This window comes from Mobula hypostoma, chromosome 1 (genome assembly GCF_963921235.1).
Source record: "Mobula hypostoma chromosome 1, sMobHyp1.1, whole genome shotgun sequence".
NCBI lineage: Eukaryota > Metazoa > Chordata > Chondrichthyes > Myliobatiformes > Myliobatidae > Mobula > Mobula hypostoma.
Window position 1 is genome coordinate 18,021,911 of NC_086097.1, and position 72,089 is coordinate 18,093,999.

General features: G+C 41.1%; 2 protein-coding genes across 4 annotated transcripts; one reads left to right on the forward strand and one right to left on the reverse strand.

Moving 5' to 3' along the window:
- Positions 1-1,675: 1,675 nt before the first annotated feature.
- On the reverse strand, positions 1,676-10,128 carry LOC134351542 (NPC intracellular cholesterol transporter 2-like). Its single transcript, XM_063057867.1, has 4 exons — positions 9,761-10,128; positions 8,339-8,446; positions 4,396-4,568; positions 1,676-2,496 (listed from the first exon to the last, which is right to left on the reverse strand). The coding sequence occupies exons 1-4, from the start codon at positions 9,843-9,845 to the stop codon at positions 2,410-2,412; spliced, it is 453 nt and encodes a 150-aa protein (XP_062913937.1). The 5' UTR covers positions 9,846-10,128; the 3' UTR covers positions 1,676-2,409.
- A 353-nt stretch (positions 10,129-10,481) lies between these two features.
- Positions 10,482-32,717, forward strand: isca2 (iron-sulfur cluster assembly 2). Of its 3 annotated transcripts, none has more exons than XR_010017436.1 (5): positions 10,482-10,558; positions 20,966-21,152; positions 24,180-24,295; positions 25,967-26,283; positions 32,546-32,717. XR_010017436.1 is itself a non-coding variant. In XM_063044144.1 (4 exons), the coding sequence occupies exons 1-4, from the start codon at positions 10,497-10,499 to the stop codon at positions 26,139-26,141; spliced, it is 540 nt and encodes a 179-aa protein (XP_062900214.1). In that variant the 5' UTR covers positions 10,482-10,496; the 3' UTR covers positions 26,142-31,329. The 3 variants fall into 3 exon arrangements, 1 of the variants encoding a protein (XP_062900214.1); XR_010017435.1 differs by lacking the exon at positions 32,546-32,717 and adding an exon at positions 30,431-31,332; XM_063044144.1 differs by lacking the exon at positions 32,546-32,717 and having other exon boundaries at positions 25,967-31,329.
- The last annotated feature ends 39,372 nt before the right edge of the window (positions 32,718-72,089 follow it).

The window sequence follows — 72,089 nt, forward strand, 5'->3', positions numbered from 1 at the left end:
ATCAAACAGGAGGAAGTAGTGAACTTTCCATAATTCAACAACGTGTACAAATTCATTTCCCTCTGACCACAAGTTCGTGCCAATTCATGCTACCATTAAACAAGTACACATCACAGCCAGTTGCACTGCTGCCTGCTGTTACAAAGCTGCATCAGTGAGAAAGATTACCATGTGTGGAAATGCTTCACCTCACCTCCTCCAACAATTTTTCTAATTAACTGGAACAAATCTACGGGGCTAATGGAAGGAAAACTTTAAGACTTGTCACCTCCTCCACAACATACAGTAAACAAGGTCCTCCACCAACTGCTGCTACTATACAAAGCCTCTGACAATGTTTCATGGAGAGACCCCGGAAGAGTGAACCACTCCCATTTCTCAGGAGCCAACTCTCAAAAGCAGACTTTGCTGAAATTCTGAGAAATTCAGCAGGTCAGGAAGCATCTGTAGAGGAATAAACAGTTGACGTTTCAAGCACAGACCCTTTATCATGACTGATGAAGGATCTTGGCCTGAAACATTGATAGTTTCCTCTCCATAGGTGCTGACTGATATCTTGAGTTCCTCCAGCATCTTAAGTGTTGCTCTGGATTTCCAGTACCTGTAGAATCTCTATGTTTCGGCATTGCTGAAATTCAATTATTTTTAGTACATGAACAATGTCCTTTGTACACTGAAGATAAAGGACCAAGATCGCCCAGGACTTGTGTTCTATGAATTGGCAGTGATTCCTGCCCTCCATTACATTTCCTGGATTTGGACTACTGACAATAGGTGCCTCAAAGCACTAGCAAGAAGATACTGATCTCCCTGTGATATCCTCCAAATCCATTAGAAACACAAGTGAACCGGTATTGCCCCAGAAGCCAAGTTGCACTGTGCTAGCTCTGTTAGGCAGGTGTCATTGTTTGCCTCTCAAAAGAAACACACTTCCAAGCCTAGGAAAAGACTACCTCAGAGGGAGGAAAGGATTCAAGGATGTGGTCAAAGCTTCCTTCGGTTAAAAAAAAATTGCACTATGCCACAGGCTGCAGGGTACTTCTGATCACGACTGTTGTTGCATGAAAGTAGTCATGGTGGGGGAGTACTGGTAGTTATGAAGCAGCCTCTGTACTTGACAAAGCAGCATCAAATGGAGACCCTTTTGGTGGAAAAAGATCTGCATCGTCCACACTATTCAACATTTTATGCGCCAAAGATCAAAGAAAAATTCAGGACAATTCAAGCAAATCCATATTTACAATGGTTTATTTAAACCCTACACCACTTTCACACTTTCCTCCTTCGTACCCATACTACAGACACACAAACAACGCATTTAAGTCAGCATTGTCTGGTTTTCCAATTAACTGTGATGTCTTCCAATTAGCTTAGTTCTTAGGAACCCATTGTTCAGAGTTGCACTTCAGATTTAATCTTCAATGCATATTCGGATCTGAAGGTTGGTCACTGACGTCAATATTCACTTTATGCCCTAACCCCAAAAATACCCCAACAATGACCGTGCTGCAGAGGATAGCAAGATTAATATACCACCTCAAACTGCCCACTTACCCATCCTGTTAAGGCTGCCCCAATGGCTCAATGCCAAGACCCAAAGAACCAAAATGAAAGCCACCCATCTTTCCTGATAGATCTCCCATTAAGAACCTCAGACATTAAAAATTCACATTCATCTGCAATTCATAGTCATAGTAGTCATAATCATACTTTATTGATCCTGGGGGAAATTGGTTTTCATTACAGTTGCACCGAAAATAATTAAATAGTAATAAAACCATAAATAATTAAATAGTAATATGTGAATTATGCCAGGAAATAAATCCAGGACCAGCCTATTGGCTCAGGGTATCTGATCCTCCAAGGGAGAAGTTGTAAAGTTTGATGGCCACAGGCAGGAATGACTTCCTATGACGCTCTGTGCTGCATCTCGGTGGAATGAGTCTCTGGCTGAATGTACTCCTGTGCCCAACCAGTACATTATGTAGTGGATGGGAGACATTGTCCAAGATGGCATGCAACTTGGACAGCATCCTCTTTTCAGACACCATCGTCAGAGAGTCCAGTTCCATCCCCACAACATCACTGGCCTTACAAATGAGTTTGTTGATTCTGGTGGTGTCTGCTACCCTCAGCCTGCTGCCCCAGCACACAACAGCAAACATGATCGCACTGGCCACCACAGACTTGTAGAACGTCCTCATTTATTGATCCATTCAATTGTTTACAAAAGGCAATAGTGGGACAAATCATTGTTTAGAAATGCATGTTCAAAACTTACAAATTTAAGTAAATGTTATTTGCATTAATTTGGCTTAGTCCTTAAATAAATAGGTGATAGAAACTTCTTGGTTACATGGATAAAAGGACATGGATACTGTTGTAGCAGTAAGGAATACAGAACCTAATTTAATTGGAAATCTGTACAGGGATCCTGCAGCAAAAGAGGTCTCGATCAAGCTCATCCTTCAGCTCCCATTCAACCATCAATTTAATCTGGGAAAAGAAAAAAAAATGTCATAATCATAGAATTGTTATGACCTGGAACAGACCGAACTGGATTCTCGTTGAGCAAACCCATTTTCCTGCATGTTCATTACAGCTCTTAAATTCTCGAAACAATTCACTTTGATGCAATGATTGGCCATGTTTCCATGGCGCAGCAGTCAGTTCAACCCAACCTTCAGTGCTGTCTGTGTGCACATTTTCACCTACTTTCAAGGTGCTCCAATTCCTTCAACATCTCAAAAGATGTACGATAGATTAACTGGCTACTATTAATTATCCCTAGTGTAGGTGGGTCACACACAATAGGGGAGAGTTGATAGGCATGTATAATACAATAGATTACAGAGAAAATGAGAGAATGAGAATGCTTAAAGATGGCTGAGTACTGGGCAGAACAGTCTCAGATGTCATCAGAAAACAAAGCAGAAAAACTTGAGCAAAAAAAAAAATCTCCCTCATTTTCCTTTTATCTTTTGGCTAAAATTTAAAATTTGTTCCCTGATCCTGGAATAGTTCATTAATGATTTCCTTTCATTTACCCCAAAACATTTCTCAATCCTGACTCTAGAGCAGGATTCTCTACTTCTCCCATCTAAACTTATAGCTCCCATCCCAGGAAATCTAATAAATCACTTAATTATATTAAATGGTGTGTGCTGATTAACTAGACATAGTGGAGTGAATGTATTTTTTCATTCTTTTAGTATATTTCTCACAGAAGATGAGCAGATATAGATGATAAAACAAGTTATCACAAATTCAATTTCACTGAATCACTTCAAAGGCTGGCATTCCTAAAAGCAGATTTAGATTCATTTTTTCCTATTCATCTGCTGTCTAACATTATGCAAAAATGGATACAGTGTGCAAACCTGCAAGCTATAGAATTTAGCTTAATAGCAGCTTCAGAAACAGAATTGTCCTTGCTGGGATGATGAAAGTGCATGACTTCACATTTCTGTTTGAGATACAAGCTAGCAGACCAGGAAGTGTGTTGGTTAACCCTTGTGAACTTAGACCTACATTTTCTGAATGACCAAATATGCAGATCTTGCTGATAACTGGCCATATGCCAGAGCAAGATCCACCAAAAAGTACTAAAGCAAAAGGCACCCATCCATGATTTAGCACAACATGGCATTTAAGCATTCTGCACCTACCCAGAAAGTGAACTTGCTACGTGCAAGTAGTAAGTTTAAATACTTTCCACTTCAACTATTCCAAATTATTCATAGTGATAGCTTAGATGTCTAAAGCAAAAGCAGTATCACAAGATATACAACCATCTGGATACCTTGTTTTAAGAGATAAATGATGTACCCTTTCCTCACTAAACTTATTCCATGAAGACTATTCAACTTAAGATTTTAAATACCTGATAGAGCAACTAGTTTAAAAATGTTAATTGCTCATCACAGCCTTGTTTTATTGCTTGTGGCAATCGTACAATGCCAACAACATGGTTTCTCACATCAAGGAAATGCAAACTAGAAAGTTCTCTAATATTCTGCTATTAAGAAATTAATTTAAGGAAATTGAAGCTCTTGCATTAATCAGGAGGACAGCACTACTAATACTGAAAGACTGGCGAGAGCTGCTGGAATTGTTGAAGTGTTATTTTAAACTAATTAAGACAGATTTTGGAATCAAACAGTTTACTTAAAATTTTTAAATAGTAAGACAAGGAAGTGTACACACATCTTAAATTTCAATGTTCTAAGTTTATTACACAATATCCTCACTGAATGGAGCAGAGCTCAGCATCAACCTGCATTCTAAAGGACTTGTATAAAAATGCCTTTTGTTAAAGTATATAACATACAAGGCTTAGACAAACAATGATTAAGTTGAAGATATCAGAATTCATTCATGTTTTATGACACTTACTGATGGGTATTCCTTTTTTATTGGTAAGTAGTTGAGGTAGTGGTAGTTCTGATTATTCTGAATGGGACACTGAATCCCAGATTGACAACCATCAGCATTAGGAATATTAAATGGGATTGCAATGCCATTCATAATGCCATAAACCGCAGCCACAGTTTTTTGACTCGATGTTTCTGCGAAGAAATTATAACAGTTAGCCTTCATTGATTCAAGGCCAGGTTTCAGAGGAAGGGCAGTACATAGAGTCATAATTTCTGCTAACTGGGACAAAGGGCATATTTCACAATAGAAGTTGCAACGCTCACACTTTACATTTCCAAGCAATCCATTACTGTTACATTTTGAAAAGCTTAAATATTGTTCTAGCACTCAGAAGCCTAAAAGGCTCTTCAATTTCATCCAGAATTTTAAATACATGACAAAACTTGTAATGAAAAGTGAAAATATGTTGGTGAATATTAAAAATTAGAGTATGCAAGTTTGGCATTGGTAGTGCTGATAATGAGCAGTACATGGAATCTAGATTAATTGATTGAGCCTTTTAAAGTCAGACAAAGCTGCCTTTATTACTGTATCAAATCTAGTTTATTTAATTTTACAGTAGTGGGTTTTCTAAGTTTCCCTTAATAACAATTTTGCTTTTCCCAAAACTTTCCTCCAGGTCAATTTACTAATCTGCTCAAGAAAGACTTGCTTCCACCTGCATTTCCTCTCTCCACTCTGCAAATCTCCCTTGAAATTGTCATCCATGCTTTTATCTGGACACCCAGCTATTACAGAACACTCTCTACCTTCGCCCTCATTCTATTCACCATAAAGTTGACTGAAAACTCTTTTGTTCATAATACATGTCATAAATGCACCTTATTTGTTCATTTATTTGTGGTAATATTACTATGCTTTGTGTGTACAAGTTGTATGTACTGTGTTGTGCACCTTGGCCCAGAGGAACGTTGTTTTATTTAATGGTATACATGTGTATGGTTGAATGACAATAACTTGAAACTGAACATGAACAAAGTGGACTTCCCACCATTTTCCCTTAAGTTTCTGGAAAGATGACAGTATGTTCAAACGCAACGACTTCTACAGGGCCAACCAAAGGTATTGTCCTTTTTAAACATTTTATTATTATTATTTTTTTTTTACGATCACAGGACTCTGCTGGTCATTAAGAACTGCAGGTCTATCCCATCACAGAGTTACTCGCTGGCTGAGAAACTGAAGGAGCTGAACTTGGATGTGGAATATGCACCAGAGAGGCGTCGGAGGAATCGGTGTGCAGTCTAACAGCAAGTGATCATCTTAGTAACTCATCTTGTGATAGCAAGACTCTGTTGGACATTGTTAATGTGGAATGCTGCAAATCCGATTCACTAATTTATTAGCAGACGGCAAGGAAGCAGTGTAGGCTCAGCCGCAGCGAGGACTCCGTCTCAAGCCACGGTGTTACCGTTTACAGCTGCCCATGAGAGATGGCCCATCGGAGGCAGTGTGACACAGTGTCCAAGCTGCAGTCAGTGGTGCCCCCCGCCCCGTCCCAGCGTTTGCTTGGCAGAAGTCAAGCTGTATTGTGTTCAACTGCAGACTGTTCCAACATTCATGTGCTCAGGGACATTTTTTTTGTGACTATGTCTTACTGATATCTTGTATGTGCTACATGTGCCTTGTGCTGTGTATGTCAATTGGTACTGTGTTTTGCACCTTGGCTCCGAAGTAATACTGTTTCGTTTGGCTGCATTCATATGTATTTATGTATGGTTCAATGACAATTAAACTTGAACTTGATAGCAAACTACCCTGGCTCCCAGTTCAGCAGTACCTCAATTTCAAAATTCTAACCTTCATTTTCAGAGCCATCCCGTTCCTCAAGCCTACAGTACATCTCTCTGATTGCCTCAAAATCTCAACCTGCCAAGATGCACAGCCACGAACAACCTGCGAATTTTGTTTCGTTACTTATCCAAGCTTAAAATACTGGTCAGGCATGTCTTTAGTTCCAAATCTCCAGAGTTCACTTCCTACCCTCCTCCCCACCTCCAAATGCTCTTAAGCTATGGCCATCTCTCCTCCAACTTTCAATCCAGATGAAGGGTCTCTATCTGAAACACTGGATATCCACTTCTATCCGTAGGTGCTGCCCGATACCCCAGCTCTTCCTTGTAATTATTTTCTCAATTCTATTTTAAAATCCCTGAATGAATTTTGAGAATCCTTGCAGACAAGAATTTTTCAATGAACAAACGATGATGAGGAAGCAGTATGCATGTGGCAAAATCTGCAAGGACGATCGCGGCTTGACGATCCACCAAGCATGGATGAAGTGTTTAGCAGGAGCGGCACAACGCGCAGGTAACCAACCTGGTGAGACGAAGGAGGGGCCAGGCCCGGGGTCACCGCATAGTGCCCGGAACCTCCAAGTGTTGCAAACTAATCCCTCTAAAATGAAGTCTAACAGGAGGCGGATCAAATGGCCTGCAGCTAACATGACTTCACTGTGGAAGCAGTTTGATGAAGATGTTAACCAAATTCTGGAGGAAATGGTGAAGGAAAGGATTGATAGGAAGCTGGAAGCCATGACAACAATTATTGTCAGTATCGCCCAGTGGAGGTTGGTTGTAGGGGTTTTGCAACCCGTTCCTTAGTTAGAGCCTTCAGCAATTTGGGCTTCGAGGGAGAGAGGAAGAGGAGAGCCATCCACAGTACCACCGATGCGGCAGAGAGGGCCTCAAGATGGTTGTGGCTCAAAGAGGGGAGCCATGGAGTCATAAGTAGCTAGCCATCTGGACACAAGCTGGGGTCTGATCAGCCCCGCTGGGTCACCTGGAGGAGGTTGTATGATGTTGAAAGACCCGAAACACTCAATGATTCCAGGAACATCACTGAAGCTGTGTCCAGAAGCATCAGTAGATGTATGTACACAGTTTCCATCCCCACACATCTTCCACTTTTTAAAATTTATGTCCCCCATCAATCCCACTTCATCGCATGTGTGAACTATCAAGAGGAACAATTTTCTCAAGCAATCAGGCACAATATTTTAAAAGTCCTGTTGTCTCATTTAATTTGTCTGAAGGAGAATACCTCAGCTTCCCTTGCAAGCAAAAATCCTTCACCCCCAGAATCATTAGTAACCTAATGGGTTGATGACAATATTTGGAAAATGCTGAAACAGTTAATTTAAGGTAGTGGCTAGTGTAATGCTTTATAGTATCCTCACCTGTCTCCCCAAATCAAAAATTTCACTTTTCCCATATTTGCCACCTGTCTGGCTATTCTACAAAATGATTTCCTTACTATGTTTTACAATTGGTGTCATTTACACATTATTCACACTTGTGCCAGTTATTGATAAGCAAGAAAAAAACCAGCAGCACACTGGTCTTTACATGTACCCTGGGAGACACCACAATCTCCCTCCAACTTCAAAGACTACCATTTCATATTTTCTTAGGTACCCAAGGAGGCCATTCACTTCATGTCCATGCTAGTCCTCACAGCAATCCCATTCCTCAAATTACCTCCCTGTAATCTATTCTCTCTCGTGTGTCTATTAGTTCCACACCCTCCAGCTCTCCTACCACCACCCCAGCAGTAATTTGTGTGTGCAAATTAAGAACCACTAGCATACTTTTGGGACGTGGGGAGAAACAACATCCAGAAGGAAAACTCACATCACAGTGAGAACTTGAGACAAATCTTAGGGCTGAGCCCAGGTCACTGCACTGAGAGGCAGCACCCAAGTGTTTGGACCACTGTTTTACCATTGCCTCTTATTCCATGAGCCTGAATTTGAGGATATAGAATTTGAAAAGGTACAACGAAAGGGATCAGATTGCTTTGCAGGAACATTCAATAGACTGCTTTCCTTCTGAGCTGAAGGATTCTCATCTGTGCTGAGGTTTCTCCTTTGCCAATTTTACACTTTAAAATCAAGACTTACTGCTAGCAAAAGTCACGTTCACAGCATAAGATTGTCCTTTGCGGAGTATACACGGCAGCGAGGGGCAAGGTGTGATATCCACTATTAAAATTTTTCCGGATGTAGATCCTGCAATACAATGAATACAGATAGAGATTAACTATAGCTAGTACCAGAAGTTAGTGTTGCACTGGTATACTGTTAAAGCACTAACCTTTATAATTCACAGCAACACACATCAAAGTTGCTGGTGAACGCAGCAGGCCAGGCAGCATCTCTAGGAAGGGGTACAGTCGACGTTTCAGGCCGAGACCCTTCGTCAGGACTAACTGAAGGAAGAGTTAGTAAGAGATTTGAAAGTGGGAGGGGGAGGGGGAGATCCAAAATGATAGGAGAAGACAGGAGAGCTGGGATCTTGGCTCCATCCCTCCCTCTCCTGTCTTCTCCTATCATTTTGGATCTCCCCCTCCCCCTCCCACTTTCAAATCTCTTACTAACTCTTCCTTCAGTTAGTCCTGACGAAGGGTCTCGTTCTGAATCGTCGACTGTACCCCTTCCTAGAGATGCTGCCTGGCGTGCTGCGTTCACCAGCAACTTTGATGTGTGTTGCCTGAATTTCCAGCATCTGCAGAATTCCTGTTGTTTGCATTTATAATTCACCAACTTGATTTTTGTTTAGGATTAATGGCCCTTTATCCCATCCCCCAGCCCACTGGCCCAATTGCCCAGAAATGTATAATCAAAGCAAAAAGCTTGCTCAAACCAGCTTTTGGAAAGAGAAACAGTTAATGTGCTAGGTCAGACATCCTTCACCAAAACTGAATTACTAGTAGATACTAGATGCAATTAGTCACACAAAACCAAGTTAGAGAATGACAATAACGTACCAATAAAACATCAATCTAGGATGTAAATTAGATCAAGCAACACACATCAAAGTTGCTGATGAACGCAGCAGGCCAGGCAGCATCTCTAGGAAGAGGTACAGTCGACATTTCAGGCCGAGACCCTTCTACTCCAACAGCCACTTTCTCTCAAAGGTGACTTTAATTACAATGGCACATTCAGACTTTAAAGCACAATAACCAAAACGAAGTTTGTTTTTAAGAGTTAAAGAGCTAATCATGGTTACACTTCAAAAATCGTAGCACGTGGAAAAACTACTAACTCTGAATTTTAAGGAGGAAAATAAAATGCTTCGATGACAGTATTATGGCGTCGACGTTTCGGGCTGAGATCTCATCGGGATCTCCAGAATGGATGTTGCCTCCTCCATCACTTTCAGTGTGTTGCCCAAGATTTTCAGCATCTGCAGAATCTCACGTGTTTGTGCACCAATAACAACAATACTCAAACTTTAGGGCAAATGGATCATGCAAAGTATTTTTCTTGTATTTCTACTGAACTGCCGAATAGACCGTAGGATGTTTTAGACAGACTTACCGCAGTCTTTAAACTTCACCGGCTGTGCCGCACACAACGCGGCCAGGAGCACGAAGCCGAAAGCCACCTGACACCTCAGCTCCATGCCTCACCGTCCTACAGTGAGCGGCCCGCCGCCGCCGAGAGATGGTTTTAAAGCCCTGCCATCCATCCCGGCCGGTGGGCGAACTCCCCGCCCCACAGGGCGGACCCGGACCCGGACCCCACCTTCTTGTTCACACCGGCATCCCATCACCCCTCAGGGTACACGTCTGCTTTCTGCATTAAACACCGCCTTCCTTTATTTGGAAAACACCTACTCACAGAGAATTTCAGAATATTTTTATTGACAGTCACTCAACTGTACTACCACCTTCCCAACTACAAAGTCAAGAACGCTGGGGCAGGTCGCATCCTTGATTGACAAAAGGGAAAACCAATAAAACCGTAGCGCTCTAAAACTAGCCAATCAGATGCTTAAAATTGTTTTCTGCGTCATTGGAACGCCTTCCTGATTATGACAGACACTTTTAATCTCCAATGTAGACGATAGGTTGTGAAAAATATGCAACTCACGTTGCACCAATGGGCGTAGTGAGTAGGTGGGGCAAGGGGCTGTTTATGATAGACGTGTTCTTCAGCTAATGAAGTTGGCGGTTTCTGGTACAAACGGGTGGGAGTACGCCAATGGGGAAAAGGGCTGAAGGCGGTACTTCCGATGACATTTGATCCGCCTCCACCGGGCACCGGAACGAAGATGGTAGTGAGTGGGTTGCTGAGGAGATCTCTGTTAGTTGCCGTTGGATTTTGCTGCAGGAGGTGAGCAAGCAACAATGCGCGTCAGTAGTCATTAACGAGTGCTGTCAGCTAGAATAACATCCAAATTTCTGATGAAGGGCCTCAGCCCGAAAGGTCGACTATATTGTTGCCTAACCTGCTGAGTTCCTCAACTATTTGCGTGTCTTCCTCCTGGGTTGTCTTTTTAATGAGTTCCTGACGTCCAGTTAATCATATTAAACCAACTGTGTTTCTCATTAGGGATGGCTAAATGCCCTGGGATCAGCTGTCATTCGGGACTAACACCAAATATGCTTTTCATTTTTTTTACACGAGGATATCAACTTATGTGTTCGCCCTGTTATTTTTTAATGATATACAGTATTGTTTATCATCCTGATTAATATTGTTAGGATTATCATTCAGCTAGAAGTGAATATGTGAGTTATTTACAAGCCATTTTACACAGATACAACACCAAAGCTTAAATTACCTTTTGTTTATGTATACTTTGGAATTGCGAATATTAGATAATTTTTTTCATGAATACCGATGTGGATCCTTAAACCAAATTATCTTTCCACAGTTTCTTGGTGACTTAGTTATGCAGGCGTGAGTAGTACTTTGTCTCCCTGTTGTCAATAATTGCCATTTGCTTGCCATAAATGTTCAAACTTGACAGTTCATGCTTCGTCAATGAAACCAAACCATTCTGAAAAACATTGGTGGTTGTTCGTCGTGTTCAACGATGACAAGAAAGCTTGTTTAGGAGTTTCAAAGATTCAAAGAACATTTATTATCAAAATATATGTGCAGTACACAACCCTGAGATTCGTCTTGCCACTGACAGCCACGAAACAAAGAAACTCCATGGAACCTTTTCAAAGAAAACAACAAACACCCAACGTGCAAAAAAAAAAACCCAAACGGCAAAAAAAAAGCGAATAACATAGCATATTAAACGCCAAACCGCACAGCCTTGAAACAGTCTGGGAATGTTCAGTTTAGTTCAGTTTAGCGCTGTGTGGTACGTTGACTGCAGGCTGTAGAGCCAGGCCACCCCGATTAAAATAGCAATAAAAAGGGAGTCACCAGAAACACATATAAGGTGACCTGCAGATTCATCTAAATTAGTCCAAACCATAAATTGTGTGGATCAAACCTTGCCCAAGACCCAAGACTCCAGCAGCAGAGAGGGAGACAGCGAACTAGGGCTGTTCCATTCTTTCAACCCCAGTGGCCTGGGTTCAGAATTCCCAACTGGGTTTTCCTTGGTTGCAGTGGATGGCCAATACTACTTCTGTGCCTTGTCACCCCCTCCGCTCTTCACGGAGTGTTGCAGTACTGCCTTGCTGGATGAAATACCATATATAAATATGATTGGGTTTTATGCTGTTTGCAAATCGAGCGACATCGGCAACAACACGGTTTCACTTCCAGATGAGCTCATTGTGTTATGTGCTCATTTGACCGTCAGAACATGGGGAAAATATCATGAACTCCCACAGGCCCCAGTGATGCTACTTTAGTCTCTTGAGGCTGACACGCGAGCAGCCTTCAGGAGGGTGAAAGCATGAAAACCACTTGACCCAGCTGGTGCATCTGGCCAAGTACTAGAGACCTGCTGTGGCTGGAGTGCTCACGGAAATCCTTAACCACTTGCTTCGGCAGTCTGACGTACCCAACTGCTTCAAGCAGGCTTCATTTGCATTGGTGCCCAAGTAGAACGTGGTGACCCGCCTCTGTGACTATCATCCAGTAGCGCTTACACCCACAGTGATTAAGTGTTTTAAGAGTTTGGTGATGAAACATATCAACTCCTGCTTGAGAAGCGACTTAAATACGCTCTAATTTTCCTACTGAAGCAACAGGTCAATAGCAGATGCCATCTCACTGGCTCTTCACTCAACCCTGGTACACCTGGACAGCAAAGATGCAGACTGTACATCAGGATGTTCGTTTTCAACTACAGTTCAGCACTCAATACCATCGTCCTCTCAAAACTAATCAATACGCTCCAAGACCTTGGCTCAATACCTCCTTGTGCAATTGGATCCCCGATTTCCTCACTTGCAGACTCTAGTTCGCTCAGACTGGCAGCAACATCTCCTCCATGATCTGCATCAGCACAGGTGCACCAGAAGTCTGTGTGCTTAGTGCCCTGCTCTACTCACGTTTCACTTGTGACTGTGTGGCTAAGCACAGCTCCGATGCCATATTCAAGTTTGCTGATGGCACCACTGTCACAGGCTGAGTCAAAGGTGGTGATGGATCAGCATTCAGGAAGGAGACTGAAAATCTGGCTGAGTGGTGCCATAACGAAGGGAACATTGACTCAGACCATGAGAGGCCTGCGTCGGGCATTTTCATGCCTTACAAGGCGCAGATTGGAAGTCTGTGTGGGGCGCCACTCCTCTCACAGACCAGAGCAATATGTGATTAAGTGCCTTGCTCAAGGACACAAACGCTGCCACAGCTGAGTCTCGAACTAGCGACCTTGAGATAACTACATGAACGCCTTAACCACTTGCTATGTGCCATAACACCAACCTGTTACTCAATGTCAACAAGACGAAGGAGCTGATTATTGACTTAAGAAGGAAAGCAGAGGTCCATGAGCTAGTCCTCATCAGGGGATCAGAGGTGGAGAAGGTCAGCAATATTAATTTCCTTGGTATTATCATTTTGTAGGACCTATCCTGGGCCCAGCACCTAAGTGCAATTACAATGAGGGCACGGTAGTGCCTCTACTTCCTTAGAGGTTTGCAAAGATTTGGCGTGACATCTCAAACTTTGAAAAACTTCTATAGATTGACTGGCTGCATCATAGCCTGGTGTGGAAATACTAATGCCCATGAAAGGAAAATCCTAGTGGATACAGCCCAGTCCATCACAGGTAAAGTCCTCCCCATGATTGTGCACACCCACATGGAGGGTGGGAGGGTGTCACAGGAAAGCAACATCCATCATCAGGGATTCCCTCCTCCACCTAGGATATGCTCTCTTCTCACTGTAGCCATCAAGGAAGAAGGTACAGGAGCCTCGGCTCCATCAGACTCTTGAACTAAATGGGATAACTTCACCTGCCCCATCATTGAAATCTTCCCACAACCAATGGACTCACCTTCAAGGACTCTTCATCTCATATTCTTGATATTTATTTATTTATTTATTATTTATTATTGCTTTCTTTTTGTATTGACACAGTTTGTTGTCTTTTGGACACTGGTTGAATGCCTAGTTTGGTGTGGTTTTTTATTGATTCTGTTATGGTTATTATTCTATGGATTTATTGAGTATGCCACTAGAAAATGAATCTTAGGGTTGTATATGGTGATGTATATGTATTTTGACAATAAAGTTTCTTTAAATTTTGTAGTTTAAAAGAGTCAGTCAGTCAGATAACTGACCAAGTTATCAGTTGATCTTGTTTTTATCATGGGGCCTTCAACAGTGCTGAATCTGAACTTGAATTTTTATTTCAGTCTGCAGCTTGTGTAATGCAATGTAGATTTTTTTTCTAGGTTACTGGACAAATTAAAACGTTGAGGTTTTCAAACTTATGTTTGTGAAAATTAATTTGTGCATACTAATTCATTTTCTTGTTTGAGTTATAAAACTGTAGTTGTTATTTTCTACAAATAGATGGCTATGGAGGCCAAGTCATTGGGCATATTTAAAGCAGAAGTTGTTAGGTTCTTGATTATGGGGGGCAGGCAGGAGGGGTTGAGAGGGATAATAAATCAGCCATGATGGATTGGCAGAGATGACTTAATGGGCCGAAGGGCCTAATTCTGCTCCTATGTCTTATGGTCTTATAATGAGGTCTTTGCTGATAAAGTCAGCAATTATTGTTCATGCTGAACTGTTCTTGCAAAAATGCTATTTATTCCTCGAACTCTTGAAGGTACTTTAGTGGTCAGTTGACTGAGTTGTTCTGGAACTTTCCAACACTATTAACAAAGAAATGTCAGTGTATTTCCAAGCTTGGATGCTGTGTGACTTGGAAGCGTGGCCAGATTCCCTGCAGCTGTGATAAATCTGAAATACAAACAGAAAATGCTGAAAACGTGCAGCAGGTCAGGCATCATCTGTGTAGAGTTAACAGATTGTGCCGAAGACTCTTTGGCAGAACTGAGAAAGAGAAAATAATGTTAATTTTAAATTCCAGAGAGTAAGGGGCAATGGGTAGGACAAAGAAAATGTCTCTGAGGGTGATACCAGAATTGCTGTGCTCTGGTTAATGGATTAGTAAAGTTAGTTTAAAAAAAGGGAACAAAGGCTATGATATGAACCAGTATTAGGTTTGTTACCACTGACTTGTATAAATTGAAATGTGTTGTTTTGTGGCAGCATTAGAGTGCAAAGAGATTAAAAAATTACTAAAACTACAAAATAAACAGTGAAAATATAACTCACGAAACAATGACTCGTGACAATGGAGGGGGAGAATAGTTGAGTGTGTGTCTTTACTTTCCTCTACCTTCTCCCCAATGATAGTAAAACGAAGAGGGTATGACCCAGGTGGCCAGGATTCTTAGTAATTAACGTCTTCTTGAGATACTGGCTCTTGAAAATGTCCTCAATGGTGGGAAGAGTTGCACCTATGATAAAGCTGGCTTAAGTCTACAAACCCTCTGCAGCTACTTGTGATCCTAGGTATTGGATTTTCCATACCAGGCGGTGATGCAACCAGCCAGAATGCTGTTCATGGTATGCCTATAGAAATTTGCAAGTTTCTTTGGTGACTCAGACTCCACTGGTGTGCTTTCTTCATGAATCCATCAAAGTATTGCACCCAGGAACGTGAAGCTGCTCGCCTTCATCCAGCACTGACTGTTCAGTGCAGATTTGTATATGTTCTCCCAGCCTCCTGACCTGAGAGCAGATAGGGATTGAAAATACAGAGAATGGATTATGAAAAGATATAAAACGCAGGGCTGAAAGATGAGCAGGTAGGTTAAGGTGTGGAGAAAAGAATCTGAACCAAGATGGCATTTAGATGACTTGCAGCCCAAAAGGTCAGTCTGATATAGATAGAAATAAGCAAGTTGTGATATTGGGTCCAAGATACTGCAGTGTGCTCAAACAGATGGTAAGGTGATATTCCTCATGTTTACGTTTTGCTTTGTTATATAAATGTGCAGGAAGCCATAGATCACAATAGGATAAAGAACTAAAGCACAGTCATGTAGAAAACTTGAGGTCCTCCTTCCTGCACGCTCTGCAAATTAGTAAATCAATTTGTGATTAGCTTCTTAAATATTAGAGAAGACCACATTGCCTATCACGTGATTTGGAGATGGAAAGATCTTCTTTTCACATTATATGTCAGTGATCTGGATGAGCGAATTGATGACTTTGTGGCCAAGTTTGTGAACAATATGAAGATGGGTAGAGGGGCAGGTAGCATTGAGGAAACAGGGAGGCTGCAGAAGACTTGAACAGATTAGGAGAATGGGCAAAGAAGTGGCAGCATTCATTTCGAGAGGACTAGAATAAAAAAGCAAGGATATAATACTGAGGCTTTATAAGGCACTAGTCAGGTGGCCGTTGGAGAATTGTGAGCAGTTTTGAATCTCTTATCTAAGAAAAAATGTGCTGGCATTGGAGAGGGTCCAGAGGAGATTCACGTAAATGATTCCAGGGATAAAAGGGTTAATATATGAGGAGCGTTTGATGGCTCTGAGCCTGTACTCGCTGGAGTTTTGAAGAATGAGGGGGGGACCTCATTGAAAGCCATCGAATATTGAAAAGCCTAAATAGAGTGGATACGGAGAGTATGTTTCTTGTAGTGGGGGAGTCTCGGACCGAAGGGCACAGCTTCTGAATAGAGGGATGCTCCTTTAGAGCAGAGATGAGGAATTTCTTTCACCAGAGAGTGGTGAACCTGTGGAATTCATTGTCACGGACAGCTGTGGAAGCCAAGTCATTGGGTATATTTAAAGCAGATGTCGATGAGTATTTGATTAGTAAGACATCAAAGATTATGGGTAGAAGGCAGGAAAATAGGGTTGAGAGGGAATATAAATCAGGCATGATGGAATGACAGAGAATTGTCTAATTCTGCTTCAATGAGCTGAATGTCCTAATTCTGCTCTTATGTCTTATGATCTTACCTAGGAAGGGAAGGAAATAGTCAAAGATGGACCATGTGAGGGTGAGAGGTAAAGCTGGGTGGAGAGATGGGTTCAGCAGAAAGTGGAAGGAGAGAATGACTAGGAGGGCATTCTATATCAAGAATTATGAGAGCTTGGAAACTTTCCTACTTGATAGCAGATCTGAGGTAGAGTGAGTCGGTGTTGTTGCAGTATTGGGACTACTACTTTTCACATTGTCACTGATTTGGATAATGGAGTTGATGGCTTTCTGGGAAGTTTGTAGGTGATACAAAGATAGGTGGAGGGGTAGGTAGTGCTGAGGAAGCAATGTGATTGCAGCAGGACTTAGATGAATTGGAAGGATGGGCAAAAAAGTGGCAGATGGAATACAGGATTGGGAAACACAGGATAATGCATTTTGATAAAAGGAACAACAGTGCGGACTATTGTCTAAATGGGAAGAAGGTTCAAACATCACAGGTGCAGAGGGACTTAGGAGTCCTCGTGCAAGACTCCCAGGTTAATTCACAGTTTGAGTCTGTGGTAGCGAAGGCAAATGGCATTTATTTCAAGGAAAATAGAATATAAAGGCAAAGAGATAATGCTGAGGCTTTATAAGACACTAGTCAGGCTGCACTTGGAGAAATTGTTAACTGTTTTGGGCCCCATATCTTAGAAAGATTTGTTGTCATTGGAAGGAGTCCGGAGGAGGTTCACGAGGATGATTCCGAGAATGAAGGGGTTAACACGAGGATCATTTGGCAGCTATGGGCCTGTACTCACTGGAATTTAGAAGATTCCAGTGAGTTGAATTTTTTGCGGGGTATCTCATTGAAACCTACCAAATATTTTAAGGCTAGATGTGGAGATGTTTCTAATGGTGAGGGTATTCAGAACTAGAGAGCACAGCCTTAAAATTGAGGGGTGATCTTTTAGATTAGAGGTAAGGAGGTTTTTTTTCAGCCAGAGAACAGTGAATCTATGGAATGCTCTGCCGCAGACTGCGGTGGAGGCCAAGTCCACGGGTATATTTAAGGTAGAAGTTGATAATTTCCTGATTGGTCAGGGCATCAAAAGATATGGCGTCTTAGTTTGGAGAAAATTAGAAGTTGAACTTTTGAACCTACGTGTGATTTTGAGAAAAGATGGGGTTCATTTGCTCATTACTATCATTTGAGTTAATTGATAGATTTCCTCCACGATCTAATTGTAAATCTTTGATATATTTTTTTTCTTGCTGGCGGTTTGATGTTTATCTTTAGAAGCTTTTTGTATGACGCATGGCTCCGGGGTTGAACACCTAATGGTTTTTTTTCTCACTTTTCCTTGCTTAGTAGGGTTTTTTTTTTCTCTTTCTTTTTGTCACCAAATTTTTTTCAATCTTTAAAACAATGTTTTTTTCGTGAGACATTGTAAGTGTTGCCTACTTCGAGATACTCTTGTTAATTTTGGATAATAATAAAAAAAAGATTTGAAAAGAGAAAAAAAGGCAGGTGAATGGGGTTGAGTGGGATCCAGGATCAGCCATGATAGAATGGCACAGCAGACTCGATGGGCTGGATGGCCTAATTCTGCTCCTATGATTTATGGTCTAATTCCAGATATTAGAAATCTAAATTAAAAGTTACAAAGTAGCATGTAACACACTTTAATACAGAAATGTTGACAATTTGCTCACTAAGTGGCAATAGGAAGAAACAATGTTTGCTCTATTGATGACTGGAAGCCTGTATGTTCCTGGATTTACCTTGAGGTTTCAACTTTGCTTTAATGTGGGCCATTGGTGCTGCTACTGTATTCTGTAAGATGCAAAACAAATGAACAAAGCAAAGGCTAAACGGAAAGCAACTGAGTGTTTGTCAGAGGATACTGTTAAAGTGGAGCAGATATAATTTGTATTCCTTCTTGGTTATAACTTCTCAAATTTGGTATTACTTTCATGCTGCTTGTTTCTTAATTGACTTTTAACTTAGTTAACCAACTTTCCCTCCTCCCATTCCCAAGTGGGTAGTTATGAAATTTGAAGATCAGATCCAAACCTTCCCTGTGCCATATACTTAATTGGAAATCCATGGTGTTTCTAAGAGTACTAGATATAACAAATAACTATTGATTGCTCAATTTTAACTTTTCGTTTGGATTACTGAAGAGACATCACTTTTTGAAGGGTGTAGAATAGGGTAAGTGCAAGCAAGCTTTTTTCGCTAAGGTGGATGAGACTAGAGCTAGAGGTCATGGGTTCCAGGTGAAAGGTGAAATGTTTAAGGGGAACGTGAGGAAGGTCTTCTTCGTTCAGAGGGTGGTGAGAATGTGGAACAAGCTGCCAGGTGGAAGTGATGGATACAGGTTTGATTTCAACATGTAAGAGAGATTTCGATAGGTACATGGATGGGAGCGGTATGGAGGGCTCTGGTCCAGGTGCAGGTCTACAGGACTAGGCAGGATAATAGTTTAGCACAGACAAGACGGGCTGAAGGGCCTCCTTCTGTACTGTGGTGCTCTGTGACTTTAAAAGGTATTTGTAATAGGTGGGACTTCTTTGTAAGGGGGCACTGGAATCTGAAGCAGTAGAGTAACTCAGTAGGTCAGGTGTGTCTATGCAGGGAAATGGACAGTCAGTGTTTCAGGTACAACGTCTGGGTACTGGCACTCAATGTCAGTAAGACAAAAGAGCTAATTGTGGACTTCAGGAAGGGTAACATATACCAACCCTCATAGAGGGATCAGAAGTGGAGAGTGATCAGCTTCAAGTTCCTGGGTGTCAAGATCCCTGAAGATCTAACCTGGTCCCAACATATCGATATAGTTATAAAGAAGTCAAGACAGCGGCTATACTTCATTAGGAGTTTGAAGAGATTTGGCATGTCAACAAATACACTCAAAAATTTCTATAGTTGTACTGTGGAGAGTATTCTGACAGGCTGCATCACTGTCTGGTATGGAGGGGCGACTGCACAGGACCAAAAGATGCTGCAGAAGGTTGTAGATCTAGTCAACTCTGTCTTGGGTACTAGCCTACAAAATACCCGGGACATCTTCAGGGAGCAGTGTCTCAGAAAGGCAGCGTCCATTATTGAGGACCACCAGCACCCAGGGCATGCCCTTTTCTCACTGTTACCATCAGGTAGGAGGTACAGAAGCCTGAAGGCACACACTCAGCGACTCAAGAACAGTTTCTTCCCCTCTGTCATCCGATTCCCAAATAGACATTGAATCTCACTTTTTTTTTAATATACAGTATGTTTTTTAAAAATCTATTCAATATACGTAATTGATTTATTTGATTGTTTATTATTTTTTATTTTATTTATTATTTTTTTCTCTCTGCTAGATTATGTATTGCATTGAACTGCTGCCGCTAAGTTAACAAATTTCACATCACATGCCAATGATAATAAACCTGATTCTGATTCTAATTCTGAGGTTGAGACTCTCCACCTTGGCCAGTATAAAACAGGGGAGGGGATAGAGCAAGAAGCGTGAATTTATAAGTTGTTAGACTCCTAATAGAAATATATTTTTCTTCTCAGCAGGAGCCTTTCATGTAATTATATTTCATCATAGCTTAACCTGGTACTTGAGATAATGTTGCATGACTTTTAGGTGTAATCTTGTTCCATTTACTTATTGAGATGAATCTAATATATTCAGTAGCATTAGTTGAAAATGAATAGGGATTCCTTCACATTGAGGCCAATTATTGCCTTTCAAGTAATACCAGCTATATATAAATTAGTCATTATTGTATGTTACACCATGTGTTATTTTGGCTGCTATTAGTCCTAAAGAGCTGGAAGTGCTTTGAATACAAGTTTCTTTCATCCCTAACTTGCCTGATGAAATGAGTAAAGTTTGTGGTCTAACATTCAAATAGAATAATCCATAACCACTGACCCTCAACTGCTGTTACTAACTCGTTATGGTGAAGTGCTGACATAATTGGAAGTTCTGCCACCTTTGGAGTCAAAGAGAATTAATACCAGCACACGGTGAAAGTGAACAGGTTGCTGATGTATGCTTGAGATTAATGGCAGGTTAATTCAGGGCCAACTGTCATTTCTCAAGTGTGTTCACACTGACTATTTAAGGAATCAGTGAGATCAGTCTGAATTCCTACAGTATTTTTTGTTGTTTGCTGGCTGTGGTGTGCCGAACAGTGCACTTTCAAAATTTGTGTACTCCATGTAGGCTTCTGGTAAGTGCAGCAAGCTTCTTCCACAATTGACACAGGGCTCTTTAATAGACTTGAGTAAAGGGTAAAACTGCATTAGTTACTTATACTTGTCGGGATGTTTTCTGTTTTGTCCACTCTTCTGCTAACTATTTTAATTTTTGTGTTTTTTAACAGGGTGCAATGTTGGCCCACTTCTTTGCAGAGCCAACCTCTGTTATTAGCTAATGTATCTCGCCTTGTGGCATGCCAACAATTATTAAACACTCGATTAAATAGAAGGTGCTTCTCAGCTGGTCAAGAAACTGAATCAAAGTCTGGTACATCCCAGGATACAGTGACACTCAGTGATAGCTGTGTTAAGGTAAAGTTCAAAAGATGCCGAAGATCGGTTTCAATAGCCATTTGTCACTGGTATCGCACTATTTCCCTTTATGTTTAGAGATTCTTTTTCCAAGTAGGATAGCTGTAGGAAGTGAAGAAAATACCAGTTGCAAATATAGGGGATACCAGTTAAACGTAGCCCAATATCATGTTTATAACTCAGAGGAAATCGATTTTCCGACTTTAGACCTATATCCATAACTTAAACATAAAACCTAAACATGTTGAGCTCCTGGTTAAGTGAAGGAAGGAGGTGCCTAGAGGTATATATAGGTAGGTAGGAACGAATAAGATACTTCAGGAGTATAAGAAATGCAAGAGAACACTTAAGAAGGAAATCAGGAAGACTAAAAGAAGGCATGAGTTTGCTCCAGCTGACAAGGTGAAGGAAAACCCGAAGGGCTTCAACAGATATGTTAAGAGCAGAAGGATAACAAGGGACAAAATTAGTCCTCTGGAAGATCAGAGTGGTGATCTATGTGTGGAGCTGAAAGAGATGTGGAGGAGATCTTAAATGGAGTTTCTGCATCTGTATTTACTCGGCAGACAGAAGTGTTTGCTGCCTTGAGGTAAATTAGGGTGGATAAATCCCCAGGGCCGGACAAGGCATTCCCTCGGAGCCTGTGGCAGGCTAGCGCAGAATTTACAGGAGCCCTAGCAGAGATATTTAAAGCATCCTTAGTCATGTGTGAGTTGCTTCAGGATTCGAGGCTAGCTAATGTTGTTCTGTTGCTTAAGAAAGGCTCTAAAAATAAGCCAGGAAATCATAGTCATAATCATACTTTATTGATCCCGGGGGAAATGGTTTTCGTTACAGTTGCACCATAAATAATAAATAGTAATAGAACCATAAATAGTTAAATAGTAATATGTAAATTATGCCAGTAAATTATGAAATAATTGAGCCTGACATCAGTAGTGGGGAAGTTTTAGGAAGGTCTTCTAAGGGACTGGATATATATATAATAAATATTTGGATAGACAGGGTTTGATTAGGGATAGTCAACATAGCTTTTTATGTGATAAGTCATGTCCAACCAATCTTTTGAGGAAGTTACCAGGAAAGTTGATGAAGGCAAGGCAGTGGAGGTTGTCTTCATGGACTTTAGCAAAGCATTTGACAAGGTCCACATGGGAGGTTGGTCAAGAAGGTTGAGTCGCTTGGCGTTCAAGATGAGGTAGCAAATTTGATCAGACATTGGCTTTGCGAGAGAAGCCAGAGATTGGTAGAGATGATTGCCTCTCTGACTGGAGGCCCGTTACTAGTGGTGTGCTACAGTGATCGGTGCCGGCTCTTGTTGTTCGTTATCTATATCAATGATCTGGATGATAATATGATAAACTGGTTCAGCAAGTTTGCGGATGTCACCAGGATTGGGGGTGTATTGGATGGTGAAGAAGACTATCAAAGCTTGAGGGGAGATTTGATAGAAAATTATGAGGGTAGGGGAATCATGAGAGGCCTGTGTCGGGCATTTTCATGCCTTACAAGGCACAGATTGGAAATCTGTGTGGGGCGCCACTCCTCACACAGACTAGAGCAATGTGTGATCAAGTGCCTTGCTCAAGGGCACAAACACGCTGCCACAGCTGAGGCTCGAACTAGCAACCTTGAGGTAACTAGACGAACGCTTTAACCACTTGGCCAGGGTATAGGTAGGGTAAATGCAAGTAGGCTTTTCCACTGAGGTTGTGTGAGACTACAACCAGAGGTCATGGGTTAAGGTTGAAAGGTGAAAAGTTTAAGGGGAAGATAAGGGGAAACTTCTTCACTCAGAGGGCTGTGAGAGTGTAGAATGAGCTGCCAGCACAAGTGGTGGATGCAAGGTCGATTTCAACATTTAAGAGAAATTTGGATTGGTATATGGATGAGAGGGGTATGGAGGGCTGTGGTCCCCAGTTTAGGTCGATGGGACCAGGCATATTAATGGTTCGGCACAGACTAGATGGGCCAAAGGTCCTGTTTCTGTGCTGTAGTGTTCTATGACTCTATAGAGGCATGAAATGTTACAGCAACACACATCAAAGTTGCTGGTGAACGCAGCAGGCCAAGCAGCATCTATAGGAAGAGGCGCAGTCGACGTTTCGGGCCGAGACCCTTCGTCAGGACTAACTGAAGGAAAAGTGAAATGTTACACCTGTTTTTGAGTCAGATTGCAAGTTAGAGTAGTTGAAACATTTCCAAAACTCATTAGTCTTCATGTGGAAAGAGATGATTGTTTTTCATTGATATGTGCCGGGTTCAAGCTTTGTCCCCAGTTCCAATATCACGGGCGCCATGGTAGTGTAGCAGTCAGAACAATGCTATTACAACTCAGCACATTGGAGTTCAGCGTTCAGTTCCATCATCATCTGTAAGGAGGCAATACGTCTTCACCATGGAATGCATGGGTTTTCTCTGGGTGCTCCAGTGTCCTCCCACAGTCAAAAGACATACTGGTAGGTTAACTGGTCATTGTAAATTGTCCTGTGATTAGGCTAGAGTTAATTGGGTGTTACTGGGTAACATGGCTCAAAGGGCCAGAAAGGCCTGTTCTGCACCGTATCTCAATAAATAGATAAATAAATAAATAGACTTACCACTCAGCCAACTTCTCACACTGAGGTTGTAAAATAAAACTCAAGAGAGTCTGTGATCGAATTGTTTGGAAAATTCATCTGTGTTGGCACCAGACTCACTGGATGGTATTCGTGTGCTCCATCTAACGCACTGGGGGACCCAGTTCGCAGAGCTCTGGTTCCTGTGCTCCTTTGAAAATTCCCTGTTTCTGTTTCCCATGCTCCCTTCAAACAAACTGGTTTCATTGGAAAATTTTACTATACAGTTGTATTATATATAGTTAAATTAAAAATATGTTGGAGTGTGATTTGTCATAACATCCAATTTCCAGTACTTATTTCAGACTCCTAGTATTTACAGTTTTTTTAAATGTTCATTATACTTTGTAGCAGCTTTTTGAAAAATCCTACATGATTAACGTCTCATTAGATAATAACTGTCTTCCAGCAACTACAGAAAATTTTGGAGAAGGATGAGTTCCTGAGGGTACAAGTGGAAGGAGGTGGCTGCTCGGGATTCCAGTACAAATTCGTACTAGATAATACAATAAACTCAGATGACAGGTAAAAAATCACTAGAGTTTTGTTTGATAATGCCACAAAATCTTTTTCTGCTGGGCTGTAATAGTCATCCATTGTAGCAAATGCATGCGCAGTTACAGAATAGACTAACGCACCCAAAATGCTGGAGCAACTCTGCATATCAGCCACCATCTATGGAGAGGAATAAACAGTCAACTAATAGAGGTCCAGATGAAGGGTTTCAGCCCAAAATGTTGTCTCTTTATTCCTCTTAATAGATGTTATCTGACCTGCTGAATTCCTCCAGCATTTGGGATGTGTTGCTCTGGATTTCCAGCTATGCAGAATCTCATGTTTATGATCTTGAGTTACAAAATAGGCTTTGTGGGGCTCTGTATTTTGATGGAAGACATTGGAGGAAAGGGATTTTAAAATCAATCAGTTAGTTTATCACCAACTTACTCAGTTTTTTGAGGCTGGAACTATGCTTGTGTATGTAGTCTACCAGGTGTATGTACACTCATTGGCCACTTTATTAGGTACAGGAGTGGATCCCGGTGTGGTTTTCTGCTACTCTAGCCCATCCACTTCAAGGTTCAATGTGTTGTACATTCAGAGATGCTGTTTTGCACACCACTGTTGTAATACATGTTACTGTCACCTTCCTGTCAGCTTGAACCAGTCTAGCCATTCTCCCCTGATCTCTCCCATTAACACGACATTTTCGCTCACAAAACTGCCGCCTACTGGATGAGGTTTGTTTTTGCACCATTCTCTGCAAAATCTAGAGACTTTTGAGTGTGAAAACCCCAAGAGATCAGCATTTTCTCAGATACTCAAACCATCCCCGCTAGCACGAACAATCATTCCACTATCTAAGTCACTTAGGTCACATTTCTTCCTATTCTGATCTTTGGTCTGAACAACAACTGAATCTCTTGATCATGCCTGCATTCTTTTATGCATTGAGTTGCTACTACATGATTGCCTGATTAGATATCTGCATTAATGAGAAAATGTAGCTAATAAAGTGGCCACTGGGTGTATTTTAAAATGGAATCTCAATACTTATTTTCAATGCTTTGAATTTTAAACTTTTACAAAAAAAGCTCAAAGAGAATTTGCCATCAAGGTTCAGTTGGACAGGGTAACTTCATAATAAATGTCAGTCTTATCTGGGCCTTTTCTCGAATTTCCATGTTCAACTCTAGGTTTTGTAATTGGTAATTAATCCCCACAGTCATGTCTCCAAGCTTTCATAAATTTAAATGACTGTATTGGGCCAGCCAAAGTATGTGCTATGTTGTATTGTAACCAAGATCTCAGACTTTTGTGGTATCTCATTTTCTTGTGGATGGCAATAAGTTATATAACTGTTACACAAAGAATCACTTTCAATCAGAAGATTCAAAAAGGAATTTTCTACATATTTTGCAGTACTGAACTTTGCAAAATGAGACATTATTCCTTACAAAGCTTGCAACAGTATCTGTGTATTGTTTAACCTAACCATACCCATTATAATACAAATTTTTCACATTAGTTTATAAAGCATTTGTCTTAAGGGATACTGCATGTATATGTGACTTGATACACATGACAGCAAGCGTAGCAAGACCTAAATTTATAGTTTATTAATGTGAATAAACATTTTTTTTAAACTGTTAATTTTCTACCCTGCAAGTTAATGGTATGCTTGTCTTTACAAATTAGGGTCTTTGAACAGGATGGCGTTTGTGTTGTCATTGATTCTGATAGTCTGGAGTACTTGAAGGGAGGCACAGTGGACTACAGCAAAGAACTCATCCGTAGTTCATTCCAGATATTGCACAATCCGCAAGCAGAACATGGATGTTCCTGTGGGAGCTCTTTCTCCATTAAATTGTGAAGTGAAGAAGCTTATCCTTTCCACCATGTTGAAAAGATGCTCACAAAAACAAGCTTGGCTAAAGAAAAATGCAGAGCCAAGCTTAAAACAAAACAATGTCCGATATTACAGCCTTGCTGAAGATTACAAAGAAAATAAATAGGTACAGAACATTGGAGTTACATTATTTATACTTGGCAATGCAATACAGTGAGATGTTTTGAAACACTATGTGCTACTAATAATAAAGGTTGCACAGTATCTTTTATGAAGGCCTTGTACTTTTTCAGATTGAAATAATAAGGGCAGACAAAGCATTAAGTAATTGGATCCACAGCCCAAGAAATTGGAAAACTAGGTTCAGTGTATCTGACCTGAAGAAATGTACGGCACTGTGTCTGTTGGGTTTGCAGCTTTTGGTAGAAGTGGCTGTGTAATAGACTCTTACCTGAACTATGTATCAGTGACCTTTACTAGTTATCATTGAGATCCCAGTAAAATACAAAGCAACAGCTAAGATTTAACTTTTTAATTTGGTTTGGTTAATCTTGTTTCCAGAGTTCTGTTTCTAACATTGAATATGTTGAAGAGCCACAAATTTTAATAATTTTCGGACATTTTATTCATCAGACAAAGTTTCATGAATCTTGAAGTGTTGCCCATTTAAAATTCTACACTAATTAAAACCATAAATTACAGCAGAGGCCATTCAGCCCATTTTCCCTGTAGTAGACCTGTCCCATTATTCCAATTCCCTGCCCTTCACTCAAAGTAGTACAGAATTTACATAATTTATTTATTTGATTGCTATTTGGAAGCACTATTGAATCTGTTTGCAATCCTTTTCCACTTCTTTCCCTCACCATCTACCAACAGTTTTTAGTCAATTACCTTAAATTTGTGCCTGCAAGGGAACTTTCCTGCTAGAATAAGTTCAACCTATATTTCTTTTAGAATCCCTTTATATTGTCTGCCTTTATGAACTCTTCAAAACCTTCTCTGCTTAATGAAGATCAATGTTAGCTTCTCTGGTTGCCACTTGTGTTCTAAAATTGATTAAAACCTTAATGTGGCCAGTTGCTTCCTATTACAAGATGGTAACTCCAATATAATCATGAGCTTCCATAACAGCTGAGTTAAGACTGGTTTTCACCAAATCCTGAACTACTAGAGATCCTTTTTCCAAGTGTTCCTTTTTTTCCTGAGTTGGTACTAGAACATAGGCCACCGGTGTCAGCTTGCCAAAGTCCTCTGTCCTGGGACAGTCTTTAATGGTGTCTCCAGGTGTAGTCCATCTTCTTGGCGTATCCTTCCTCTCCTCAGGATGAGGTCTTTGGAGCCTTTGTTGGTGTTTCTATAACTCTGGGTTTTTAAGGGATGTGTTGCTAGCTGTGTGTCAAACCCACCTCTTTTTGTAGCCGGGCTGAGGACTGTCCATGGCAGAGCTTCCCTTGAGTTGATCTCGCTAAAAAATAATAATGTAATTACCATGAAGAATACATTCATTGTTGCTTTTTAAATTTAAAAGAAATGGAATAAGGGGGTTGTTGGGATGGAGGGGTGTGGAAATCTTGAACAAACTTTTCCTACCATTAGTTTGCATGATGCTGGGCAGCTCTGTGAAGACGAGTATGAAGCAAAATTATGAAACCCTACTTCCAGTATTATGCATAAAGGAAGCACTGTCAAAGTGAACCCTTATTTTATCTGTACTGGCGACTCCTCATTTCAGATCTGCTTGTGGAGTGTTCTGTACTCTGGTCACTCCTGAGTTCAGGCCAACATGTCCTAGTACAGAGTTGACTTGTATTAAATTTAGTTAATATAAGAAAATACAAATGGTCTCTCAGATAAGAAGGGAGAGATCATTTATATTGAAGGTCCCTGAATGGTGTAAAATATTTTTTCCTCCTAACTTCTGCTTTCCATATTCCTTTCTTCATCATTGTGTCTTTAAAAAGAACATTTGTTATGAATTTTAAATGTTTTTTTCTCTCTGATACCACTTTTGTCCTTGGCGTTTGCTAAGCATTTGCCAACTGAGGTGGAACTCTGCAGCCCGCTCAGTTTTATGCTCTAAACATTGCCCTCTAGTGGCACATAGAATAATAGATATTTGAGACCATAAGACTCCAACGCAGAATTAATGTCATTTGGCTCATTGAGTCAGTTCCACCATTCAATCATGGCTGATTTACTTTCCCTCTCAACCATAATCTCCTGTCTTCTTCTCCCCATAACATTTGACACCCTTACCACGCAAGAACTTATCAATCTGCACTTTAAATATACCAAAAACTCAGTCTGTGGCAATGAATTCCACAGAGTCACCACTATCTGGCTGAAGAAGTTTCTCATCTGCTCTAAAGGGTCTGTGCCCTCCGATCCTAGACTCTCCCATTATTGTAAACATCCTCTCCATCTCCACTCTGTCTAGGCCTTTCAATACTCAGACGTTTCAGTGAGATCCCCACCCCACTGCCCCCCATTCTTCTGTATTTTAGAGAGTACAGGCCCAAAGCCATTAAACACTTCCTTTCATTTTCAGATCATTTTTGCGATACTCCTCTGGACCCTCTCCAATGTCAACACATCCTTTCTTAAATAAGGGGCTCACAATAATTCAAGTAGAGTCTGAACAATGCCTTATAAAGCAACAGAATTACACCCTTGCTTTTATATTCTACTCCTCTCGAAATGAATGCTGACATTGCTTTTGCTTTCTTTATTACCAACTTAACCAACAAGTTAGCCTATAGGAAATCCTGCACTAGGACTCCCAAGTTCCTTTCCATCTCCAATTCCTGAATTTGCTTCCCGTGTAGAAAATAGTCTATGCCTTTATTCCTTCTACTGAAGTGTATTTCATCTGCCACTTCTTTGCCTATTCTAATCTGTCTAAGTCCTTCTGCAGATGTCCTGCTTCCTCCACACTACCTGCCCCTCTACCTATCTTTGTATCCTCTTTAAACCTGGCCACAGTAGTTTCAAAGGTTCATTTTTTTTCAGATTATACTACTATGAAATTGGTCAATTTGCCGGGTAGCCAGCAATTCCATCATTCAGATCGTTAACATATAACGTAAAAAGTAGCAGACCCAACACCAACCCCTGTGGCTACCACCAGTCACTGGTAGCCAACCAGAAAAGGCCCTCTTTATTCCTACTCTGTGCTTTCTGCCAGTTAGCCAATCTCCTCTCTGTGCTAGTATCTTTCTTGTAATACTATGGGCTCCTATCTTGTTTAGCAGCCTTGTGCAGTGCTTCATCAGTCCTTTTCAAAATCCTGATAAGCAACATCCACTGCCTCCTTTGTCTGTCTTGCTCCAACATACCCCATAGGAGCATAAACAAATTTGACCTTATGCCACATAACGAAGACATTGGAACAAATGATCAAAACCTTGATTGAAGAAACAAATTTTGTGGACAATTATGAAGACCAAATACCTTGTAATCCTAAATAAATCGTTTATTTTCCCCAGAGAATGTAAACTGTTTAGAACTGACTCTCACTAAAGGAGAAGAGGTACTCTTCAAGTGTCTAACGTCTCAGTACCTGTAATTAAATGATATCTATAAATTAGCATAAACATGGTATTTTTGTTCCTCTGCTGCCTTTTGCTGCATTCAGAAGGACTGTGCATATATCATAACAAAAAGAGTTGGAGAGGTCTGCTTATTGATCTTTTTCAGGAAAAGCAAATGGTGTAAGATTAAATTTATAAAATGCAGGAAGAACTCAGCAGGTCAGGCTGCATTTGTGGTAAGAAGGTTTTGAGCTGAGACATCAGGAAATGCCCCTCCATCATTTTGTGTGTGTCACTCTGAATTTCTAGCATCTGCAGAATCTCTTGTGTTTAAGATTAAATTTAGCAAGTTTTACACAAGCTATTTTGAAGTGCTCTTCCTGACAATGTATGTTGGTCCATGCACTCTAAAAAGGAAATTAAAGACATATTTTCAGCTACTTTATAAAATGAAAATCAGGCAGAATATACAAACGGTACACCAGATTGTTGTTGCTTGCTTAAAGCCTGTGTTCATATTGAATTATTTTGCAAGTGTTTTAATTAGGGTGCTGTAGGGAAGATCAAAGCAAGAACATGCATTGGCACAAATAGAAAGTTAGCAAATGCCATTCTCTAAAGTTCAATATTTGAGTGCTTATTTTCTTTTCCTTTCCAGTTAGTTATATAAAGTTAATACCGTTGGACAGCTGACAAGTGGAACATTCCATCCCTGCCTGTCCTCAATCGGGCCTCCCTTCAGATTCAGATTTGTTGACAATGAATCTATTTTCCTTTCAGAAATACGTTGCTGAGTGAGAGAATTTGTTCTGGTAAAAGAAGGTTAGCACGCCTGTGAAGTGGGATTGACCACAGTCTTGAGTTAAAAGCAGATATGAAAGCACTATGGCAATTTTCAGCATTTGTGCTTTCTTATGTTCAAAGATAAAGGTGAGATGAATTGTTGCTTTGTATGCAGTAGTGCAGTGGTCATCATTTGTAATGTGGCAAAACTTGTAAATGCTTTATTTTATGATATAATAAATATTTTGCACTCTTCAAGCTGTTTTTATTAATGCACTCTGGTATATTGCCAGTAGGTTTTGGTGAAATAGCTTCCATACCTTAACAAGACCTTGTAAAATACATTATCCAGTTAATGTAGCAGGACGTGTGGATGTACACTCTGTGTTTCATTGGGTGACAGCCTTGGCTTTGCACCAGGACTTTTGTTCTTTAGTTCAAGACCCTCTCCAGAGATTTGAAGACATGTTCCCGCTAAGTGTAGTTATATGGAAATGTAGCCCTTACAGAAGAAGAATCATTTCACATGACAGAAGACAAAGTTCAGAAATAAACAGTGTAAAACAAAGCTCTAAAATCAGGAATTACCAAGGGAAAGTTCTATAGTTTCACTAGGAAGATGAGCACTTCTCCTTTTGATAATATCATCACCACATTTTCAAAGAGACTGGTTGCATCTGACAAGCTGTTGTTTATGGCTGAATCCCCAGAAGACTGCCTATGGAAGAACATGATTGTAAAAGTTCTTCCTTTGATTTTTCATCTCAGAAATATATTTGACAGCTTGGCCCAGCATCATACCTGTAATAATACAAGTTTTCTGAATAAAATGCTTCAACCAGGCCTGCCTTCAGATTCAGATTTGTTGAAAATGAGCCCATTGCCCCCTCTGTAATGTGCACATTTTTCCTACTTCCCATGCATACAAATCTTTTGTAGTGACAAAAGCTGCAAATGGTTTGTTACATGTTATACTGAGGTACTGCTACACTGGGAGATATTTTGAGTTATATAATTATCACTCTTAATGAGCTTTCTAATTAAAATTGTACTAAATACTTAAACTTACTTCATAAAGGCTGAAAGACCCGGCAATAGAAAGAAAATGTCTGAGAGTAACCAGCAAGTTCTTACTGAAGGTGTTGAAGTATGAAGTGGGCACATAGTGTGTATTGCTTCTGCTGTTAATTGGGATTAAAGAAATATTAGCTTTATTCATCACATCTACATCAAACCTATAGAGAAATCCGTCATGTTGTGTCAAATCAGATCAACGAAGATCGTGCTAGACAGCCTGAAAGTGGCGCCACATTTTTGGCGCCATCATAGCATACCCACAACATTCACAGCTGTGATAAACAGGAGAAAGTCTGCGGATGCTGGAAATCTAAAACAACGCACACAAAGTGCTGGAGGAACTCAGCAGGTCAGACAGCGTCTATGGAAATGAATAAACCTGCTGAGTTCCTCCAGCATTTTGTGTGTGTTGCTCTGGATTTCTCTGCAGAATCTCCCGTGTTGATGACCTGCTGTGCCATGCGAAGTCTCTTCGAGGGATGCCTACCCAGAAGAACTTTGAATCTTCTCTTCAATGGGCGTTGTGAAACCCTCCCTTGCTGCTCCCCCTCTGTGATCTCTGCTGTCTTCCTCTTCGCCCATGTACTCACCCAGACCCGCTACCACAGCCTTCTTCTCCAGCCATTGACCTTTCCTACCCACCTAGCTTCACCTATCACCTTCTCTCCCCCCCACCCCACCCAACCTTTTTATTCTGGCATCTCCCCCTCCCACCCTACCTTCTCAATCCTGATGAAGGTTCTCGGCCTGAAACATTGATTGTTTATTCATTTCCATAGATGCTGCCTGACCTGCTGAGTTCCTCCAGCATTTTCTGTTTTGCTTCCCCGCTATGAGGTGCTACACGTAATGAACAGATGACGTGCATCGTGGGAAGAACCTGATACTTGCTAACTAGCCTAGATGCTAACTTTGACTAAAACAAAAGGATGCTGAATTATAACCATGATATAACAAAAATGAATTGGAGGAGATACTGAACTTTGTAGTGATCTGCTTAGCCCATGGTTTAAACATTTCTCCTTAATCGCTTAGGTAAAATAGTGAGGTTCAAATTCTGCAGATGGAGCAAAGGAAGATCTACAGACCTGGTGCCTGATGTCAGAGATAGAATGAAGGCTGGTGAAACTTCATCCAGGGATATCACTGTATATCATCCGTGAGGTAACCACATGGACTGAGTAGACAGTAATAAGAAAAGATATACACTATGTACAAATCGAATGCCACCTATGGTTGGTAATTGTCACTGAGGTTGCATTGTGTTGACTCAATGAGGCCCATGGTACCAATCATCTCAGAACTTGTTCAAAATGGATTTATTCAAATTTCTGGCTCATGTGGACATTTTGATCTATAACTTCTAGTTACAGTAAACAAACATTCAGTTTGAGGAAGAACTCCGATTGTGTTCTCTGCTCTACATAGGCAGTTGGTTCATTCAGAATGCCTTTTTCCTATGGAATGGAAGCTGCAGAATGAACATGACTTACTTGCACTTAATGTTTACATTTGGTTGATATGAATATCTTCTGTAATGAATAATATCTTACTGCAACACACATAAAAGTTGCTGGTACCTCTTCCTAGAGATGCTGCCTGAACCTGCTGCGTTCACCAGCAACTTTTATGTGTGTTGCTTGAAATTCCAGCATCTGCAGATTTCCTCGTGTTTGCGTTTTTAAATTTACTGCGAAGCCTCTTCCGCTGATGCCTACACTGAAGAAGTTTAAATCTTATCTTCGACGGGAGTTCAGTGAAACCATCTCTCACTCCTCCCTATCTTTAATTTCTTCGGCTCTTCAACTTTTCGACCACATTTTGACTCAGACTCGCTATCACAGCCATATATCCTTTCTTGGAACGTGTCTCTCCCTAGGCCTCCTCTCATAGCCCTTTTGCCGATCACCTGTCCAGCTCTTGGCTCCATCCCTCCCCCTCCTGTCTTCTCCTATCATTTCGGATCTCCCCCTCCCCCTCCCACTTTCAAATCTCTTACTAGCTCTTCTTTCAGTTAGTCCTGACGAAGGGTTTCGGCCCGAAACGTCGACTGTACTTCTTCCTAGAGATGTTGCCTGGCCTGCTGCGTTCACCAGCAGCTTTTATGTGTTTTGCTTGAAATTTCAGCATCTGCAGATTTCCTTGTGTTTGAATATTTTACTGCAGGCAGTTTGAACTCCGGGCAGGTTGGTGGAAATACATATTTACCAAGGGAGGTGTAAGGCGCTCCTTCCCTCCACTAACCTGTAGGTCACCCTTGGAAAAGGTGTAGCACCTGCTTTGCTCCCTGATCAGGGTCACGTGAAGCCACGAGATCAGGTGGTGGATGGTCGTATGAACAGCTGATGCACATCACAAGTCTTGGTTATACAACCACTGACGACAGGCAGACATTCCCTGAAGAGTATTGATAATGGCTGGGCAAACACGAGGAAATCTACAGATGCTGGAAATTCAAGCAACACACATAAACAATGCTGGTGAATGAAGCAGGCCAGGCAGCATCTATAGGAAGAGGTACAGTCGACGTTTCGAGCCGAGACCCTTCGTCAGGACTAACTGAAAGAAAAGATAGAAAGAGATTTGAAAGTGGGAGGGGGATGGGGAGATCAGAAATGATAGGAGAAGACCGGAGGGGGAGGGATGGAACTGAGAGCTAGAAAGTTGATTGGCAAAAGGGATACAAGGCTGGAGAAGGGAGAGGATCATGGTATGGGAGGCCCAGGGAGAAAGAAAGGGGAGGGGAGCCCAGAGAATGAGCAAGGAGTTATAGTGAGAGGGACAGAGGGAGAAAAAAAAAAGAGAAATAAATAAATAAGGGATGGGGTAAGAAGGGGAGTAGGGACATTAACGGAAGTTAGAGAAGTCAATGTTCAGGCCATCAGGTTGGAGGCTACCCAGACAGAATATAAGGTGTCGTTCCTTCAACTTGAGTGTGGCTTCATCTTGACAGTAGAGGAGGCGGTGGATAGACATATCAGAATGGGAATGGGACTTTTCTCAGCCTTCGCAGGAAGTAGAGATGCTGCTGGGCTTTCTTTGCTATGGAGCTGGTGTCGAGGGACCAGGTGAGATTCTCTGCCAGGTGAACACCAAGAAATTTGGTGCTCTTAACGATCTCTTCGGAGGAGTCGTCGATGTTCAGCGGAGAGTGGTTGCTCCGTGTCCTCCTGAAGTCAACAACCATCTCTTTTGTTCACATTCAGAGACAGGTTGTTGGCTCTGCACCAATCCATTAGCCGCTGCACCTCCTCTCTGCATGCTGACTCATCGTTCTTGCTGAGGAGACCCACCACGGTCGTGTCATCGGTGAACTAGATGATGTGGTTCGAGCTGTGTGTTGCAGCACAGTCGTGGATCGGCAGAGTATAGTCATAGTCATAGTTATAGTCATACTTCATTGATTCCGAGGGAAATTGATTTTCGTTACAGTTGCCCCAACCAAGAATAGGGTATAAAATAGAGCATTGATTAGTGTAAGACTTCTAATATAACACAAGGGCAATTTCCCCACCCCTTTTGTGGGTGCACCGTGGTCTGGAAAAATGTTGTTTCACTTGATTGTATATATATGTACAGTAAGACGATGAACTTGACTTATAGTCTTTTTATTGTTGACCTCTGCAAGAAAAAAGTGTGTGAGTTATTGCGAACTTGTAAGCATAAACCTGTTGACATACAGACCTAGCTTTTACAACTATTGCACAAGGGGAATCCAGATGTGAAAGTATTCATGATCTGTACAACTTAACAAATATCATAACTGACGGACAGAAAATCACATGGGTTGTAGATCAGATAAGCCTTCTTTCACTTTCAAATCCTCCAGGTGTTCTCCATGTATCCAAATTTCCATGCAGATAATGTTAAATTATTAAAAGCGTATATTTGTCAAAAATTTATGTGAAATATTTATGGGAAATTGTAAGCAATACATGAAACTTTAGAAGGGGGAGGGACATGTTACTTTATCAGCTGTCAAAGCTCCTCTGAATTTCTTAAGCCATTCTCTTCACTTTGTGGAACAGTTGCATTGGTCACTGATAAGAGCCTGGTGTAAAGTGTAAAATGTCTATGTGTAAGATTGGATTTGAGCACTGTCACACTTAATTCAGCTTTGGGACTGCAAGGAAGAAGAGCTTCATTTACTAGTGATACTGGACATCTCTGGAACCTCCTCTAAAAAGCCTGGTTTACATTGAGTTGGATGCATGCCCTCAGAAAGCTATTGTTCTGTGATGCAGTGCAATAGCACATTCTATCAACATGCCGTTCCAGAGAGCTAGTTCTCTGCAGATGAGTATTAATTTGTCAGCTCATTAACTATCTAATTGGCTTCTCGTTGAAATTATTATCAACCTTCATATGATATTTGAACTCCCCCTTCTATAACAGAGCCCCATTATCCATTATACTATTTTTCACTTGCTCATATGGTCAAGACCTCAGCTTAATATCTCTACCTTAGGTATCACTGAGTATCAGTAGCTACTTCCATCTGTGGAGGTAAGACTTGCAAGTAGACAGAAAACCAGCAAGTAAATTTAACAATCCTACTTTTCATCCATGTCCGCCCCGATTCTTTGACGTAGAAAATCTTACATTAATGTGGAGTATGAGACAGTTCAAGCTTTGTAATATGTCAAGTATTTCTCAGAGATCCAAGACCTAGGCGCCACTGTAGTACAGCTAGTAGAGCTGCTGCCTCACGTTTCCAGCGATGCAGCTTAATTCAGACTTCCAGAGCTGTCGGTGTGGAGTTTGCACGTTCTCCCTGTGACGACACGTCTTTCTTCTGGACGCTCTAGTTCTTTCTCACATCGTAAGAATGTACAAATTGGTAGATTAGTTAGTTTGTTTGTTTTGTGCTGTGTCGTATGACATGGGTGATCATGGTCTTTCCATGACCATGATTGATCTTGGCAGTTTTTTCTACAGAAGTGGTTTGGCGTTGCCTTCTTCTGGGGGTAGATTAAGTAGGAACTGTAAATTGGGCCTAGTGTGTAAGTAAAGTGGTGACGGTAGAATCTGGGATCTGAGAGGAATCTGGGAAGGATAAAATGGGAGAAGTGTAAGTGGGTGTTTGATAGTTGGTGTGGATTCGTTGGAATGATAATTCTGTTTCTGTGCTGAATAGCTCTAAGGCTCTACCGTAGGTTATGCATAATGCAAAGGATATCAGTGGCTCAACACGTCATGATTGTTTAACGTTATTTCCAGTGCACAAGCGTGAAGGAGAACAAAATAATTGTTACTCTAGATCTGACATTCAAGATGGCATCAGTGACCAACACAACCAAAGCTGACATCCTGCAGACAGCTCACAAAATGACTTCTTCTTCCTTTATATATGCTTCTTCTCCTGAACTGCAATGAACTGCAGCCCTTAATCTCCATTTTGATGATGTATATTTGGGCCGACTGAGTGATCTGGTGCTTTTCCTGTTTCTGGGTGATTTCGACCAGGTTGGGAGCAAAGTGCGTGTCCATCGTTTCATCATAGCACCATTACTCCTCGCCGATTAAAGCGCGGAGTAAGGCTGAACTTGACGAGGATGAGAGCTGAAGGCAAGTGGGTATTCAGTGCTGTCTGTCTGTGTTTGACTAGTTTGACTGCTGCCAGAGGAAGGTACGGGAATCGTGGGCTCCAGGCTGCAAGGTCTGATCGTGGCTCGTGGCTGTGGGACTCACACGTGTACTTTGATAATAGAAAAATGACTTTACTTGATGTTTAACATCTTCAGCATTGAATGCACTCTACAGCTGTGGACTTGTTTTTTGGAGACCTCTGCAGTTCATGTTCCATGTGTTTCTGGTTACTCTTTTTTGATTTCTGCATGATTTGATCGAGGTGCTTTGACGTGGAACTGTCTCTGTTTCTGAGGCCTGCACTTTGACACAGTGCTAAACTGAACTGACACAGTGGCTGTCACTCCGAGACAGTTTCAAGGACATGAACGTTTGATGTTTAATATAAGAACATAAGAAATAGGAACAGGAGTAAGCCATCCGGCCCATCGAGCCTGCCCTGCCATTCAATAAGATCATGGCTGATCTGTCCGTAAACTCAGCTCCATCTACCTGCCTTTTCCCCATAACCCTTAATTCCCTTACTATGTAAAAACCTGTCTAACTAAATATATTTAGTGAAGAAGCCTCAACTGCTTCCCCAGGCAAAGAATTCCACAGATTCACCACTCTCTGGGAAAAGCAGTTTCTCCTCGTCTCCGTCCGAAATCTTCTCCTCTGAATCTTGAGGCAATGTCCTCCAGTTCTAGTCTCACCTACCAATGGAAACAACTTTCCTACCTCTATCTTATCTATCCCTTTCAAAATTTTGTATGTTTCTATAAGATCCCTTCTCATTCTGAACTCCAGAGAGTATAGTCCCAGGCGACTCAATCTCTCCTCATAGGTTAACCCCTTCATTCCTGGAATCAACCTGGTGAACCTCCTCTGCACTGCCTCCAAAGCCAGTATATCCTTCCTCAAGTATGGAGACCAGAACTGCACACAGTACTCCAGGTGCGGCCTCACCAGTACCCTGTATAGTTGCAGCATGACCTCCCTGCTCTTGAATTCAATACCTCTAACATTCCGTTTGCTTTCTTAATAACCTGTTCTACCTGCAAGTCAACTTTTTGCCATTCATGCACAAGCACACCCAAGTCCCTCAACACAACAGCATGCTGCAATCGTTCACCATTTAAATAATAATCTATTATTCTATTATTCCTTGCAAAGTGGATGATCTCGCATTTACCAACGCTGTATTCCATCTGCCACACCTTGGCCCGCTCACTTAACTTATCTACATCCCTCTGCAGACTCTCCACATTCTCTGTAAAATTTGCTTTTCCACTCAGTTTAGTGTCATCAGCAAATTTTGCTACGCTACACTCATTCCCCTCTTCCAAATCATCAATGTAAATGGTAAACAGCTGTGGGCCCAGCACCGACCCCTGCGGCACCCGACTCACCACTGACTGCCAACCGGAGAAACACCCATTTATACCAACTCTCTGCCTTCTATCGGTTAACCAATCCACTATCCATGCCAATACACTTCCTCCGACTCCATGCATCCGTATCTTATTTATAAGTCTCTTGTGCGGCGCCTTATCGAACGCCTTCTGGAAATCCAAGTATACAACACCCACCTGTTCTCCTCTATCCACTGCACTCATTATGTCCTCAAAGAACTCCAGTAAGTATGATTCTGTGTGTTATTCGCTCGCTTTTTGCTGTTTGCATGATTCTTTTTTTCACATGTTGGGTGTTTAATGTTTTCTTTCGATCAGTTCCATGGTGTTTCTTTGTTTTGTGGCTGCATGCAGGAAGACGAAAGGTTGTATATTGTATACATACTTAGGTAGTACTTTAAAACTTTGATGCTGCACACAAAAAAACATAAGCTAAAGAACACAATAATAACAAACACAAGAAATACATTAGATAGCTAATATACATAGATTGATTATATATCCATAAAGTGGCACTAGACACAGCAGTGACTGCATATAAGGTGACTCTGACAGGAAAAGATAAAGTAATGGTAATAGGGGTGTGGCGTGGTGGGTTAGTGGGTGGAGGTATTGATCAGCCTTACTATCTAAAGAAAGTAACTCTTTCTGAGTCTGATGGTCCTGGTGTGGATGCTACGTAAACTCCTCCCTGATGGGAGGACAAGCAGTCCAGGAACAGTGTGGGTGGGATCCTTCATGGCATTACTGGCCCTTTTCTGGCACCTTTCTGAATATACGTTCCTTATGGCAGGTAGGCTGGTGGGCTGGAGATGGAGTGAACAGTTGACACTTGCAAGTAAAGAGTATCTCTTTAAAATGCAGTTTATCATAATGCTTCTACACTATCCATTATGCAAAGCAGCGTCCCCTTTGTAGACCTTATCCGCACTTGTTGCCGCCTCGGGAAAGAAGCCAAGGATGCCTCCCATCCTGGTCATTCTCCCTTCACCTCTCTCCTGTCAGGCAGAAGATAGAAAAGCTTGTGAGCCACTAGGTTCAAGAACAGCCACGTCTTACCATCAGACTCTAGAACAGACTTCTCATCTGCCTTAGAATGAACTCTTGATCTGCCCATTGACTTCATCACGGTCCTTGAGTGTTATTTGTCTACCTGCACTGCACTTTCTCTCTCACTATAACACTATGTTCTGTATGGTGTTTTCATTTTTACTCTCAGTGTGCTTGTGTATAGAATGATCTGTCAGCAGGCATACAAGCAAAAGTTTTTCCACTGTATTTCAGTACATGTGATGGTAACAAACCAACACCGCTAAATGAAGGGGGTTCCCCTAATTTCAAGCTTGTTTGTGGAGGAAAGGTAATAAACAAGGCACAGAAAGAGTGTGAAGGTGGCAACAAGGTGGCAAACAGCTCTGTTCCTCTCGTTCACTGCTGCCAGAGGAGGGTGCAGAAATCTTGGGTCTTGGGCAAGGTTTGATCAACATGGTTTGTGGATTGGACTAGTCTTTAGAGGACTCTGCAATTCATATTACATGTGTTCCTGGTTTCTGGTAACACATTTTTATAGCTTTCTTTTAATTGTAGATGCAGACTTGCTCTGTGGCCTGCAATCAATGAACGACACAAGCTGAATTGAACTACACTGAGTATTCCTCGACTGTTTCAAGGACTCTGCCATTTGATGTTTAATTTTTTTTATGTGTTATTCGCTTGTTTCTTGCCGTTTCTTAATTTGTTATTTTTTCACGTTGGGTCCTTGATGTTTTCTTTGAATGGTTTTCACGGTGTTTCTTTGTTTCGTGGCTTCCTGCAGGAAGACGAATCTCCTACTGCATATATACTTTGATAATACATGTACTTGAAATCTTTGCAACTTTGAAGAATAAACCAAGGCAGAACATAGTACGTAAGAATTTTGCAGCAAAGTACAGGGACTCTGGCCCAAAATGTGTTAACTTTTTAACCTACTCTAATATCAATCTAATCTTTCTCTATTTTCATCTATGTGCCTCTTATGGTTTCTCTTAAATGCCCCTAATGTATCTGACTCGACCTGAGTCCCTGGCAGGGCTTTCCAATCTCTCACAACACTCTGTGTAAAAAACTTATCTCTGACATTCCCTCTGCCCATTCCCCCATACTTTGCTCTAACTACTTTAAAAGTATGCCCAGAGTACTGGGGAATTTTGTTCTAAACTAGTGACACCACAGGGGTCAGCATTTGTGGAATAAAACATGTCACTGAGGAAGATTACAATGAAATCATCACAGATTTTGTCACCACTGGATCATAATCCTAGAATGTCTTATTCTCCTCTCTGACACAAATGGGATTCCTGTGATGACTTCACCAACACCATACGAACTGCAGCTTTTCAAGAAGTTACCTCCTCATCACATTCTCAAGGCACTCAAAGGATGAAGAGTCTATTATAAACAAGAGAAGTTCTGTAGATGCTGCAAATCCAGAGCAATACACACAAAATGCTGGTGGAACTCACTGGGTCAGGCAGTATAGAAACCATAGAAACTACAGCACAGAAACAGGCCTTTTGGCCCTTCTTGGCTGTGCCAAACCATTTTCTGCCTAGTCCCACTGACCTGCATACGGACCATATCCCTCCATACACCTCCCATCCATGTATCTGTCCAATTTATTCTTAAATGTTAAAAAAGAACCCGCATTTACCACCTCGTCTGGCAGCTCATTCCATACTCCCACCACTCTCTGTCTCTCTGTGTGAAGAAGCCCCCCCTAATGTTCCCTTTAAAGTTTCCCCCCCTCACCCTTAACCCATGTCCTCTGGTTTTTTTCTCCCCTTGCCTCAGTGGAAAAAGCCTGCTTGCATTCACTCTATCTATACCCATCATAATTTTATATACCTCTATCAAATCTCCCCTCATTCTTCTACACTCCAGGGAATAAAGTCCTAACCTATTAAACCTTTCTCTGTAACTGAGTTTCTCAAGTCCCGGCAACAACCTTGTAAACCTTCTCTGCACTCTTTCAACCTTATTTATATCCTTCCTGTAATTTGATGACCAAAACTGAACACAATACTCCAGATTCGGGATCTATGGAAATGAATAAACAGACGATGTTTCATGTTGAGATCCTTCTTCCAGACAGTTTCTTGTTAGTCCTTCATCCCACAGATTGCAAACACTAAATTTAAGTTTTGCATGTTACATGATTTAGGTGACAGGCAAGGTAGACAGAAGAGTTTAATCATTATCTTGTCAAAAATGTTCCAATAAAAGAGCGTTAAGGGCGGGCAACTGAAGTCATAATGCAGCATTTCAACCTGAAATATCAGTCGTTTGTCACCTACCGCAGGTGCTGCTCGACCTGCTGAGTTCCTCCAGCAGATTGTTTATTGCTTTAATTACAATTGCATGTGATCCCATTTTTGAACACCTTGCTGTTTGTCCAGTAGATGGCAGTGAAGGTTTACTTATGTCCAGACGCAAGTAAAGCTGTATGTAGAATTGTTGCAGATTGTGTGTATTATTCCCCTCTGGTTCTTCATCCTTGGAATATATCAAGGTCAAGATGGATGACAGGTCAGAAGCTTGGACAGAAGCAACAAAAGAATAAAGGATTGATTAAGATGGAAAAATTAAAATATTAAATAAAGCTAAACATAAATATAAAAAGACAGTAATATAGTCTATCAATATTTGAAAAGGAAAAATTAGCAAGCCAATTGTTGGTTCTAAAGAGGAACAATCTGCAGAATTAATAATAAGATACAAAGAGATGGCAACTAAATTAAATCAGTCATTACTTCAGAGCCCCCTTACGTAAACCCATGACCCCTAAAAGGGCATAGGCCACCAACAGCATCTTGCTAGAGTCTTGTGTCTTGGTGTAGCCCATGAGGTCCTTGGAGCTCCTTTTGCAGTTTCTGTAGCTCTAGGTTTTTACGCTAGCCCCATGCCCAGTCCTCCTCCTTGGGATCTATTGTGTATTGAATATTTCAGCAATATTTGAGTAACTTTGTAAATACTGTATATTCTTGAATTAAACATTCTTTGGTGCCTACATAATGCAATACAGGTTATATGTAAAAGTATGGGGACGACTAATGTCACCATGCCACCATGTCATTTGTGTGTGCTGCACTATAGTAAGAATGAAATAGACACATGGATGAAATTCCCAAGTTCATAAACAGTGAGTACTGGGTGATAATAATAATAAAGAAAGAAAGAAAAAGCATAAATGGCTGGCTTCATCAGAAAAATAGACATGCTTGATTGCATAACAGATAACTGGATTTTGTATAAAAGAGCAAATTGAACAGTATTTTAAAGCAAATGAAGTAGCGAATGAGAAACAAGTGCCAGTGTTACTGAATGCATTGGGTGGGAAGGTATGCAGTTTGTTTTGAAGTTTGACTGCTCCAACCAAACCAGCCAAAATGAGCTTTGCTGATATTGCGAAAGTAATGCAGGAACGTTTAGAACTGAAACCTTTTTGCTAGCAGAATGCTTTAGGTTTCATAAGTGGAATCAAAAGGAATGAGAGTCCATTTCAGCTTATGTGGCTGAATTGAAAAAATGTCTGAGCATTGTCATTTCAGTGAAGAGCTTAATGATGCACTGACAAATTGCTTAGTTTGTGGAAGGAGGAGAAGGTGGTGACGCGACGCAGCTTGCGCGGCCTCTCCGGTGAATGATATCTGTAATCTGTCAAGTAGGGTGCCATGCACAATTCTGATTTGATGGAGACAGACGTGAGAGAACGGAGGAACATCTGGAGAAACTTCTGAAATGTCTTTTTCACTGCCGCTGTTGCTGTGTGATCCAGATTCTCTGAAGGGAAGGCCGCGAATCCTTGGCTTTGCTTGTTGCTCGGCGGTCAGGACAGGGTCGAAGCGCTCGGCAGAGATGGTGCTTGGTGCTCAGTGTCGAAGGGCTGGTCGGAGGCTCAATGTTTCTGGACAGACTCAGGGTCGGCTGTGGTTGGGTGCTTCCAATGCATCGACAGTTGTCGGTACCTGGAGGTTTATTCCAGAGAGAGTTTCTCCCTTCTGCCGCCTGCTATCGGTGAATATTGGGAGTCGATTGGAAGTTTGAGACTTATTTTTACTGTTCCCATGGTCCGCTCTTTCTTTCTTTTTAAATCTTTTTATTGAATAAGTATACCAAAAGGTAAGCCATATAAACATTAATACAATGTTAAAATATAATAAAATTACAGAAGGTATCAATACCAAAAAAATACTACAAACAATGTAATTTAAACATAAGAAACCAAGATAACATAATAGTATACTAAATTTTATATATATATCAATAGAAACCCCCCCCCAAAAAAAAACCCACCGTGCAACTAACTAAAAGCAAAGCAAAGCAATGGGCTAACTTGAAACCAAACAGAGTTAAACTTAGAATCACGTCCTCAATCCCGACCTCCATTAAAAACAGTGACAAAAAAACAAGAAGGGTATATATTACATTAAATGAAAATATCGAATAAAAGATCCCCAAATCTGTTCAAATTTAAATGAAGAATCATAAAGGTTACTTCTAATTTTCTCCAGATTCAAACATAATATCGTCTGAGAGAACCAAAAAAAGGTAGTTGGAGCATTAAGCTCTTTCCAATGTTGTAAAATACATCTTTTCGCCATTAAAGTAAGAAATGCAATCATTCTACGGGCTGAAGGGGAAAGATTACTAGAAATTTTAGGTAGTCCAAAGATAGCAGTAATAGGGTGAGGAGAGATATCTATATTTAATACCTTAGAAATAATATTAAAAATGTCTCTCCAAAAAGTTTCCAAAGTAGGGCAAGACCAAAACATATGAGTTAAAGAGGCTATCTGCCCCGAACATCTATCACAAAAAGGATTAATATGCAAGTAAAAACACGCTAACTTATCTTTGGACTTATGTGCTCTATGAACAACTTTAAATTGAATTAGGGAATATTTAGTGCAAATAGAGGAAGTATTAACTAATTGTAAAATCTGCCCCCAATCATCCACAGAAATGGTAAACCCCAATTCCTGTTCCCAATCTACCCTAATCTTATCAAATGGAGCTTTCCTAAGTTTCATAATAATATTATAAATCATAGCCGATGCACCTTTCTGACATGGATTGAGGTTAATTATCGAATCTAAAATATATGTAGGAGGAAGCATTGGAAAGGAAGAAAGTATAGTACTTAGGAAATTTCTAACTTGTAAATATCTAAAAAAATGTATTCTTGATAAATTATATTTATTAGATAGTTGTTCAAAAGACATAAGGGAACCATCTAAAAATAAATCCAAAAACCGTAAAATACCCTTAGTCTTCCAAGTTTGAAAAGCGCGATCCGTAAAAGAGGGAGGGAAAAAATATGTTACCTAAAATAGGAATCGCTAACCCGAATTGATTAAGATCAAAAAATTTTCTGAATCGAAACCAAATACGCAAAGCATATTTAACTATCGGGTTAGACACCTGCTTAAGGCGTTTCGAATCAAAAGGGAGAGAGGAACCTAAAATAGAGCCAAGTGTATAGCCCTGAACAGATTGTAGTTCCAATGCTACCCATTTAGGAATAGATAGTATATCCTGGTCAAGTAACCAAAATTTCATATGTCGAATATTAATTGCCCAATAATAGAATCTAAAGTTAGGTAATGCTAAACCTCCATCTCTCTTAGCTTTCTGTAAATGTATTTTACCCAGTCTCGGATTTTTATTCTGCCAAATAAATGAAGAAATTTTAGAGTCAACTTTATCAAAGAAAGATTTTGGAACAAAAATTGGTAATGCCTGAAACACATATAAAAATTTTGGCAAAAAAAACATCTTAACTGCATTAATACGACCAATCAAAGTTAAATATAAAGGAAACCATTTAGATGAAAGTTGAGTAATATGGTCTATTAATGGTAAAAAGTTAATCTTAAATAAATCTTTATATTTACAAGTAATTTTAATCCCAAGATAAGAAAAATAGTTATCAATCAATTTAAATGGAAATTTATAATATAAGGGAAGATGTTTATTAATCGGAAAGAGTTCACTCTTACTAAGATTTAATTTATAACCTGAAAAAAAACCAAATTGTGCTAATAACTCTAAAACAGCAGGAATGGATTTCTCAGGATTAGAAATATATAAAAGTAAATCATCAGCATAGAGTGATAATTTATGGGACTTTAATCCCCGAGTTATCCCAGTAATATTTGAAGATTCTCGAATGGCAATTGCAAGAGGTTCTAATGCAATATCAAATAATAGGGGACTAAGAGGACAGCCTTGTCGAGTACCTCGAAAAAGAGGAAAAAAAGGTGAGTTTAAAGAGTTAGTACGGACCGAGGCTACAGGGGAATGATATAACAGTTTAATCCAGGATATAAATTTCAAGCTAAAGTTAAACATTTCAAGCACCTTAAATAAATAAGGCCATTCTACTCTATCAAAGGCTTTCTCGGCGTCTAAAGAAATAACACACTCAGGAACATTTTGTGAGGGAGTATAAACGATATTTAACAATGTACGAATATTATAAAAAGAGTAACGACCTTTAATAAAACCCGTTTGGTCTTCCGAAATAATAGAAGGAAGTACTTTTTCTAGTCTATTTGCTAATAACTTAGAAAAAACTTTAGAATCAACATTTAATAGAGATATTGGTCTATAAGATGCACATTGAGCAGGGTCTTTATCCTTCTTTAATATTAAAGAAATTGACGCTCTATTAAAAGATTCAGGAAGTTTACCAAGTTTCAGAGAAGCCTCAAAAATCCTACAGAGCCAAGGGATCAATAAAGAAGCAAAACATTTATAAAATTCAACGGTAAACCCATCCGGGCCAGGAGCTTTCCCCAAATTCATAGAAAGAATAACATTCTTAATCTCATCCATAGTAATGGAAGTATCTAATATAGAAGACATATCCTGTGAAATCTGAGGGAAGTCTAAATTATCTAAAAAATCATTCATATGTTTAGAATCTCGAGGAGACTCTGATTGATATAAAGAAGAATAAAAATCACAAAAGGTTTGATTAATCCCCACATGATCCAGTATCAATCGATCATTTTGGTTATAAATCTGATTGATTTGAGATTTAACATAATTAGATTTCAATTGATTAGCCAACAGCTTGCCAATTTTGTCACTGTGAACATAAAATTCACTTCTTGTTTTCTTTAATTGGTTTACAATCGAGGACGAGAGTAGTAAACTGTGTTCCATTTGAAGTTCAGTTCTTTGTTTGTATAACTCCTCAGAAGGAGCCATAACATATTTCTTATCAATTTCTTTAATCTTGTCCACCCATGGTCCGCTCTTTAACAAATTATGGTATTGCTTTGCACTGCTGTAACTATATGTTATAATTGTGTGGTCTTGTCAGTGTTAGTCTTTGATTTGTCCTTTTTTTGTGATATCACCCTGGAGGAATATTGTATCACTTCTTAATGCATGCATGCATTTCTAAATGACAATAAACGAGGACTGAGCGTCCTCATAATCTAATCTAATCTAATCTTCCTAATTGAAGCACAAATCATATTTAAAAGAGCAGTTGAAGTCGCTGTTTCCATGGAAACAGCGGACAGAGATACAATTGAGTTGCAGTCAGGAATGAAAGTGAGTGTGAACAAAATTGCAATGTCTAAACAGAAACTGGCTGGCAAAACAAATAGTGTTCTGTTGTGACGGGGGCTCACATACTACAGTACAATGCAGGTTTAAATGTGAAACATGCAGAAAATGTGACAAAGTAGGACACATACAAAGAGCATGTCAGGCAGACTAAAATAAATGAACTGCACAGGAAAGAGAAAAAGCTAAAAAAGTCAAGTAACAGTTTCAAAAAGTGTACTCACTAACCTGCAAGCTGTTGACGAAAGTAATGAGAGTGAAACATGATTAGAAACATAGAAACATAGAAAATAGGTGCAGGAGTAGGCCATTCGGCCCTTCGAGCCTGCACCGCCATTTATTATGATCATGGCTGATCATCCAACTCAGAACCCCGCCCCAGCCTTCCCTCCATACCCCCTGACCCCCGTAGCCACAAGGGCCATATCTAACTCCCTCTTAAACACAGCCAATGAACTGGCCTCAACTGTTTCCTGTGGCAGAGAATTCCACAGATTCACCACTCTGTGTGAAGAAGTTTTTCCTAATCTCGGTCCTAAAAGGCTTCCCCTCTATCCTCAAACTGTGGCCCCTCGTTCTGGACTTCCCCAACATCGGGAACAATCTTCCTGCATCTAGCCTGTCCAATCCCTTTAGGATTTTATACGTTTTAATCAGATCCCCCCTCAATCTTCTAAATTCCAACGAGTACAAGTCCAGTTCATCTAGTCTTTCTTCATGTGAAAGTCCTGCCATCCCAGGAATCAATCTGGTGAACGTTCTTTGTACTCCCTCTATGGCAAGGTTGTCTTTCCTCAGATTAGGGGACCAAAACTGCACACAATACTCCAGGTGTGGTCTCACCAAGGCCTTGTACAACTGCAGTAGTACCTCCCTGCTCCTGTACTCGAATCCTCTCGCTATAAATGCCAGGTAGTCTTGAGGTTTACAATGTGAAAACTAACAAGAGGTAAGCAACACGGCTTTCACAAAATGTGAATTAATTAAAACGAAATTGGATGCTGGCTTGATTGTATCAGTCATTCACAAAATGAGTTTGAATGGTATTTCAAAGATACTGAGCTGAAGCCTGGAGACATCTAACTAAGAATTTACACTGAAGAAAAGGTAATTCCTGTGGGAATATTTTTAACAGTGAAATACAACAACCAACAGGCCTCATTGCACTTGTATGTGGTAAAAACAGGACGGCCATCATTGTGGGGCTGTGATTGGCTGAGGCAACTACAACTTGATTGGAGATCCATCCACCACTTGCATGCCAGATCCCTTGGAATAAAGTCAACCGAAAGCAAATTAAGAAAGGTATTGGATAATGCCACAGCATTGTCCAAGGATGACACTGGAGAACTCAACGTACCAAGGGTAAAATAGTGTTGACTTAAACTGTCACACTGAAGTTTTACAAAGCCTGTCCTGTTCCTTACACCATCTGTGATAAAGTAGCCAGTGAGCTAGATTGCATGGTAGAAGAAGGAATTCTTTCCTAGTTTGAGTGGAGCCATGGGTATCACCGGTGGTTTTGACAGCCAAGAAGAATGGGTCTGTTGGGATCTGTAGTGATTTTAAGGTCACCGTGAACTCAGTACTGAAAGTAGATCAATACCCTCTTCCCTGGGTAGAGGATATATTTGTAGACCTTTCCGCAGAGGAACAACAACAAAGTTGATTTAGCTAATGGCCCAGCTACAAATGGACATGGAGGAAGAGTCCAAAGTGTTTCTCACCATAAACTGTTACAAAGGCCATTGTCAAAATAATTGACTTTATTTTTGGAATAGTATCTGCACCTGTGCTCTGGCAGAAAGCTATGAACCAGGTGCTGCAAGGCGTCCAGGCGCTCAGTGTTACCTGGATGAGATCATTGTTACCGGCAAGAACGACAAGGAATTCCTCCAAAATCTCAAGAGAGTGTTATAAAGATTAGAAGATTATGGGCTCAGGGAACAACATGACAAGTGTGAATTCTTTAAGTCAAACGTCACCTACACATCTTTTGACCTTGGATCATCCGCCACTGCTTGAATTTTCTCAGCACACAACAACTGCACAAGTGTGCTGAGAAAATTCAAGCAGTGGTGGATGATCCAAGGTCAAAAGATGTGTCACAGTTGTGGTACTTTTTAGGAATTATCAATTACTATAACAGATTCTTGACATATCTGACTACTGTGCTCCACTCTTTGAACTCATTACTACAGATCAGGAAGAAATGGCAACGGACAAAGAAGTGTGAGGTGGCTTTCCAAAATGTAAAGGAAGTGGTTACTTCAGACACTGTGTTCACACATTATTATCCACACCGTCAGCAAAGCTTGCCCATGACACCTCACCTTATGGTTGGTGCAGTCATGTCACGTGTTATAAGTGATAGAATTGAAAGCCCCTTAGCCTTTGCATCACTTTCCCTTAGCACTGCAGAGAAAAATTATGAACAGATTGACAAAGGGGCCTTGAGTTCCTGACAGAGTGGACGATACAAAGATGGGTGGAGGAGTAGGTAGTGTTGAGGAAGCAGGGAGGATGTAGAAGGACTTAAGACAGCTTAGGAGAATGGGCAAAGAAGTGGCAGATGGAATACATTATTGGGAAGCGTATGGTCTTTGGTAGAAAGAATAAAAGCATTGATTATTTTCTAAATAGGAAGAAAATTCAAAAATCCTGGTGCAAATGAATTTGGATAACTTGTAGGTTGAGTCAACGGTAAGGAAGGCAAATGCAATGTTAGCATTCATTTTAAGAGGACTAGAATATAAAAGCAACAATGTAATGTTGAAGTTTCATAAAGCGTTGGTGAGGCCTCACTTAGAGTATTGTGAGCAGTTTTGTGCCCCTTATCTAAGAAAGGATGTGCTGAAACTGGAGAGGGTTCAGAGGAGGTTCACGAAAATATTCTGGGAATAAAAGGGTTATTATATGAGGAATGTTTGATGGGTCTTTCTGTACTCCCTAGAGTTTAGAAGAATGAAGGGATCTCATTGAAACTTGTTGAATGTTGAAAGGTCTGGATAGAGTGGATGCGGAGAGGATGTTTCCAATGGTGGGGGAGTCTAGGACCAAAGGGCACAGCCTCAGAATAGAACAGAGATGAGGAGGAATTTCTTTAACCAGAGAATAGAGAATCTGTAGCATTCGTTACCACAGGCAACTGTGAAGGCCAGGTCATTAGGTGTATTTAAGGTGGAGGTAGACAGATTCTTGATTAGTCAGGATGTGAAAGGATGACAGGAGAATGGGATTGAGGGGGAAAATAGATCAGCCATGATGAAATGCTGGAGCAGACTCAATTGGCTGCATGGGCTAATTCAACTCCAATGTCTTATGGTTTTACCCTCTGCACCATGGAGGATGTCTTCAATGCCTCAAGAAGATAACATCCATCTCTAAGGACCTTCTCCATCTGGGACTTGCCCTCTTCTTGTTCCTACCATCTGGGAAGAGGTATAGGAGCCTGCAATTGCTCACTCACTGCTTTAGGAACAGCTACTTCTCCTCCACCAGCAAATTTCTTAACCCAGGGTAACTATGAACACTACCTTGGTTTTCCACTTTGGTTGCATTATTCAGTTATTTTGTAATTTATAGTGATTTACTGTATATTTCTCTGCTCTGTACTGTTGCTGCTGCAAAACAATAATTTTCATGTCATATAAGAAATAGACCTAATTCTGATTCTGTTTCTGAGTAGCAGCAGTCTTAAAGCATGCCAACACACAAATGTTGTCTGCTTATTGAAGTTCAGCTAACCACCTTCCCCTCCCTCTTCCTTTTTATTCTGGCATCTTCCCCCTTCTTTTTCAGTCCTGAAGATGGGTCTTGGCCCGAAACATAGATTATCTATTCACTTCCATAGATGTTGCCAGGCCTGCTGAGTTCCTACAGCATTTTGTGTGTGTTGCTTTGGATTGCCAGCATCTGCACTTTCTCGTGTTTAGAGGTTGGAATAACCTTTGTTTTAGAGTGGCAGAATAAAAGCAACATGCATTAACCTTTTTCCCACATTTCCTGTGGATTGGGTCCACATTGGCTGCAAGTTTATTGCAGAAGAGGTGTAGGTCTCAAGTGTGAATGATTGTGAGAATAACGCAGCCTTGCTTGATGAGAGTTTGTGCTAAGATTGTCTGCTCTGGGCTCACTGGTTAAAATCACAGTGTATGCTCCATGATTTAGCAGATGCAGGATGGAGGCAAATTTCTGAGGGATTAGACTATAAGACATTGGAGCAGAATTAGGCCATTCAGCCCATCAAGTCTTCTCCATCATTCAATCAAGGCTGATTTATTTTCCCTGTCAATCCCATTCCTGTAATCTTTTATGCCCTGACTAATAAAGACACTATCAACCTCCACTTTAAATTACCCAATGACTTAGCCTCAACAGCCACCTGCGGCAATTAATTCCACAGATTCACCATCCTCTGGCTAAAAAAAAAATCCTTGTCACCCCTGTTTTAATGGACACCCCTCTATTCTGAGGTTGTGCCCTCTGGTCCCAGATCTTCCACTGCTGGAAATGTCCTCTCCACGTCCACTCTATCAAGGCCTTTCAATATTTGGTAGGTTTAAATGATCTCCCCCCACTGATTCTTCTAAACTCCAGCAAGTACTGACCAGAACCATTGAACACTCTCATATGTTAACTCTGTAAGTCCTGGAATTATTCTCATGAACCTCCTCTAGACCCTCTCCAACACCAGCATATCCTTTCTTTGATAAGGGGTCTGAAAACTGCTCACAATATTCCAAGTATTGAGTTGATTTGAAACGTGCACCACTCTATTTCTGTTGTGATATCTCAAAAACATCATACATATGGTAGGTAGTGTTCCCTCCACTTCTTTTGGAGTTATTGTGTGATGAAGATCAAGATCACTTCTGGATAAACAGAATCCACACTGCAATTCAGGAAGCAGCACTCCAGCCATTGGTCAGAGACTGTTGCAGAAGATCCCAGAAATAATTCTCCTGTGGTAAAAAACAGGGTTTGTCCTCAGTAGCCAGAAGTCAGTAATGGAGCTAGGATTAGAGAGTTCCTTCAAGCAAGCACTGTCCTTGATAAACTCCCTTCTGTTCTTGGATCTCTGTGTGGTGGGTCCTTGACTATTTGGGCTATTGGTAACAAACAAGAGAAAATCCGCAGATGCTGGAAATCCAAGCAACACACACAAAATGCTGGGGGATCTCAGCAGGCCAGACAGCATCTATGGAAAAAAGTATAGTCGACATTTTGGGCCAAAACCCTTCAGCAGGACTGGAGGAAACAAGATGAAGAGTAGATTTGAAAGATTGGGGGAGGGGAGGGGGAAAACACCAGGAGATAGGTGAAACTTGAAGGAGGAGGGATGAAGCAAAGAGCTAGGAAGTTGATTGGTGAAAAAGACAGAAGGCCATGGAAGAAAGAAGGGGGCGGAGGAGCACCAGAGGGAGGGGATGGGCGGGCAAGGAGATAACATAAGAGAGGGAGAAGGGGATGGTAATAGGTTAGGGGCTACTGGTAATCTTAACGGTGTTGAAGAGCCTGGACGTGTCATGGATACCAACTAGTTGCTGGGCCTTTTGTTCTGTTTGGGCCTTTCAAACTGCTTCTTTTCCTACGAGGCATTCATTGACTGGGAACAAAAACATTCGGCAGTTTTTATTGGACTAGGTGAAGGTTATAGATGATTCTATTATCCTTCTCCCACATGGATCGTTGCTTGCATCACTGCCACAAAGATGATTCATGTCCAACAGGTCAAATAGGTGGGTTTCCGTCTAGTGTGGGTTAAAGAAGCATTTTACTTAATCAGGAAGTTTTGTTAAAACAATAGTTCAAAATCATCCCTTAGTGCAATCTTGATTGTAGTGATCTAAGGAGATTTAAAGTGTGAACTGAATAAGATGCAATCGCACGAGTATTCTAGAAGTCTCTGAGGAGTGAAAAGCAGAAACTAATGGATCCAATTAACCCTATGCAGCAGAGATGAAAGCACAGTGACCAGAGGGTCATACCTCTCTTATCACCATTATATAATTTGTGTACTTAAAAAAAATGATAACCATCACTTCATTCTCGGGCAGTGATATACTTCATATAGTATGATTAAATTAATATTATGAGAATTCTGCAAACCAAACTGTTTTCTTTAACATTTTCCTTATATGGCTAAGTTACACTTTTCCCTGAAATAAACATTGAGCAAATTCCTGCAGTTACTTCTACTATAGATGACCAAGATGACAGGTAAAAAAAAGTTATTCCTATTCCAAAACCAAAAGTTATCTTGACTTGCAGATTTTATTGATGCCAACTATGTGGTTAAAGTATAAATAAGAAGGCACCTAATGTGGGCAGATTATTCTTTCATTATTGCTGATACCCTTTCAGAGGGATGCCCTTCATTTATTGGGCTTATACACTACCCATTGCTCCACGCACTAAGACATCCTGGTTGTTCCAAATGAAATATTTTTATTCACTATAATTTGTTTAGACAGCCTTAATGATAGAAATTAATGTAACAGTACATCAATAACCAACAAGTGCCTTATACATTCTGAAAATCAATAATACTTTCCCAGTGCCTCCACTTAAGGGTAGGTTGAGGGCACATACACACAGAGTTATTCTCCTATGGTTGGTGTCACTCCTCGCTATCGGGTGTGGGTAAGTGTACCTGACAAGACTCGCCAGTTAGGGAAAAAAACAGGTGGTAAGCCAGCACAGCACATTAGTGCAAGGGTTTTATTTAGTGCCAGGTGTAAAAAAAAACGAAGCTGCTCAAAAGTTGTGAAGAAACAAAAGTATTTGCAAATAGACAAATGAAAATAAACATGAACCAAGATTTACAAATAGACAGGTTTTCTCCACACACGCTTTGTCATTAACTTTCCAATATAACTATTCGCCAGCCGTCAAATCCAACCTCCACACTTCTCAGTAAAGCAGGACTGGTGGTTTAAATCCACCTGCTAAGGGTATAGTGTACCTGATCTCACTAACCCAGGCATTATTTTAGTATGCCCCAAACTGTCCCTTGGGTCTTTTGGGGCTGTTCTAACTGTCTACAAACCGATGTAACAGTGTGAGTGAAAATGAATGAAACTGTTTGGAATGCCTGTGTCTAGAAACCTTATTTTTATGAGTTATAAGCCAATAGAGCACATTAGCTGAAAGGGCTGTTTTGATTAGCCAAGCTAGTGATTGTTTTATTGTTGAGGTGTGTAAATGGTGAACTCTCAAGAACTGCGGAACGGGAGGGCAAAGTGTGTGAACTACCGGGGAAACTAGACCAGGGACAGAATGAGGAGAAGTGACTAACCGGGCAAAGGGGCAAGGTTAGGGGGGAGAATTAGCATTGCCAACCCATTCTGTCTCAGTTGGGATATCAGAAACAGGACAGCAAAGGATAAAGGAGCAAGGAAGGAGTTTCAAAGAGAATTTAGAAATTTGTTTTACACAGACACTGATTGATATTTGGAACTCAGAAGGGGCACAGGAGCCAGATTTAATCAATATAAAGTGTCTTTTAGACAGGCACTTAAATGAGGAAGGCATCGAAGAACTTAGTCCGAATGTGAACGATTGGGATTAGTGTAGGTAGACAAACATGGATGTGTTTGGCTGAAGGATCTGTTTTTATGCTGTACAGATTTATGATACTCAGTGAACAATCTAATCATGAATTAAATCACATTGAATGTAGGGTATTCTTTTATACAATGAGTAACCCTGAAAATTAGAAGCCGAATAACAGGAATTTATCTAATAATATTTGATATGTTTTAGAGGGTGATAATGTGCATTGAAGGTGGTGGGGTGGAGATATGTCTCTACCAAAGAGAGGTGTAAGGCGCTCCTTCCCTCCGCTAGCCTGCAGGTCATCCTTGGGCAAGGTGTAGCACAAGGTCACATGAAGCCACGGGGGCAGGTGGTGGATAGCCGTATGAGCAGCTGGTGCAGATCACAAGTGCTGGTTATGCGACCTCTGACGCCAGGCAGACAATCTCTGAAGAGTATTGATAATGGCTGGGGTCACCCGTCTTGTAAAGACACTGCCCAGATGAAGGCAACGGCAAACCACTTCTGTAGAAAAATTTGCCAAGAACAATCATGGTCATGGACAGAGCATGATCACCCAAGTCATACAACATGGCACATTACAAACAAATGTGCATTGGACAGATATGACAATTGTCATTGTAAAAGTGAAAGACTCATTGAGATAGATAAACATAAAACAGTACAGTACATTACAGGCCCTTTGACCCACAATGTTATGCTGACCTCTCAACCTATTCCACGATCCTATTCCCTTCCCTCCTATACAGCCCATAGCACTCCATTTTCCTTTCATCCATGTGCTTATCTAGGAGTCTCTGATATGTCCCTAATGTATCTGCCTCAACCACCATCCCTGGCAGTGCATTCCACTCTCACACCTTCATCTGACATCCCCCCCAAGTTTTCCTCCACTCATCTTAGAAGAATGTCCTCTGGTATTGATCATTGCCGCTCTGAGTAAAAGGCGCTGGCTGGCCATTCTATCTGTGCCTATAATCTTATACACTTCTGTCAAGTTGCCTCTCATCCTCCTTCGCACCAAAGAGAAAAGCCCAAATGAAATGTCAATACAATGGAGTCTTGTTGCTGTTACAATTCCGGATGTGTATCTGAATGGTTCTGCATCTCCTACCAATTCTGTAAGTGGACTCAGAGCTACCTTATTAGGCACCTCCTGTACCTAATACAGTGGTCACTGAGTATATGCTCATGGTCTTCTACTGCTGTAGCCCGTCCGCTTCAAGATTCAATGTGTTGTGCGTTCAAAGATGCTCTTCTACAGTCCATGTTGTGACGTGTGGTTATTTGAGTTACAGCTGCCTTTCTGTCAGCTTGAACCAGTTTAGCCTTTTTAGTCTGCTCTGCAAAGCATTTTTGCCCATAGAACTGCTGCTCACTGTTTCTCTCTGCTTTTTTTTTTGCCCCATTCTCTGTAAACTCTAGAGAATGTTGTGTGTGAGAATCCCAGGAGATCAGCATTTTCTGAGATATTTGAACAATCCTATCTGATGCTAACAATCATTCTAGGGTCAAAGTGACCTGGGTCACATTTCTTCTTGATGCAGATGTTTGGTCTGAACAGCAACTCAATCTTTTGACCATATCTGGACACTTATATGCATTGAGTGACTGGCACATGATTGGCTGACTAGACATTTGCATTACTAATCTCAAATAACGAGGCAGCCTACAGAGAAGAAGTCATCACCCTGACACAGTGGTGTCAAGAAAACAACCTCTCCCTTAATGTCACAAAAACAAAGGAGCCGGTGTGGATTACAGGAGGAGTGGAGTCAGGCTCACCCCTATTGACACCAATGGATCCAGGGCTGAGAGGGTGAACAGCTTTAAGTTCCTCGGCATACACATCACAGAGGATCTCACGTGGTCTGTGCATACCAGCTGTGTGGAGAAAAACGCACAACAGCACCTCTTTCACCTCAGACGTTTGAAGTTTGGTATGGACACCCAAATCCTAATAACTTTCTATAGGGGCACAATTGAGAGCATCCTGACTGGCTGCATCACTGCCTGATATGGGAACTGTACTTCCCTCCATCGCTGGACTCTGCGGAGAGTGATGCGGACGGCCCAGCACATCTGCAAATGTGAACTTCCCACTACTCATGACGTTTACAAAGATAGGTGTGTAAAAAAGGCCCGAAGGATCATTGGGGACCTGAGTCACCCCAACCACAAACTATTCAGCTGCTACCAGCCGGGAAATGGTACCGCAGCATAAAAGCCAGGACCGACAGGTTCCGGGACAGCTTCTTCCACCAGGCCATCAGACTGATTCATTCATGCTGACACAACCGAATTTCTATGTTATATTGACTATGCTGTTGTACGTAATATTTATTATAAATTACTATAAATTGCACATTGCATATTTAGACGGAGATGTAACGTAAAGATTTTTCTCCTCCTGTGTATAAAGGATGTAAATAACATTGTCAATTCAATACTGAGCAGCTGTACAGCTGTAGCTAATAAACTGGCCCCTGAATGTAGAAACACAGGAGATTCTGCAGACGCTGGAAATCCAGAGCAACCCACACAAAATGCTGGGCGGAGGAGCTCAGCAGGTCAGGCAGCGTCTATGGAAGGGAACAAACATTCAATGTTTCAGGCTGAGACCCTTCATCAGGACTGGAAATGAAGGGAGAAGATGGTGGGGAGGGGAGGACTACAAGCCGCCAGGTGATGTGCAAAGCCAGCTGAGGAGGGAGGTGGGTTGGTGGAGGACACAGTATGAAGTAACAGGCTGGAAGGTGATAAGTGGATGAGGTAAGTGCAGAAGAAGGAGGAATCTGATAGGAGAGGAGAATGGACTATGGGATAAAGGGAAGGATGAGGTGCACCATAGGGAGGTAACAAATTAGTGTGTCTATTTCTGCTCAATGTTTAGATCAATATAGCAGTATTATAACTAAAATAATAAATTGCACTGCTGCTTACTGGAGAAACTTCCCTGCCATTTGCTTATCAACAGAAGAAAATATTAAATCAGTCAGTTTGTTATCTATATTAAAAACCAAGAAACTAATCCATCAAATTTTGTGCAGGAAATCAACAGTACTGAATACAGTACTTGCAGCTTGATGTAATTTCAGCATGTTGTACTGAGCTTTCAAAAGATATTTTAATGAAATCAATGTAGCACATCTCACACTACTGATTCAGAACAATTTTCTACGCACATGTTCCTTTTATATTGTCCTCAGTGTCAAAACAATGATTACATGTATTTGTGCTAACTCTCAGTGCAAAATTCTTAATACAGAATTACTACTTCTGTTCTGATTTGAACCACGAAACAGGAGAGCAAGTGAGGGTGTGGAGAGGTAGATAGAGGGGTGGAATTGAAATGGGAGGGAAAGGAATCATGGGAAAGGGAGATGTGGAAAATGATGTTTAGTGCTGTGAAGTAATGCTGAGATTAGAGATAAGACAACACCTTACTGAATGTTGGAACAGACGGAAGGATTGATTGGAACACTCTTACTTCTATTTCTAATGTTCTAAGACAGTTTTTTTTTATATAGAACATAGAACAGTACAGTACAGGAACAGGCTCTTTGGCTCATAAAGTTGTGCTGAACCAATTAAATTAGTAATCAAATGGCTAACTAAACTAAACTCTTCTGCCTACTCAATATCCATATTCCTCCATTTTCCTCTCATTGATGTGCCTATCTAAACCTCTATTAAAAACCCCTAATGTATCTGCCTCTACCACCACCCCAGGCAGTGCATTCCAGGCACCCACCATTCTCTGCATAAAAAATTTACTCCTTACATCTCCTTTGAAATTGCCCCCCCTCACCTTAAAATCATGCCCTCTTGTATTAGACATTTCAACCCTGGAAAAAAGATACTGTCACTCTACCTCTGTCTCTCATAATCTTATAAACCTCTATCGGATCTCCCTGAGCCTCTGCTGCTCTTGAAAAAATAGCCCAAGTTTCCTGTGGTGGGGGGTATTCAGAACTAGAGGGCACAGCCTCAAAATTGCGTGGTTACCTTTTAGAACAGAGGTAGAATGAATTTTTTTTTTAAGCCAGGGAGTAGTGAACCTGTGGAATGCTCTGCCACAGACAGTGGTGGAGGCCAAGTCTGTGGGTATACTTAATACTGCAGGTGATAGTTTCCTGACCAGTCAGGGCATCAAAGGATATGGTGAGAAGGAAGGAGTATGGGGTTGAGTGGGATCCAGGATCAGCCATGATGGAATGGTGGATCAGACTCGATGGGCTGAATGGCCTAATTCTGCTCCTATGTTTTATGATCTTATGGTCTTAAGTTTGTCCCATCTCTTGTTACAATACATGCCCTCTAATCCAGGCAACCTCCTGGTAAACCTCGTCGGCACCTGCTCCAAAGCCTCGACATTTTTCCGATGATGGGGCAGCCAGAACCATGTGCAATGCTCCAGATGTGGCCTAAACAGAGCTTTATAAAGTTGCAACATCCTGACTTTTGAACTCAAAGCCTCAACTAATAAAGGCAAGCATGCTATATGCCTTCTTAACCACCCTATCAACCTGTGTAGCCATTTTCAGGCAGTTATGAACTTGGATTCCAAGATCCCTCCGCTCAACAACACTGTTAAGGGTCTTGGCCTTAACAGTGTATTGGCTCTTTACATTTGACCTGCCAAGGTGCAACATTTCACGATTGGCCAGATTAAGCTCCATCTGCCATCTCTCTGCCCATATCTGCAACTGATTTATGTCCCTTTGTATTCTTTGCCAGTCACTGCAGTATCTAGAGCACCACCAATCTTCAATCATCAATCATCTGCAAACTTACTAATCCACCCATTTAGATTATGAAGACACGTAGTCCTCTTTTATTGTCATTTAGTAATGCATGTATTAAATGATACAATATTTCCTCCGGTGTGATATCACAAAACACAGAATAGACCAAGACTGAAAAAACTGTCAAAGCCACATAATTGTAACATATAGTTACAACAGTGCAACAACACCATAACTTGATGAAGAAGTCCATGAGCACAGTAAAAGTTCAAAGTCTCTCAAATGTCCTACATCTCACGCAGATGGGAGAAGGAAGAACTCTCCCTGCCACGCCGACCACAGTCCGACTCTAAGTCATCCGAAAACTTTGAGCTCTGATCAGCTCTCCGACACCGAGTACTGAGCGCCATCTCTGTCCAAACGATTTGACCTCAACCTCGGTTGCCAACAGTGGGCAAAGCCAGGGGTTTTGAGGCCTTCCCTCCAAAAGATTCCCGACCACGCAGTAACAACAGCAGCGAACGAGCGTTTCAGAAGTTTCTCCAGATGTTCCTCTGTGTTTTCACGTCCATTCTCCATCAAATCAGAATTGGCCATGGCCCCTATTTAACAGATACGATATCATTTTTTACCAGAGGGCTGCATACGCGCACGGTGCACTGCTCCCGTTCTCCTCCCTTTATCCTCCCTTTACATTTATATAATCACAAACAGCAGAGAACCCAGTACAGATCTCTGCAGAACACCACTAACCATGAACCTCCATCTAGAATAAGTCCCTTTGACAACTATCCTGTCTTCTATAGGCAAGCCAGTTCTGAACCCAAATGGCCAATTCACCATGGATCCCAAGCACCTTAATCTTCTGCATGACACTCCCATGAGGGGCCTTGTCATGGATGAGACCATGTGGATATCATCCAGAGCTCTACCTTCATCAATCACCCGCATCACCTTGTCAAAAAACTCAGTCAAGTTAGTAAGACATGACTTACCTCGCACAAAGCCATACTGGTTCTCCCTACTTAGGCCATGGTTTTCCAAATGCTCATAAATTCTATCCCTAAGAATTTTCTCCAGTAACTCCCCTACTATTGATGTGAGGCACAATGGTTTATTGTTTCCACAACTATCCCTGGTTCTCTTCTTGAATAATGGAACAACATTAGCTACTTGTCAGTCCTTCAGGAGGACACAGAGATATTAGTCAAGACCCCAGCAATCTCTTCTCTTGCCTCTCTCAATTACCTGATGTATATCCCTTCAGCCCCTGGGGACTTATCCAACTTAATGCTCTTTAAGAGATCCAACTCTACCTTTTCCTTTATCTTGAAATGCTCTAGCTTATCAATACATTTGGCATTGTTCTCCCCATCTTCCACATCCTTCTCCTAAGGTACTCATTAATATTCTCACCTACATCCTCTACACCCAAGGAAATATTCTCACCTTTATCCTTGAATGGTCCACCATCTCCCTAGTTATCCTCTTGCTCTTGATATATGCTTAGAATGCCTTGGTATTCTCTTTAATCCTACTTGCAAAGGACTTTTCATGGCTCCCCCTGACTTGCCTGATTTTCTTCTTGAGTATACCTCTCCTTTCTCTTCTTGACTAAATTCATCATCATTTCTTTTGACATCTAAGGTTCTCTTACCTTGCCATCCTTGCCCTTCTTCTTACTGGAACATACTTGTCCTGTGCTGTGTGCAGTTGGTCTTTAAACAACCTCCACATGTCAGAAGTGGACTTCCCAATTAACTCTGCCTAGTTCCTGAATAATACTCTCGTAATTTTCCCTGCTCCAATTTAACACTCTCCCATAGGGTCTATACTTATTCTCATCTATAGCTATCTTAGAATTTCAGGAGTTGTGGTCACTGTTCCTTAACTACTCACCCACTGAAAGTTTGGTCACCTGGCCGGGCTCATTAGGAAACACCAGGTCCAGCACAGCCTCTCCTCTTGTTGGGCTATCAACATATTGATTTAAAAAGTCCTCTTGGATGCACCTTATAAATTCTGCCCCATCTGAACCTCTTGCACTAAGAAGGTCCCAGTTTATAAAAGGCAAGTTGAAGTATCCATGACAACAACACTATTGTTTTACACCTGGCCTGCATATCTGTTCCTCGGTGTCCGTGTGGCAATTGGGGTACAGTCCCATCAGAGTGATTGCACCCTTCCTATTTTTTGAGCTCTACCCATCTAGACTCAGTGAACAAGCCCCCCATTATATCCCCTCTGAGTATAGCTGTGATACTGTCCCGGATTACCAGTGCAACTCCCCCACCTCTTTTACCTCCCTCTTCATCTTTTCACCAAATACTACCTTGAGATTTAGTTTCTTGTAGGCATTTACAGGAAAATAAAGAAATACAACAGAATTTATGAAAAAATATACAAAGACTGACAAACAACAAACATGTAAAAGACAAATTGTGTAAATAATAAAAAACATAAATAACACTGAGTGCACAAGTTGTCGAGTCCCTGAAAATGAGTTTATAGGCTGTGGAATCAGTTTTGAGCTGACACGAGTGGAGTTATCAGCACTGGTTTTGGAACTTGATGGTTCTAGGGTAATAGGGACTTGGGAGTCCTTGTGCTAATGGCATCTTGGCCTTCATAACAAGGGGAGTTGAGTATAGGAGCAAAGACATCCTTCTACGGTTGTACAGGGCCCTGGTGAGACCATACCTGGAGTATTGTGTACAGTTTTGGTCTCCAAATTTGAGGAAGGACATTCTTGCTATTGAGGGAATGCAGCGTAGGTTCATGAGGTTAATTTCCGGGATGGCGGGACTGTCATATGTTGAAAGATTGGAGCGACTTGGCTTGTATACACTGGAATTTAGAAGGATGAGAGGGGATCTGATTGAAATATATATTATTAAGGGATTGGAAACACTAGAGGGAGGAAAAATGTTCCTGATGTTGGGGGAGTCCAGGACCAGAGGTCACAATTTGAGAATAAGGCCATTTAGAACAGAGTTGAGGAAAAACTTTTTCACCCAGAGAGTTGTAGATCTGTGGAATGCTCTGTCTCAGAAGGCAGTGGAGGCCAATTCTCTGGATGCTTTCAAGAAAGTGTTAGATAGAACTCTTGATAGCAGAGTCAAGGGATATGGGGAGAGGGCAGGAATGGGGTACTGATTGTGGATGATCAGCCATAATCACAGTGAATGGCGGTGCTGGCTCGTAGGGCCGAATGGCCTACTCCTACAACTATTGTCTATTGTCTATTGCAGAACACCCTAAAGGTTAACTTGCAGGTTGAGTCAGTTTTGAGGAAGGCAAATGCCATGTTAACATTCATTTCATGGGGTCAAGAATACAAGACCAAGAATGTGATGCTGAGGCTTTATAAAGCACTGGTGAGGCCTCACCTTGAGTATTGTGAACAGTCTTGGGCCCCTTATTTTAGAAGAGATGTGCATGGCATTGGAAAAGGACCAGAGGAAGTTCACAAGGATGATTCCAGGAATGAAAGAGTTATCATATGAGGAATGGTTGATGGCTTTGGGTCTGTACTCGTTGGAGTTCAGAAGGATGAGGGGGGAACTCATTGAAACCTTTTGAATGTTGAAAGGCCTAGACAGAGTAGATGTGGAAAGGGTGTTTCCCATGGTGCGGGAGTCTCAGACAAGAAGGCACAGCCTCAGGATAGAAGGGCGCCCTCTCAAAACAGAGATGCGGAGAAATTTCTTTAAGCCAAAGGGTGGTGAATTTGTGAAATTTGTTGTCACATGCAGCTGGCCAGGTCATTGGGTGTATTTACTAGCCGAGATTGATAGGTTCTTGATTGGACATGGCATCAAAGGTTACGGGGAGAAAATCGGGAACTAGGGTTGAGGTGGAGAAAAAAAAAGGATCAGCCATGTTTGAATGGTGGAGCAGACTTGATGGGCCAGATAGCCTAATTCTGCTCCTTTGTCTTATAGTCTTATGGTCTAATAATAATTTCTGAACCTGGTGGTGTGGGACCTAAGACTCCTGTACCCCCTGCCCGATGATCATAGTGAAAAGAGAGCATGGTCGGGATGGTGGGGTTTGTTGATGGATGCTGCTTTCTTGTGGCTGCACTCTTTGTAAATGTGCTCAATACTGGGGAGGGCTTTGCCTGTTATTCTTCAGCCAATAGTAAATGCAAACTGATGCCTCGACAGTGCCATCACATGCATTCAGTGGTGTAGTGACCAAGATTTTACACAATACACTGCCTGTGGACTGGCTGGTGTTTTTATTCTTGTGTGTTTTCCTTGGTCTTATATTCACTATCTGTCTATCTTCTAGGTTCCGTAGCTATATACTACAAGATTTCTCTATGCTCCTGCATTTTGTACTATCCACTCACTTGGTATGTAGTCCCTCACATGCATTTGCCTCCCCAGCTGCATTACATCAAAATACTTCTGACTGAATCACATTTGTCAGTTTTGTTCTTATCTACCAATCCAATTCTATTTCTCAACTGTCTGAAACACTCTTCCTCACCGTAAAACTCTAACAGATTCAATCTCGTGCAAAACTCTTAAATCTTGGCTGCTAACATTAAATGCAACCATAACAGAGGAAAATAAAGAACCTAGCAGAGACTCCTGTAGGACATCACAACCAACATCTCCCTTGTCGAAAAATTCCATTTTTTATTTATTATTGATTTATTTATTTGGAGATACAGTGTGCAACAGGCCCTTCGGGCACAAAGGGCAACATCACTCAGCAATCCACCTACTTAACACTAACCTAATCACAAGACAATTGCAATGACCATTTAACTTACTAACTGGTACGTCTTTCAAGCACTGAGGGGAAACCAATGTACTCACGAGGAGAGTGTAGAAAGCCCTAACGGACAGTTTCAGAATTGAACTCCAGAATCCAGAATGTCCAAACTGTAATAATGTCACACTAACTATTACACTGCTGTGGCCTTTTGCCCACTGCCCTTTGCTTTATTCCATTCAACCAATTTTTACTTTGCCTTAGATCTCATACTAAAAATCTATATTAACTGCTTCAGATGCACTTTCCTTATCAACTTTCCTTATATCACTTGAAAAATATTCAACTAAATTAGTTAGGCATGTTGGACTTGGGTCCAGATTGTTGGTCTCATTATCTTTTTCTTTGTAGCCTTAGCTTGCTTTATACTTGCTTATATTGTATGTTTATAAATGTCAGTAAACCTTTAGTAATTTATAGTATTTTTGCACCTATACTTCTACAGTTTCCTTGTCTGCAAAGATGAAGCATGAGTCAGATTGTACCTGTACCTTCACATATACCTTATCTAAGCTGGTTTAGAGTGGTTTAAAGTATAAAGAGAGAGCATGTTCAATGGGACATCCCCATCTCAATGGGAGATAGAAAATGCGTGTCAAATGGGCACTGTTACAATATACATGGGGGGTTTCAATATGCAGGTAGATTGAAAAAAATCAGGTTGGTGCTGGGTTCCAAGAGAGGGATTTTCTAGAATGCCTATGAGATAGCTTCTTAGGGTAGGGGATCAACTATTCTCGATTGAGTGTTGTGTTAGTGAACCAGAATTGATGAGAGAGTTTAAGGTAAAAGAACCCTTGGGGGAAAGTGATCATAATATGATCAAATTCACCCTGATATTTGAGAAGGAGAAGCTAAAGTCAGATGTATCTATACTACTGTGGAGTAAAGGGAAATACAGGGGCATTAGAGAAGAGTTGGCCAGAATTGATTGGAAAAGAACACTGGCAGGGTTGATGACAGAGCTGCAATAGCTGGAATTTCGGGAAGCAATCTGGAAGACTCGTGATATATACATCCCAAAGAGGAAGAAGTATTCTAAAGGCAAGATGATATAACCTTGGCTAACAAGAGAATCCAAAGTCAATATAAAAGCCAAAGAGAGGTCATATAATAGAGCAAAAATTAGTGGGAAGTTAAAAGGTTGGGAAGCTTTCAAATACCAACAGAAGGCAACTAAAAAAGTCATTAAGATAAAGATGGAATACAAAGGTAAGCTGGCCAATAATATTAAAGAGGATGCCAAAAGTTTCTTCAGATACATAAAGTATGAAAGAGAGGAGAGAGTGGGTATTGGACTGCTGGAAAACAATGCTGGAGAGGTAGCAATGGAAAATGGCGGTTGAACAGAAGAAGTATTTTGCATGTCTTCACTGTAGAAGACACTAGCATTATGGCGGAAATTCCAGGTGACGGGGGTATGAAGTGCATGAAGTAACCATTACTAGGGAGAAGGTTCTTGGGAAACTGAAAGGTAGATAAGTCACCTGGACCAGGTGGTGTAAGCCCCAGGGTTCTGAAAGAGGTGGCTGAAGAGATCATGGAAGTATTAGTAATGATATTTCAAGAATCACTATTTCCTAGAATGGCTCCAGAAAACTGGAAAATTGTAAATGGCACTCCACTTTTCAAGAAGGGAGAGAGGTAGAAGGAAGGAAATTATAGGCCAGTTAGTTTAAACTCAGTGGCTGGGAAGTTATTTGAGTTGATTGTTAAGGATGCGGTTTCAGGGTACATGGAGGTACAAGATAAAATAGGCCATAGTCAGTATGGTTTCCTCAAGGGAAAGTCTTGACAAATCTGTTGAAATTCTTTGAAGAGATAGGATAGACAAAGGTGAATTAGTTGATGCTGTCTACTTGGATTTTCAGAAGGCCTTTGACAAGGTGCCACACAGAAGGCTGTTTAACAAGCTATGAGCCTATGGTATTACAGGAAATATACTAGCATGGGTAAAGCAGTGGCTGCTTGGCAGGAGGCAAAGACTGGGAATAAAGGGAACATTTTCTGGTTGTCTGCGAGTGCCTAGTGGCGTTCTACAGGGGTTTGTGTTGGGGCTGATTCTTTTTACATTATATGTCAATGATTTGGTTCATGGAATTGATGGCTTTGTTGCAAAGTTTGCAGACATTATGAAGATAGATGGAGGGGCAGGTAGTTTTGAGGAAGTAGAGGGGCTACAGAAGGACTTAGACAGATTAGAAGAATGGGAAAAGAAATGGCAGATGGAAAACAATGTCGGAAAGTGTATGGTCATGCACTAAATGGAGATAAACTTTAAAGTCCTTGTGCAGGATTTCCTAAAAGTTAACTTGCAGGTCGAGTCTGTGATGAGGAAGGCAAATGCAATGTTAGCATTCATTTCAAGAGGACTAGAGCATAAAAGCAAAGATGTAATATTGAGACTTTATAAAGCACTGGTGAGGCCTCATTTGTACGATTGTGAGCAGTTTTGAGCCCATTATCTTAGAAAGGATGTGCTGAAACAGAAGTTTCAAAGGAGGTTCATGAAAATGATTCCAATTTTGAACAGCTTGTCATATGAAGAGCATTTGATCATTCTGGGCCTGTATTCACTTGAATTCAGAAGAATGAGGAGGTGACCTCATTGAAAGCTTTTGAATGGAGAAAGGCCTTGATAGAGTGGATGTGGAGATTTCCTGTGGTGTGAGAGTCTAAGTCCAGAGGACACAGCCTCACAAGAGGGGCATCCTTTTTGAACCGAGATGAGGTGGAATTTCTTTATCCACAGAATGGTGAACCCGTGGAATTCATTGCCACAGGCAACTGTGGAAGTCAAGTCTAAATGTATATTTAAGGCAGAGGTTGACAGATTCTTGATTGGTTGGGGCATGAAGGTATACAGGGGGAAAGCAGGAGGTTGTGGCTGGGAGGAAAAATGGATCAGTCATGATGAAATGATGGAGCAGACTCGATGGGCCAAATGGCCTAATTCTGCTCCTACATCTTATGGTCATGTTGCTTCTTTTTTTTTAGCAACACATACAGAATGCTGAACAAACTCACAGGTCAGGCACTATCTATACAAGGGAAGAAATAGTCGACCCTTCTGTTGTCAGCCATTGGTCAAACTGCGCTTCAAAGTTTAAAGCTCAAAGTAAAATGTATTATCAGAGCACATACATGTCACCACCCACAAGCCTGAGATTCTTTTTCCTGTGGACATACTCAGCAAACTTAAAAATAATAACTGTTGTTACGTAACCGGCAACAATGAATATTAATCAAGATAGGTTTTATAAAAACAACCAAACATTTATTAAACGCGTATAAGCGATAAGGAAAAAAAAAACAAAGAAAAACTTTAACCGGAGGTTAAACAGGTACGCAGCCGTTCATCAACTCCACTTGGCTCTGGTTCTTAAAGCGTTAAATGCGGAAACAGTTCTTAAAGCGATATAGTCAGATATAGTTCTCAAAGCGATAACTTCAACAGTCCAACAGTTTTACGCATTCAATTGGGAGAGACTTCGCTAGAGAATGATTTCTTCACTGACGCACCTTTACTGCCGGTTCTGTCCACAGGATTCCCGATGCCGAAAATAAACAGTTTAAAACGACTGACCTTAAATTCCTTTTAGAGAGAGAGCCTTTTTGCATGAACTCATGCGCTTTTACAAGAGTTATCTCAATGCAGGTTCTCTTCAACGAAGGCTCAATAAGGTCGATCCTTTATTAAACTGCCAACGATGCCGACTTCTCTCGATCCTTCACTTTGATGAATTCTTCACTCTCCCTTCAAAACTGTCGGAATTGAGTAAATTGGCACTTCCAGCCACAAATTCCCAGTCCAAGTAATATGGAATCTTTCAACAGAACGTACAACCGTTTTAAAAATGAAACTGCGTCACAAAAACAAACCTGGAAATCTACAAACTCAAAAACCCACTGCATCACCTGAGTCGACCCTTATATAGTCACGGGGGCAGGGGGGGGGGCACATGTCATGTCATCACGTGACCTCAAAACGGCAGGAAAATCACATCAGGTGACCTCCAAAAGACCGTTACAGCATTCTCACAAAAAGACAGATCTCCTTGAGCATGTAACACTGTAAACAGAATCAAGGAAAGAGTGAGAATGGAAGACAACAAGCTGTTGAAAGGCAAATATAAATAAATAGCAATCAACAACGAGAGCATGAAATAACAAGATAAAGAGTCCTTAAAGTGGGATCATCGGTTGTGGGAACAGATCAATGGATAACTGTAATTATCCTCTTTTGTTCAGGAGCATAATGTTTGAGGGCAGTAACTGTTCCTAAACCTGGTGATGTGAGTCCTGAGGCATTTGAAACCTTCTGCCTGATGGCAGCAGTGAGAAACGAGCGTGGCCTGGGTGGTGAGGATCTTTGATGATGAATGCTGCTTTCCTACAGCAGCGTTTCATGTAGATGTGCTCAGTTGTTGGGAGGGTTTTACCTGTGGTGTACTGGGCTGAATCCACTGCCTTTTGTAGGATTTTCTGTTCATGGGCATCATTGTTCCCTTACCAGGCCATAATGCTGCTAGTCAGCACGCTTCCCACTACACTTCAAACCTTGAAGTTTGTCAAGGTTTTTGATGTCATGCCGAATCTCTGAGCCTTCTAAGGAAGCAGAGGCTCTGTCAGGCTTTCTTTGAAATTCATTTATCTGATGGGTCCAGGACAGGTCCTCTGAGATAGTGGCATCCAGGAATTTAAAGTTACTGATCCTCCAATGAGGACTGGGTCATGTGCCTCTGGTTTCCCTCTCCTGAGGTCTACGATCAGTTTTGTAGGTCGTGCTGATATTGAGTGAGAGGTTGTTGTTGTGACACCACTCAGCCATATTTTCATTCTCCCTCCTGGATGTTGATTCATCACCACCAATGATGTGGCCCACATCAGTGGTGTCATCAGCAAACTCGAATATGGTGTTGGAGCTGCACTTACCTACACAGTCATAGGTGTAAAGCAAGTAGAGCAGGGGGCTAAGCACACAGCCCTGTGGTGCACCTGCGCTGGTGGAGATTGTGGAGGAGATGTTTTTGCCTATCATAACTAACTGGGTTCTGCAAGTGAGCAAATCCAGGATCCAATTGCCCAGGGAGTATTGAGGCCCAGGTCCTGGAGTTTATTGATTAGTTTTGAGGGAGTGATGGTGTTAAATGCTGAGCTGTAATCGATAAAGAGCATCTTGATGTATGCATCTTTGCTGTCCAGATGTTACAGGGTTGTGTGAAGTGCCAATGGGGACCAATTGTTCCGGTAGACAAATTGGAGTGGATCCAAGTGGACACTCAGACAGGAACTGATATGTCTTAACACCAGCCTCTCAAAACACTTCGTCATTGTGGATGTAAGTGCCAGTGGGTGATAATCATTGAGGCAGGTCACCCCACTCTTCTTGGGCACTTCTATGATTGAAGCCTACTTGAAGCAGATGTGTACCACACACTGCCAAAGTGAGAGACTGAAGATACACCAGCCAGTTGGTCGGCACAGGTCTTCAGTACTCGGCCAGGTACTCCGTTCAGACTGGATGTTCTCCTTGGATTCACTCTCTTGACGGCAACCCACACGTCACCTTCAGATTCTGAGACCAAAGGATCTTTGGGAGATGTAGGGATGCACAATGGTTCCTCCATGTTCTAGTGTCAAAGCCTGCACAGAAGGTGTTGTGAGTATTGTGAGCAGTTTTTGGCTCCTTATCTGAAAATAGATGAGCTTACTTTGGAGAATGTCCAGAGGAGGTTCATGAGAATGAGCCCAGGAATGAAAGGGTTAATGTGTGAGGAAAGTTTGATGGCTCTGGCCTGTACTCACTGGAGTTTAGTAAAATGAAGAGGTGATCTCATTGAAACCTATTGTATATTGGAAGATCTAGACAGAGTGTACATGGAACAAATGTTTCCTATGGGGGTTGGGAGTCCAGGACTAGAGGATACAGCCTCAGAGTAGAAAGATGTCCCTCTAGAAAAGAGATGAAGAGGAATTTTTTCAGCCAGAGGGTGGTGAATCTGTGGAATTCATTGTTACAGGTGGCTCTGGAGACCAAGTCATTGGATATATTTAAGCAGCAGTTGATAGTTTCTTGATAAGTAAAGATGTCAAAGGTTACAGGGAAAAGGCAGAAGAATGGGGTTGCAAAGAAAAATAAATCAACCACGATGGAATAGCAGAGCAAACTTAATAGACCAAATGATCTAACCCTGCTCCTAATTTTAATGGTCGTTTGTTCTTGTCCTGATGAAGAGTCTCAGCCCGAAATGTTGACTTTATCCTCTTTCATAAATGATGCCTGACTTACTGAGTTCCTTCAGTATTTTGTGTGTGTGTTGCTCAAGATTTCCAGCATCTGTGCTCTCTTGTGCTTATGGTTCTTTATTTAGTTGCCTTTCTTGCTGGTACAGGATGACCCTGTCTGACCTGTCCTATGGTGAACATCTAATAGAGTGGTTGTAAACATGAATTTTGTGCCTCATCCTTGACTTCTGAAGAACCTTATTTGCAACATCATCTCCAGAACTACAGACAGAGCCTTCCCTTAACAAATAGATGATCGTTGTTCTGCATTAATCTCTGCCCCCAACTTTGCTGACTTATGCTGTCTCTCACTTATTCCCCCAATAACTGATGTTAGGCTATTGTTACTTGACCTATTTCTCAAACATCACACCGCAGCCAAAGAATTTTTTTTTGTAATGTCCTCCCTTGCTTTACTTAAGAGCTTGGGAAACATTTTAGTTGAGCTATGTATAATGATATGCCCAATTTTAATATTTAAACCCCTTAATCTACTAGGTTTATAATTGCCATACATAGAAGTACAGTGCAAAATTTGTCTCATGTACCATTTATAGAGATCAATTCATTACAATGGTGCATTCAGGAGTACAAGTTAAAACAATGATAGAGTACAGAATAAAGTGTTACAGTTACAGAGGAAGTGCAGTGTAGGTAGATAATAAGGTGCAAGGTCATAACAAAGTAGATTGAGGTCAAGAGTTCACCTTCCCATACCAGAGAACCAATCTATAATTTATAATAGTATGATGGAAGCTGTCCTCAAGCCTGGTGATCGTGATTTCAGGCTTTTTTTATCTTCTGCCCAATTGGAAGAGGAAAAAGAAAGAATATCAAGGTGGTGGGGTCTTTAACTACAATAGCTGCTTTTCTAGGGCAGCAAAATGCGTGGATAGAGTCTATAGGGGGAGGTTGGTCTTCATGATGTTCTGATCTGTGTCCACCACTGTCTTAATTTCTTGTGGTCATGGGGAAGTGGTTGAGGCAGGTTCGATGTTGTCATTTAAAGTTAAATTGGATAGCTATATGGACAAGAAAGGAATGGAGGGTTGTGGGCTGAGTGCCGGTCAGTGGGACTAGGTGAGAGTAAGAGTTCGGCATGGACTAGAAGGGCCGAGATGGCCTGTTTTCGTGCTGTAATTGTTATATGGTTATATGGGCGAGCAGCTACCATACCAAGTTGTGATACACTGATGCACCAAGATAGAATGCTTCCTTTGGTGCATCAATAAAGATTGGCAAGGATTAAAGGGGACAATGCCAAATTTCTTTAGCCTCTTGAGGAAGTAGAGATCCTGGTAGATTTTCTGGCCTTGGTGTCCTCATGCTTGGACCAGAGCAACAAGTTTTCTGCCTCTTCCTTGCCTTCTGAAAGAACCTTAGATCAAAATGTCACAATCCAACACCATTGATTTCTGAATTATGATCACTGCCTGCAAGATGCTCCCTGGTGACACCATGGATTAATTTGAAAATAGTTCACATTAGAAGGAATGGAATTGAATGCTAGTGGCAGATTCAGTCAGTGTCAGGACTTTATTAGATAAAGTTAGGTCAGTGCATTATACAAATTACTCAATTTAGGAGTGG

What these genes read in the sequence shown, in the direction of transcription:
- isca2 (XM_063044144.1), top strand. Translation starts at nt 10,497, where the DNA reads ATGGTAGTGAGTGGGTTGCTGAGGAGATCTCTGTTAGTTGCCGTTGGA. An exon ending in GTTGGATTTTGCTGCAGGAG is followed by an intron (nt 10,559 to 20,965) that starts GTGAGCAAGCAA and finishes GTTTTTTAACAG; the next exon opens with GGTGCAATGTTGGCCCACTT. An exon ending in TCAGTGATAGCTGTGTTAAG is followed by an intron (nt 21,153 to 24,179) that starts GTAAAGTTCAAA and finishes ACTGTCTTCCAG; the next exon opens with CAACTACAGAAAATTTTGGA.
- LOC134351542 (XM_063057867.1), bottom strand. Translation starts at nt 9,845, where the DNA reads ATGGAGCTGAGGTGTCAGGTGGCTTTCGGCTTCGTGCTCCTGGCCGCG. An exon ending in GGTGAAGTTTAAAGACTGCG is followed by an intron (nt 8,447 to 9,760) that starts GTAAGTCTGTCT and finishes ATTGTATTGCAG; the next exon opens with GATCTACATCCGGAAAAATT. An exon ending in GAACGTGACTTTTGCTAGCA is followed by an intron (nt 4,569 to 8,338) that starts GTAAGTCTTGAT and finishes ATTTCTTCGCAG; the next exon opens with AAACATCGAGTCAAAAAACT.